Source organism: Lycorma delicatula, chromosome 13, assembly GCF_047948215.1.
Source record: "Lycorma delicatula isolate Av1 chromosome 13, ASM4794821v1, whole genome shotgun sequence".
Taxonomy (NCBI): Eukaryota; Metazoa; Arthropoda; class Insecta; order Hemiptera; family Fulgoridae; genus Lycorma; species Lycorma delicatula.
In genome coordinates, this window is record NC_134467.1 from 40,490,092 (window position 1) to 40,552,510 (window position 62,419).

A 62,419-nucleotide genomic window follows, 5' to 3' on the forward strand; every position below is an offset into this window, starting at 1 on the left:
TTAAACTAAGACTTTGAATTAATGCCACAGAGGTAACACCCAATTTGCTGGCTAATCTGGAATGAAATGGATATCAGGTGGGATGTATGTCACATTGTAAACGGAAGCCATATTGAACCAAAGTGAATGTTGGGTGACAAACTTGTATTATTCTATGAAATGAGACCTCAACTGAATTTTAAGTTATCTCAAAAAATATTTATATGCTTTTAAAGTTGTGAAATCCTTTTTGAATCTCCTGGTTTTTCACTGATCTTTGTATTTGAAGCATAAATTATTTTTTATAAAGTTATATCAGTTCTTCATTGTTAAATTCAATAAATTAAATAAATGGTAATAAATTAAATTAAAATTGTGCTGTTTTCTTGAGTTAGAAAACGATAGAAAAAAATCTTGTGCTGTATTGAATAATATTATAAATGTCACATGTGACTTTAAATAAAGTCACGTTTTTTTTCTTTTGAATTACTTCTTTTTAAGTGATTAAATTTAAATATTTTATTTTTTAAGTTAATTATCTAACCAAGTACTTTTATAGTGTACCATTCTTTATAGTTAATTTTTTAAAATTAACTATTTTTTAATATAAATTTATTTATTATATTAACTGTAATTATATATTGAAGAAATTATATAATTTAGTATAATAAATTTACAATTGCGTTTGATTAATACTGGTAATTAATGGATTGATGTTACATAAGAGGAAAGATAATAATAAATTACATTTTATTTAATTATTCAAAAAATTCAATTGTCATATTTAAAATCAAAGTTGCTTTTTAATATAATAATAAGTTGACAGCAAATAATGAAGAGTGCAGTTGTAGTAATTTCACCCATATATTGTCTAGATAATAAATTATTACAATCAATCTTTAAATTAAATCAAATTTTTTTCTGTTTATTTGTTTTTTCTTATAGCAGTGTATATTATTTATAAGAGGTTTAAGTATTAAAATCTCTTGAAAATTATATTTTGCTTTCCCACTTCATCGTAGCTTTAACAACTCATTAAGTAAATACTTCAGCAATTATATCTATTACATATTAGAATACAGGTTGTTTTAAAAAGGATACAACAAGAATTATTTGAACCTTTAAGATAAATTTCATAAGAAAGCTACCTATTGTAATTGGTACCATGATTTGACTTCCGGAAAATTTCTACATATCTTTGCGTTTCACATCCCCCAGACCTGAAAACCACCGTCACTTCAAAAGTTTATATTTACATATATATATATATATATATATATATATATATATATATTTCACTTTCTTGTGAACACGATAACTGGCGCAATTTTGCACCAATCACTTTTGAATTGATATATAAACTATAATGACCCAAAATGTCGGTCAAGTTCGTTAATGGGCAAAAGTTGAACCATGGAGATGGAAATGGGGGGGCTCAATAACGAATTCAATAAAATATTGAATTCGTTTAAAATTCCTACTATTCTTTGGATAAAATTTATTATTCTTATCTAAGTAAAGTTTTTTAATGTCACCAATCATTGGCCTAGGGGGGTGGAAAAAATAAGGTTTCGAAGATAAAAAAAAACATACCTTCCTTAATGGCCACAGTATCGAATCTGTTTAAAGTGGTCATTAGTCCTCTAAACATTACCTAAAACTTTTGTTTGAAACAGTTTTTGATATGACCAACCCTTATGACAAGGGATGACCAAAATGTTGCTGGAATTGTAAGAAGAAAAACTTTTTTCTTGTTTAGCCTCCGGGAATCATCGTCTGGTATTAATTGACAGGATAAATGAGAATGATATGTATGAGTGTAAGTGAAGTGTAGTCTTGTACAGTCTCAGGTTGACCATCCTGAGATGTGTGGTTAATTGAAACCCAACCACCTAAGAACACCGGTATCCATGATCTAGTATTCAAATTCATACAAAAGTAACTGCCTTTACTAGGATTTGAACCTTAGGATTCTCGACTTCGAAATAAACTGATTTGGGAAGATGCGTTCAGTACTAGATCAGCCTGGTAGGTAATCACAACTAAACTGGCAAATTGTTTTCGTTCAGTGTCCCTAACTTCATCATATACTAAAGAATTTCAGATTTATAAGAAACAGATGAAAATAGTACCGTTGAAAGTTGTTGATTCAGTTGACGAATTAAATAGTTCCATTGAACAAGTTGTATACATTAAAAAATTCACGTGACACCTCCCCTGAACCTGATAACATTCATCTCAGTATGCTCACAAACCTTCCCAATTTTTAAACATACTGTTGGGTATTTTTAATGATTTGTTCTTCCCACCCATCTACACAGAAACCATTGTTTTACCATTACTTAAAACTAATAGAGACAAACATATTGGCCTTCGTGGTGTGAGTGGAAATGTCTCAGTCTTTCATCCGGAGGTACCCCTAATCAGGTAACCCCGACATGCTCTTCAGATTACCACCCTAATCTCCTTGACAAGCATTTTGTGCAAAGTGGTAGAAAGAATTGTGAATCGCAGGCCTACTTGGTATTTAGAGAGATTTGCCCTGATATATCCTGAACAATGCGGTTTCCACCAAGGACGATCTTCCATTGACTATCTGGTATCACTGGAACGCTTTTCTACCGACGAGCAACTCGTCGGTATTTTCTTTGACATCAGGAACCCTTTCAATATGGCCCGGTGACGTGGTATTCTAAACACTCAAAGAATGGAGTCATGTGCAAAATGCTCGCCTTTATTAGGGATTTCTTAAATGACCGAACTCTCGGTGTTTGTGTTGGAGGTGGGGTGTTGAGTAGCGTCACCTTGGAAAATGGAATGCCTCAAGGAAGTGTATTAAGTACCATCTTTTTATTATAGCCATCAACAGAATTATTAAATGTGTGAAGCTACCTGTTTTACGTTCTCTATTGATGATTTTTCTATATATATCATGACCTGTTCAACAGACATAGCTGAGAGACTACTACAGAATACTATATCTCGCCTTGAGCTTTTTCTATGGTAACCAGCTTCACGTTCTCACCTGAGAAAACAAGATGTGATGCAACCACTCATTTTATACTTGTTCTTCTACCTTCTTAAATTCTTTTTAAAAATTATCTCATATAGCTTGAACTGTATGTATGTACCTATGTATCTCGCATAACTCAAAAACGATTAGCTGTAGGATGTTGAAATTTTGGATTTAGGACTGTTGTAGCATCTAGTTGTGCACCTGCCCATTTGATTACAATTGACTGACCAAAAGTGTTCAAAAATCACAGAAATCACAGGCACTCCACTCTCGCATCTGGTGGTGACCCATGAGGTAAGTAAACTATAGTGTTCGATTGTCTGTGAGGTGTTTGTTAAGTGATTGGATGTGACGGGCGCTTTGATGTGATGTGTGGAGTGTGTGATGAGAGGTATGTTTTCTGAGTGATGATTGGATGTCATGGAGTGTGTGATGAGATTTAGGCTGATGTTTGGTATCATGCGGGTGTGAGATCCGTGTCTGTTGACTGTGGTGTCTGAATGTGTGTGAGGGTGTATTCCCTCCTTCCTGAAGTAATGCACACCAGATGTACCAGGAAGGATGGTTAGCCAGGGGTGGAGGTTTAGACAGCAGTGTGCAGGAACATATATGCATTTAATAACATCTTGCAGAACCTGTTACCAAGCCTTACACTGCTCAGGCACCCATAATTGGGGTTCTCCACCTCTTAAAAAAAAAACTATACCATTAATGTCACATATATAGATTAATCTTTGGTTAGCTGCTTGATCAAACCTAACTATGTTGTAAGCTTTCAGTTTCAATGTATCAGTGTTCCTTAAAAAAATGAGTATCTTGTAAGCATGTGCATAAAGGATTCAGGTCTCTCATTAGCAGCTGTGATTTTTTTAAAGAATTTATGTTCAACTTCCAGAGGTATTAATCAAAGTACAGGGCAAAACGTATATATGCATACATCTTTTGGAAATTTTTGAATTTTTTTTTTGCCCTAGAGGGTCATAAAACATTGAAATTTACAAAACCCTTGACCTAGAAATTTTAAATCAATTTTTATACTTTCTCCTTTATAGTTATTATAACAGCTATATACCGTCGGGAAAGTAAAGATAGAAAAAATGTATGATATAAAAATTCAGAATTTTGATGTTCGATGTATATAATATAAAATTAAAGAATATATATTGTTTCAGATGAATGCGAAAGTCATTAGTTTTTCCTTTTATTGATTAATATTAAGAAATTCATAATTTAAATTAAAATGTTAAAGGTGAAAAAGGTTAAAAAGTGTATAAATTAAAAAAAAACAATTAATTGTTTATTGTAACGCTGACATAAATAAAAGATTTTGTTTTATTCTAAACTGTTTTTAATCTATTTCATTTAAATTTGTTTAGTTGGTTTTATTATTATCTCATTCCACATGGCACTAACAGTCTAGTAATAATTATTACTTTACACACATGATATAATACCACACAAACAAACATTTCCATGTATGTATGTGCGTCTCTTTATTTTGTTTGAGTGGACCCGATGTTATTCTTATTGCTTATTTATATATATGTATATCTTAAAGATACACATATGTAGATACGTACACATGTTATACTCAAGTATATATGTTTATCTGGTAATATCAGAGCAAAGTTCTTGATGAAGTGGTGAGGACTTTGTGATAAAACCATTTTATAATTTAAAAAAAAAAAAACAATAACCTAAAATATCACTTGTTATATTGATAAAATGTTCATTAGATTTTTAGGATCACTAATTAGAACCGATAAGAGTTTTAATTGTAAATACTGAAGAGATAACACTTTAGAATATATAAATACAGATTCATATACTTTAATTAATCATTCATCTATATTATTTCAACGCTAACAATTCTTCTTACTTTTTTGTGAATAATTTCATTTATATAAATTTAATGTTTATATTTAATTTTTTAACATCTTTTTTTACATTAAAAAGAATGTATTTTTCAATATATTTCAATTTTATATTTCTCATATGTATTTTTAATTTATCTAACGCGGCTTATGTAAATTATCCAGATTTATCATTACATAAAGATCCACATTTTGTTTCTGGTAAAGGAGGTATCGTTCATCTGTTTGAATGGAAATTTGATGATATTGCTAAAGAATGTGAAGATTTCTTGTCAAAATATGGGTACGGTGGGGTTCAGGTAAGTTTTTTAATCTTACACATTTTCTAAAAAAAATTTCTTTTATTTAACCCAAACGTTATTTAACCTAAAAGTTTCTTTTTTTTTTAAACATAATTTGTACTTTATTTTAATTTTTTACTTCCTTGGTATCACCTGTGAACTATTTTCTTGATCTTACTTTCATATAATTTTATTTTATTATCGATTCCAAGAAAATGATTATGTAGGTTTAATGTAGTAATAAATATTTTTCCTCTCTCAAATTTTTAACTCAATCGGTGCAAAAGTTATCATAATACAAAAGTTTTTAAGTTTATCCTTTGTATATTTCTGATGTTTCACATTTTATAAAATGTTTTATTCTAAAACAAGATCTCTTTTTATAAAATTATTGCCTTTATATCTGCCGATTCATTTTCCATTTAATGTTATAAATACTGATGTTTATGGTAGTAGAATGGTAGCACCTCAGCCTTTCATTTCAAAAGTCCCATATTTGAATTATGATCAGGCAAGGCATTTTTTATTTATATAAAAATTCCATTTTATATCAATTTTACAAGTTTTAAACTTATTTGATAAGTTAAATATCAACAAAAAAATAAAATAAAAAGCTACTGTTGTTAATATAATGTAACGGATCTAAAATTTATTTTGATAATACATTGAAATTATTTTATTTATATTTGACCGTCATTATTTTGTTTACTCTATTTTATAGTATACTTGATTGATTACACTTCTACAAATCGGGTTATCCTTATAACGATAATGTGTAATGCTTTAATCGTTTTTATATTTATAAAATTATTTGATTGTACTATTTAATTCTGTTTATCTTTCTTCTTATAATGTAATGTATTTTTTTCAGAAACTTTATATTTATTTATTATCTTTTTAATGAAAAATTACGTTTCATTCAACATTATATATTTGAAAATAGTAACTGGAGCATTCCTATATGTTTTTAGGCTTTCTTATAAATTATTCAATCCATAATTTTGGAATGTATCCACAATAAACATTCAAAATTATTTTAATTCAAAATTTATGATGAGGTACCAAATGGATTTTTAAACTGGATGACTTAATAATAAACTATTAATTTAGAAACTTTATATATTAGAAAAGAGATTAAAAAGATCATATTTACACACAAAATATATTTTTCTATAAGATTATTTTTCAGTATATATATAAATTAATTTTTTATTATGGTCATTGCCCTAACTGCTGATAGAAAGATTTTTGCCTTCTTTGAAATGATTCCCTGATTACAACCCACTGTTCTTCAGCTTCAGTTTGGTAATGATGTATCAAAATTTCATCAACTGCTATAAAATTGCTAAAAACATCTTTCTCAGTTACATTGAAATGGCCTTAAACAGTGTTAAGAAACGTTTAATTGTTCATTCTTTTGATCAGTTGTAAGGAATGCAACACCCACCTTCCAAAAAGTTTTTTGTATATGTAAATATTTTAGTGAAATATGAAACACCGATTCATTTGTGATACTTATTGTCTTAGCAATCCCATGAACTTTCACTCTTCTATAATTCATTACCATAACATCGATTTTTCAATATTCTCTCCAGTTTTAATTTCAACAGGGTATCTGAATTTTTATTGCCGTTGATCATATTACTTCTCTGTAAATAATCAAACTAATTGGAAATTGCTCTAATTGATGTAGTTGAGCCACCATAATAATTATTTGGCTTTGTTTAGTTTCCTGTGTGGTTTTTTTTTCAAAAGGTTTTGAAAGAACTTTTGTGTGGTGATCAAAAGTTTTGATCTCCATACAAAATTTTTCTTCACTCATTTTTTATAAATCCCAATACTTGAACAACTTAAACGACTGCCAAAAACAGAATTATAAATATATCTTACTGTAGCTTGAAATATGGGTTTCTCTGCTCCAAGCAGAAATGTGAGGAAACTAAGAATGATCTCAATAATGTATTATTAGCGCAATCATTTGACTTTGTACAGCCTTATCAAGCTCCCCAAATATATGATTTCATATTTTCCTTCCTGTCGTATTTTGTTAACTTTTTTTTTTTATTTGCTCTTAGTTAATTTCTTTTTTAGAATTAAATTTTATTTATTTTTATTTTTTTTTATATTTAGTTTTATTTTTTCTTCCTTCTTTCATATTTGTCTTGTAATTCCTCAATTTGTCTTCTACAAGTTGAAAAGCAATTAGGTGAAACTTTGTTTTCCTTACCACTGAGATTGGTTCTGCTGTTTAAAGCATTGCACAACCACAGTGGATGCCTTGCCTCAAACCTTTTGAGACCCCATGAGATCCGACAAAGTCATGCCCACAAGGGTCGTTTATCTGGCAGGCCCTACCTGCTGGGACTCTACCTACCTGGGTTCTTCATAACTGTACTACAGTTGTGTCGAATAGACACACGAAGAACCCAAAAAAAAAGAAGTGATAGTGGAAGACCCGATGAGGGTCAACCATCATCACTCCTCCTCTTGGCCATCATCCAACAGGGTCACAGACGGATTACTGACAATAAGAAACCTTCATTAGGACATCACGTTATTGATAAACACGTGGTCGTAATAGTGATTGATTACATCAGTAGAATGATCAGGAGTAGAAAAATAAGGCAATAAATTACTCGGATTATATTATTAATTTTTTTATTGTCTTTGATATTTAGTCTGTTATTTTCCATGTCTTGATAATCCATATAATTTATTACATTTAATATTATATTTCAATTATATATTAAGTTTTTATAATTTATTTACATAATTATTTATATCTATTAAATAAAATATTTACAATATATACACATTATGTTTAATTAATTATCTGTATTTATTTCAAATGGAACAAAAATGTGATGAAATATGTCATCCTTTTTGGTTGATGTAATATTTGGTAATGGAAAAACTTGTCGGTATAATATTCTTTTTGTTTCTATATTGTGGTAATCTGGCTTCATTTCATGTATTATAGGTAGTTGTGTACTTATTCTAATGAAGTATTTAAATTTCATTGATCCAGTTTCAACTTCTATGTATGGTTGTCCTAATATCATACCTGGATACGATTTTCTGTTTTGTATAACGGTTCCAGCCGTATTAAAAGCTGACCCCGCTATATTATCTACTAACATTTCAGTATTTTGTTTAATAATTTGGTATTTTTTGCATAAAAAATTAATTTGTTCTTGTGTACCCGGTATTAATAAATCCCATTTATTTATTTCTGTTGGTTTGTAACAGTAATTGTGGTCTAAGGCTGGAAAGTGTATTGTTTTTCTATCTTCTTTGAAGACCAAGTCCCTACCTGCTGGGAGTTGGTGTTCACTTTGCCATGCCTCTAACCAGGGCCCACCCAGGGGTCCTGTCCGGTACTACGATCTTTTAGTACCCAAGCACGAGGGATCCTCAGTCACTCATCGAGAGAGGCCCACCTAAGAGTGAGCCAGAATCTCATGAGCAAGGCTACTCTCAGAAATTCCTACCCAAATCCTTATACCCTGTCCCTGACATCCTACTCTTTTGTACCAATTATTCTGATCGCCAAAGTCACAACCAGATTCTGTTCGTGTCTGCCCGTCAACATGAATGGTGTCATCATCTCTTCTGGGGTGAGTCTTTGTAGCCTGAGGTTCTCCGGGTCTCATCCCAGCTATGATAGTAGTACAAAGTGTTCGGCAGTATGGTTCTCATCACAATATCTACATAATGGCATAATGAGGCAGGATTAAATCTTTGTTTCCCTCTTTCAGTATCAGACTGTGTTTCATCATTTCAACTTTTATTGCTATAACCTGATTTCTTTTATAAGTTACATGTAAGCCTTCTCTTTCTCTCTCTCTCTCTCTCTCTCTATATATATATATATATATATATATTTCAGTACAATTTTCCTTAAATGTTAAATGTTTTGTTCCATTTTACATTCAATTTTGTTGAATATATATATATATATATATATTCAATACAAAAGTATAACACAACTTTCTACCAACAGTACAGAATTCAATAATGACGATGAGGAAAACCCTTGAAAATGCTATTAAATGAGAAAAAAATAAGCATAAGGTAAGAGGCATTATTGAATTCTGTACTATTTTTTTATTTTTATTTTTTAAATATTCAATGTATATAGGAAAGCCACATCCTTAAGTTTATAGGAAACCCACATCTAACAAAACCACTATACATACAGCTTAAAATCAGCCTGTGTCACATAAGATTAGTACTTATACAAAGATGACAAATAGAGTAATTAATTATATGAAACATAACGTAACTAAAAATAAATTAAACAAAGAATTAAATATTATAAAACAGATTGCTATAATGGTTATGTTATTAGATTGGTAGATAAGTTCAAACCTGCATACCAGATGAATAACCATGTAATAAAACATTTATTGAGTAGTATATGTAATAATACTTCTGATATATAGTTTTCGTGATATTTATAAAATTGAATGTAATGATTGTGGCCATATTTATACTGGTAAGACCACTAGATCTTTTAAAAGTAAATTCATGGAACATTTTAGAAGTTATAAAAAAAGTAAACTAGATTTTTCAAATGTATCAGATCATTTGATTAAAAATAAATGCACAATATCAGATATTTAGACAAACTTAAAAATATTAGAAATTAAAAAATTAAATATGAATAGGAATAATAAGTGTTCTGACATTTTAGAAAGGTTTTATATATATAAATGTAAGAATAAAATTAATATGATCAACCTTCAGACAGGTATGAAGATGATGGTATTATCAACACTATGGTATATATCAACACTATCTGTTTTGATAATAATGTTGAGTAAATGATCTTCCAATCCTGGTTAGTAGATTCAGTGAAACGGCTAGCAAATAATTTTACTTTAAAAGTTTTAATTTTTATCTGTATTTAAATTTATTTGTTTATACTAACATCGTATTGTTCACCTGTAAAAGTTTTTACGTTTTAATTTTTTTAAATTATTTAAATTAATTTTAATATCAATTTGAATTAATTAATCTTTATAATTTTTAAATAATTTAATAATTTACATCTTGTTTTGATTATAAGTTTAAATTTTTGTTTAAACATTCAAATGATAAAGTAAAATTTAAATTTAAGTTAAATTTTTTTAATAAAATTTAATTAATTAAAAAAAAAAAAAAATTATAAATGAATAAGTGATATGATATTGTATATTGTTAGTTTATGATGTTTTTTGAAATACATATATAAATGTCATGCAGCTGATGATGCGAATTAGGCTCGCGAAAGCAACCCACCAGGTTGGTCTAGTGGCGAACGCGTCTTCCCAAATCAGCTGATTTGTTAGTCGCAGAGTTTCAGCGTTCAAGTCCTAGTAAAGTCAGTTATTTTTACATGGATTTGAATACTAGATCATGGATTCTGGTGTTCTTTGGTGGTTGGATTTCAATTAACCACACATCTCAGGAATGGTCAAACTGAGACTGTACAAGACTATACACTTCATTTACACTCCTACATATCATCCTCATTCATTCTCTGAAGCATTATCTGAATGGTAATTACCGGAGGCTAAACAGAAAAAAGAAAAGGTTTGCGAAAGCTTGTAGTGAAATAAGAGGTAAGTCATCTTTCTTTTTCCTGTTTAGCCTCTGGTAATTATCGTTCAGATAATACTTGAGAGGATGATATGTATGAACGTAAATGAAATGTAGTCTTGTACAGTTCAACCATTCCAGAGATGTGTGGTTAATTGAAACCCAACCCCCAAAGAAAAACCGGTATCCATGATCTAGTATTCAAATCCATATAAAAATAACTGACTTTACTAGCACTTGAACGCTGGAACTCTTGACTTCCAAATCAGCTGATTTGGGAAGATGCGTTCACCACTAGACCAATCCAGTGGGTTACGTAAGTCATCCTATTTCAATTATTTTGTACTTGGTAATTTGTATTGGTAAATAGGAGTGTAGAATTGATTTTAAAATATATATATATATATATATATATATATATATATATATATATATATTAGCAGACCCGGCATTGCTTCACTATTGCTAAATTTGAGAATATATTTATGTATATATAGATTAAATGAAAGTCTGAAAAAATATTAACAAAGTGAATATTACACAACTTCTCAAAATTTAACTTTTCCCTTTCCCACTTTCCTTTTCCCCTTTTTATTTTCCACTTCCCTTCCCCCATTCCCCCTATTTCTTTTCCTGTTTTCCTTTCCCATTTTCATTTTTACCATATTCCCTTTCCTGTTGCCTTATTTCCCCATTTCATTTCCCCTTTACCTTTACTTCCCCCATTTCTCTTTCTCATATTTCCCTTTCTCTCATCTTCTTTCCTCATTTCCCCCTTTTCTCCTTTCCCCTTTCCATTTCCACTTTTTCAATTTTCCCCTTCTTCCCTTTTTATTTTATTTTCTTTTACCTTTTTGATTTTTCCCTCTTTCCCTTTCTTCCTTTTTCCGCCGCACGTAAATCGGTCCAGTATTTTTTTAGTCTACAGCAAACACATATGGAAACATTGAAATGGAATCGTAAAATATTTAGTACAGCGTGTGTTGCTTTTATGTCCAATAGATAGTGCTATTTAAAAAAAAAACAAATGCTTTTACCTGTTACAGGTGTGACATCTTAGGTATGTAAATAGTACTCACCGGGTTGGTCTAGTGGTCAACGCGTCTTCCCAAATCAGATGATTTGGAAGTCGAGACTTCCAGTGTTCAAGTCCTAGTAAAGGCAGTTTTTTTACACAGATTTGAATACTAGATCATGGATACTGGCGTTTTTTGGTGGTTGGGTTTCAATTAACCACACATCTCAGTAATGGTCGAACTGAGAATGTACAAGACTACACTTCATTTACACTCATACATATCATCCTCATTCATCCTCTGAAGTATTATCTAAACGGTAGTTACCAGAGGCTAAACAGGAAAAAGAAAGAAAAAGGTATGTAAATAGTAGGTATATAAAAACACACACGTATTCGAATGCAAGGTTGTGTCAAAATTTCAAAGTAATCGGTGAAGAACTTTCAGAGATTTATCATTTTGAACTAACGAACATTTACATTTTTATTTATATAGATATAATTTTTTCCAGTGATTTTAGTTGTTGAAATTCATTATTTTTTGTTTTATAACAGTATATTATTTGTTTTTAAGTATTATTATTATGTATTTTATTTTAATGTATATATTTATTATTCATTTATAAATGGATTATTTTGTTTATTTTTTCTTAGGTATCTCCAGTTAATGAAAACATAATTGTATATGGTAGACCTTGGTATGAAAGATACCAACCATTGACATATAGAATTATTACCAGGTCAGGAAATGAAGACCAATTCAGTGATATGGTTAAAAGGTGTAACAATGTTGGAATCAGGTAAATTATTATTTTTATTATTATTATGAACTCATATAGTGATTTTTTGATCCTTGAACAATATGTAAATAAGATTCATAAATGGTTAATTGACAACATGTAATGCCTCTGAATTTTGATAAAATATCTGTTGTGACCTACACTAGAAAGATGCTACTTATAAAGTATTATTATAAAATTGCTACTATAAAATGCTATTAATTGCTATTATAAAATTATAAAAATGTCATGCTGAAATAATTTGTGATTTAAGTTTTACCTTCAACACTAAGCTTTTGTTTACACAGTATGTAGGCAGCATAACATCTAAAGTGCGAAGTAATCTTTGGCTTCTTTTATGGGTAAAAGATTACTTTCAGTGAGCAAACTCAGTCTGTCATCTTTAGATGAGCAAATCATACTTTTTAAAGGTAAAGATTGGGTGAAAATTTATATACAAAATAAGCCTAAAAAAATGGGGTTAAAACTCTTTCACAATATGTGATGTTAAGATCATTTTATATAATTTTGGATTTTATACTAGCTTTTATTCTAGCCGAGAGTAAAAAGGATTTAGAAGAAACAATGAACGGCATAGATGAAGTCCTACGCAAGAACTATCGCATGAAAATAAACAAGAAGAAAACAAAAGTAATGAAATGTAGTAGAAATAACAAAGATGGATCACTGAATGTGAAAATAGGAGGAGAAAAGATTATGGAGGTAGAAGAATTTTGTTATTTGGGAAGTAAAAGATGGACGAAGCAGGAGCGATATAAAATGCCGAATAGCACAAGCTAAACGAGCCTTCAGTAAGAAGTTTAATTTGTTTACATCAAAAATTAATTTAAATGTCAGGAAAAGATTTTTGAAAGTGTATGTTTGGAGTGTCGCTTTATATGGAAGTGAAACTTGGACGATCGGAGTATCTGAGAAGAAAAGATTAGAAGCTTTTGAAATGTGGTGCTATAGGAGAATGTTAAAAATCAGATGGGTGGATAAAGTGACAAATGAAGAGGTATTGCGGCAAATAGATGAAGAAAGAAGCATTTGGAAAAATGTAGTTAAAAGAAGAGACAGACTTATAGGCCACCTACTAAGGCATCCTGGAATAGTCGCTTTAATATTGGAAGGACAGGTAGAAGGGAAAAATTGTGTAGGCAGGCCACGTTTGGAATATATAAAACAAATTGTTAGAGATGTAGGATGTAGAGGGTATACTGAGATGAAACGACTAGCACTAGATAGGGAATCTTGGAGAGCTGCATCAAACCAGTCAAATGACTGAAGACAAAAAAAAAATACTAGCTGACTCCTCTTTTCCTGATGTAAGTGGTAATATTGTTTTGCAATTGGCTCAAGTTTTTCCCAGAAATTTGAACAAGAAACTATACTTTGAAAACTTGTTTACTAGGATTAAAATAGTGATTGCCTTGTTTAAAATTGGGATTGAATCTCTTGATACTATTCACTCAAACAAACTTCATCGTTGCACGTTTACGAATGACAAAGAGACAGTTGAAGAAATAACTGCTTTACATTTCCAGAACAATTACTTTGCTGCAGTAAAGTGGTTCGATAACAAACCGGTCCACTTACTGAGGTCTTTTAGACAATATCTGTTATACAAGTAAAACAGTATGATTCAAAAGAAAGATATAAAATAGATGTTGACTGTCCAAACATTGTATTAGCTTATAATACGTTTATGCAAGGTTTAGATTTATTTGGCTCTTTCATTTCTTTGTATAGAATAGAGATTCATTCCAAAAAATGGTACTTGGATATTTATTTCCATTTAATGGATCAGATTGTTTTGCTACTTTGTGGTTAGCAACAAACATCGGAACCTTTAATCTTTCAAGGTTCATTTTGTTGAATCTTTGTGTTGCTAGAGGAAAAGCGCTATAAGAAAAAGGGGAAGTCCCAGAGGTAGCATTGAAATTGAAATGCAATAAAAAGCTGAAGACCTGTGGTGTTAGTGCCCATAAATGAAATTTTTCTGGATGAAATTGATCACTGTGTTATATTTTCATCTAAGCGACAGAGATATAAATGTATGGTAGCTCGGAAGAATCGAATGTTCAAAAGTGTAATGTACATTTGCGTTTTACCTTGGACTAAAAACCTTACCTTGGAATATAAAAAAATTGTATATTGTTTCATGCAATGTAATTAATTAATAAAGCTTATGAATTAACATTTTTAATTAAATTTCCATTATTCAGATAGTTTTGGATTCACATAAAATGCTGCTTTACAAATAAAATATCTGAAAATTTTTTTTAAGGCACCTAACAGATTTAAAAGTGAACGAGCAGATTTAAGTGTCCATTTCTGAAATATTCTATTCTAACATTCACAACTTGTAATATTCAATTATATTTCTTTTTATTTAACCATCAAATGAAAAATAGTTTCCAGCTTTTAATTGAATCGCTAACATAATAAGAATGTACACCAGTATAACACCAGATAAGAAAGAGATACAATGGTGCAGTGCTTTTTCAATCCTTGTAACGCCTGGCCAGGTTAAAAATTATGATCTACAATTATGATGAGCAATAAAGTAATTTGTTATAGGGATTTTTTCAGGAGATCAAGTTATAGTATAAATACTTCTACTAGAATCTTTAAAATTATCATTTTAATTCATACCTTTATTCTATTTTATAACTATTGGAAAAGTCTTCATTTTTGTACATAAAGTAATCTATTCTATGTTGAACATGTAAAAAAAAAAAAAAGGTTATGTACTTTTAAATATTTTATTCATTTTTTATTCATTTTATTGTAGGATCTATGTTGATGTTGTTATTAACCATATGGCTGCAAATAGTGCCTCACCGGTCGGTACTGGGGGTTCAAGAGCTGATCCGAGTACAAAAACATATCCAGATATTCCTTTTTTCAAAGAAGACTTCCATGACACATGCCAGATTCATGATTATCAAAATGCTGAAGAGGTAAATTAAAATTTTTATTTTTTAAAATTAATTTTAAGTATTATTTAAATATAACCTCTTTATTAGTTGACTGAATTTTTTTATATGATTTTCTAAGGGATTAAATTTTATTTTGATCAATGTAGATTAAGGATAGCCGATTCAGTATGTATTATGTTTCCATTGATCTTTACCGGTACTTAACATTTTTTTTATAATCTTGAAATTGAATTTTATTTAGACAAAGGTTTTATAATACTTGGATGCTTTAATTATTATTTTTACTTTCTCATCTAGATAGCGATACAGCTCTAGAAGGGAAATTATTTTAATCAATCCAATTTGGACGCAAATATGTATTTTTCATCTCATCTTGACGTTTTGATACTTAAGGAACCCAAAAAACCAGATGGAAATTTTCCAGATGTTAATATTCGTATGTACGTATGTGTGTGTGTGTCCGGTGTTGGCCTCTAAATCACTTTATAACTCCAGAACTATCGGACTAGTTTTGATCAAACTTAGGCACATAACTTCTACATATAGGGCATTGATGCCATTAAATATTGTACTTAAAAGGGCAAGGGAGTTAGGCAAGGTCACCGTCATGTGACCTTGCTCTATTTCACCTAATTAAGATCATATTCTCCTCAGGCACATTTGTTAACGATTAAAAATTAACATTTGACAAACAAAAGATTTTTGCAAAATTCACTCCCTACCTTATGACGTTATGACGTCACAGGTGAGCAGTAGAATAAAATAAATGAATTATATTTTAAGTGTAAAAAAGTAACTCAATCTAGCTGGGTCTTAAGCTTGATCACCTGGTCGACTCAGTACCTGGTGTGTTAAGCCTCACAGCTACACCAGTCTGCCAACCGTACAAGCAAACTTTCTTCTATATAAGTTGTGAAATTATATTAGCTTAGTTAGTACCGTCTATCACCACTAGTAATACCACATTTGCACAAATTAAATACAGTATGTATGTGCAAGTACACAGTATGTACGTGCAGTACAGTGCACAAATTTATTACAGTATGTATGTGTTTATTTAATTCAATAACTAACTACAGCTGTAGCCGCTGTAGTTAGTCATTGAATTAAATAAACGAAAAATATTAATTTAAATAAAATTATAAATATTTTAAATTAAGTTGTGTGTGTAAACTGTGCATCAGTAACAACCCACAGTTATAGGACTTACTTGTTACGTGGCTAAAGCCACATTTCAGGAAAGTCCTATAACTGTTGTCAGCTTTTTTTTTTAATTGTGGTTTTTGTTAATATTTTAAATTCAGATTATATAAAAAAATAAAATTTGTTTACTAATAAAAATTTGAAGATAAATTTACACTTTGACTGTTGAACAGTTATCATAAATAAATAGTTGTTGGTGCAAAGGTAATACTGTAAAAGTTTAAAAAAAGCAATAAAAGAAAATTTTTATAAAAAATTAATAATAATAAATAAATAGATGGTCAGTACTCACAAAATGATAACAAAAGAATATTTCAAACAATAGTATTTGTAAAATTAAAATGTTGACTAAAGTAATGTATAGTAATTCTATAAAAGTCATTCCCAAATTGAAAATAGAATCATCTAAACCACTTCATTTCCACATTTAAATCGGCTAGTTAACTTTTTGCAGTAAAGTTTTTTGCTGTTAAAGCCAAGGTAAACCTTATGGAGATTCTACCATCTTAGATATAAGGCCAGTAACAGAATTAAATTGTGTAACTGTTGGGTTACTCTTTTCTGGGTAAAATAGTTAATGTTGTTTACTGTATCTGCACATTTCATAATGCGGCTATCAAAAAAATTAACTCTTCTTTATTACTATTATAATTTTTTTTTTTTTAGAAGTTTGAAAGCACATTATTAGTTAACACAACATTTTTTTATTATTTTTAATCTCAATTGAACACAATTTTATTCATATATCTACACTGTTATACATGTGAATAAGAATTCACATATTCCATGGAGAATAAGACTTTTTTCCATCATTACTCATTGAACAAATTCTGGGAAATGGAGAAAACTTAGATTTTTCTTCAAGGGTTATGTTAATGTACTCCTACAGAATTTTCCTCTTATGATAAATTATTACGTATTCAAAATTCTGAAAATTTATGTAATTAACCATGAAAATGTCCTCTATAAAATGTACTACTCATTTTTTATATTTCATATTTATAAATTTTTAGTTTTATTCTATAGAGTGTTTCATGTAGAATATAACACTTCAATTGCATATTGATGTCATTCTGCTGGTCAAAGGAACTACAATTTCTTCACACATTACTATTAGTTTTCATAGAGCTTTATGCAAAGAGACAAGTAAGGAAAATTTTATGTAGAGACAGTTTAAAAACTACATGGAAGTTTCAATCAACAAAATATAACTGATCGATCAATGGTTCAAAGAATGGTTGTTAAATCCAAGGAAACAGGTTCATATTAGTCAATCTCTTAAAAGCTTTGAGTTAGTGTGACTCCTGAGAAATCAAATTGGTATCATTCATAAAAATTGACCCTACCAAAAAGCATCTCATACTGAATTCCTACAACGAACTCAATCCAAAATTATTTTAAGCACTGAGAATTTTTCAATTAGATTTTGGAAAAACTATGAAGTGGATAGTGATTTAAAAATAAAAATCAGCAGCGAGATGTATTTTTAACTAAACAGATTCATCAATAAATAAAACTATAAACATTTGGGAAACAAAGAATCATGATGAATTCGTTATATTCAGAATAAATTTGGTGGAGATTTTGGACTAACAGAATGATTTGGCCGTACTTTTAAGATGATTAAGCCAGACATACAAAATTCAGTGGTAAAGATTACTGCAACAAGATAGTGAAATTTTTGAGTCCCCAATCAGAGTAATGGATCTACAAGATAAATAAGTTAGTATTTTATAATATATTTAACTTTAAGATCTATAAAGCTATACTAAATACAAAGGGAAAGTAAATAGCTTTAGCTTCTAAAGTTATAGTTCTAGATGGGAAAATAAAAATGTATGCATGAAATTAATTAATTGATAAATTATTTACTTATAAATGTAATCTGTGTAAATATATTCTTATAAGAATTAGTTTTAAAATAATAATTCTGCCTACCTCTGTAACAGAACAGTAGCATCTTTGTTTTTCATCCAGAAAATGTCAGGTTAAAATTGTGTCCACTCTTGGGAGTTATGATAAAAAATATTTCAAGTCATATTATTCCTACGAAGAATGTTTTGAGTTTGTGATGAATTACCCATGTTATAAAAAATATGCATTTCAATATTTATTCTGTTGTATGATTTTTTTTCATTTGTCTTGTTTGGCTGTTTCCTTTCTCCATTGTAACTTGTCAGTTTGTCAATAGTACACTTCCATCTTCACATTTCTGAAGATTTTTCTTCTCGAATACTCACATCTCAAGGCACATCTTATACCATTTTCTTTTCAACTTCACGAGTCAAATATTTCTGTGGTCATCCTCTTGTTCTAATTCCAGTTTCCTCTTGTTCCCATACTTTCTAAATATTTAATTCTTATCAGTTTGATGTAGGTACTCAAAGCTAGTCTCTGAGATGGAGTGGTCTTAGCCTTTCATCCGGAGTTCCTGGGTTTGAATTCCAGTTAAGCATGGCATTTTTCGTACACTATAAATTTCCATTTTCATATTCCCACACATAAGCTTCTGTGATGAATTAATTCATCAATAAAAAAAACAAAACATCTTACTTTATTCTTTATCCTAACCGAACCTAAATATTTTACCTCAGCTTTTATGTTTATTATTTATTATTATTTTTTAAATTTATTTATGTTATCTAGGTTCGTAACTGTGAATTAGCAGGATTACATGATTTAAACCATTTTAAATCAAACGTGCGATGTAAAATCATTGAATTCATAAATAAATTAATTGATCACGGTATTGCTGGTATCAGGTAAGACAAATCTCTATTCTTTAGGTACTAATTGAAACACATTTTAAATAATTCTTATTTCATTGAAAGTTGATTTTAAATTTAAAAACTTTTTTGGTTAAAATCTTTATAAATATTCTCTAAAATTAATTTTTTTTACATTAAAACATTTATTCTTTATTTATTTATTTTAATTTTATTTCATTAAGGTAATATTCATTTTTATTAAAAACCTTCATGCAGATATTAAACTTCTATATTAATAGCATTTATCTCATTTAATTAAATTCATTAACTTTTCCCATGATGTTGCTTATAAAATTTTGTTTTTAAACATTATCTTGAATTGTGTAGTGTTTCCACATAATTATAAGCATATCTTGGGTCACATCACAGAATTAAAATATTTTTTAATTTTTTTAAACTCTTTCATTTATAGTACTAGATCTGTTTCAGCTGTAATGAATATAAAATTCCTTTTATAAAAATTTGATTTTATATGAAATTGAGGAAAAAAGAATATTACTAGTAAAATTCAGAATAGTATTTGGTCTTCACTCAAAAATAAACTGAATTTGAGAAAAATTGTTTGAATATGATCCCATCTATTTCTTAATTTATATAAATTGTGATTTAAATGAAATTATTTAATGTGTATATGTTAAATATATTAGCCACTATGAGCTAAGCCAATCTCCATGGCTTAGTTGTAATTTCTGCCTTTAATCTGGAAGGTTCTTTGTTTGAATCCTGTTCAAGCTTGATATTTTTCAGACACTTAAAAATTTCAAACATCAAAAATTGTAATAGGGTAGACATGTTGTTTCTGGTGTAAATAAATATTGTAATTAAATTGAGAAATATTTTAATAGAAATTTTAAAATATTAAAACAGTTAAATGGAGAATTTTATTGGCAATAAATTATTTTCTCATTGATTTAATTGTTTAAAAATTATGTAGAATAATAAATGAAATAAAAAATCTGGCCAATTGACTACAATTGCACTAAAAATATACACACCATTAACTGGAAAAATCTTATCAATTGATTGTTTATAAAGTTTTTGAAGTAAAAAATATTTGTATCATTTGATTTTTACGAAAAAACGTAAATTCATTATGCTATGGTTATTGAAAAATGAAAAGTGCATTATATTTAACAGATTTTGGATCAGTTAGATTTACAATTTTACTTTTTTGAAAAATATTATAATAGGTAATAAAATAAAAATAAATAATTATGATATTGAAATCAAAGCAAATTCATTAATAAAACAAAGTAATTTTAATATTTAAACTAGAAGGAAGTTTTTTGTTTGGCGTTTATGGAAACAAAATGAACCATATTTGACAGTAGCAGAATTTCTGCTAGAATTTTCAAAAGAGGTAATGAGAAAAAGGTAGGATCCTGTGTTATCACAGTGCAACTGAACAAGTATTGTTCCTTACTCTTTTTTGTGGACTATTTAAAAAAAACTTAAATTGTGTTTTAAAGGCTGTTGTTTTCTGATAAAAGAAGAGTTAACAAAAATAAATTGTAGATACACTATTCTACAAACAGAATTAGATGTTTTCCAATGGAGGAAAAAATGCTGGTAGCAATATATTATTGAGTAGGAAGATAAGTATATTATTTTGAGAACAATAGGTTATGTTAACCTACAAATATATATATATATATATATATATATATATATATATATATTTTTTTTTTCTTTTTTAACTGTCCTTTGAATCTTATGTACAGCTCAAATAAATTTTTTTAAATTTCTTACTGTCATCATATTTATTCTTGGGGTACACCATTCTAATTTCAATTCTCTAAAGAGATTGTTTTATATCATTATATTTTTCTATATATTTCTCACTTTCATTTGTTGTCATCAATTAATGGAAGTAAGAAATACTTCCATTATAAAATCTAACATTTTTTTTACTTCCCTTATATTTATTTATGATTCTTTTTTGAAGTTTCCTTAATTTTTATTCTATATTTATATAAATTGTATTTTTAATTACAATTTTTTTTTTTCAGGGTTGATGCAGCAAAACATATGTGGCCTGAAGATTTAAAATATATATACTCCCAACTTAAGGATTTAAATACAGACTATTTTCCTGCCGGTACAAGACCATTTGTTTACCAAGAGGTTATCGATTTAGGTACATATTATTATTTAAATAACATATACGAGTATTTTGTATTTTTTAATAACAGTTTTAGGAGCAGGAGTCACTTTATATCACTTAAACAAAGGGTTTAAACAGTAAACTGAACCTTTATAATCATTTAAGTGGATGGTGGTTCTGTTAAATCACTTCTTAAGGAATGTTTTAGACAGGAAATATTTATAAGGAAACGTACAAACACAATTGCTTACAAATAATTAAAATCCAAAATCTAAAAAAATATATGTGTACTTAAAATTGATTTTTTTATAAACAACAATTAAAACTCAATTGTTGTTGTTTCATGATCACACATATATTGAATGCAGCAAAATAAAAATTATATTCATTCTTTAAACCCTGGAGTTAATTTTTTGGACACCCATTATTTTTTTTTTGTCCAATCATTTGACTGGTTTGATGCAGCTCTCCAAGTTCCCTATCTAGTACTAGTTGTTTCATTTCGGTATTCCCACTACATCCTACATCCCTAACAACTTGTTTTACATATTCCAAATGTTGCCTGCCTGCACAATGTTTTCCTTCTACCTGACCCTCTAATATTTAAGCGATTATTCCAGAATGCCTTAATATGTGGCTTATATATCTGTCTCTTCTTTTAACTATATTTTTCCAAATGCTTCTTTCTTCATCGATTTGTCGCTTTCATCTATCACTTTATCCACCTCTCTGATTTTTAACATTCTCCTATAGCACCACATTTCAAAAGCTTCTAATCTTTTCTTCTCAGGTACTTCGTCCAAGTTTCACTTCCATATAAAGCGACGCTCCAAACATATACTTTCAAAAATCTTTTCCTGACATTTAAATTAATTTTTAATGTAAACAAATTATAATTCTGACTGAAAGCTCGTTTCGCCTGTGCTACTCGGCATCTTTAGTAATTCTACTTCCCAAATAAAAAAATTCTTCTACCTCCATAATCTTTTCTCTTCCTATTTTCACATTCAGTGGTCTATGTTTGTTATTTCTACTACATTTCATTACTTTCATTTTGTTCTTGTTTATTTTCATGCTGTAGTTCACCCAGTATATGTTGTGTATTATCCCAATTTGGAAAGGGTATTTAATTTATCACTTAACACTGTTTGTCCTAGTCTTTTTTTCTGTAGTTTGTAAAGCACCTGAGGTTGCAGGAATCTGATCAGATGTTTTCTTCATTATAAATGAATTTTTATTAATATGAAAAGTTTATTTAATGAAAAAAATTGAAGTAAACTGTATGTTGACTATAAATTATTTTATACCTTTGTATTACTTATAACAGTGCATTTAGTACAGGGTAGAATATAACAGAAAATCAGGTCACTCTTTAGGCTTGTTAATATTTTTAATATTTTCTGTAACAAAGTTTTGGGAGTAATGAACACTGTTGCATCATACTTTACACAATCTATAGAAAACGACTTTTTTTGTAGCTTGAAAACTAGCTATGGTTGAATAATGCATCAAATAGTACTAGTGTTTCTGTAAGTTGCCATTAGAAAACGCTACTTGTTGGATCACATTGTGCATTATTACAAAAGTTTTTCTTTTAAAAAAATCTTATTATATTGTATATATTTATTTATTTGTTATAATATTTTATAAATTAATGCTTTAAAGCTATTTTTAGTGGCATATTACATGAGATGAATAAAATAATTTATATAGTTTTAATGAAAAAATAAATTTATTTTCATCATAAAATATATTCACATTAAAAGAAAACAATACACTCATTTGAGCATTTTATTGCAAATAAATCAGAATGGTGAATCAAATCGATATGCACAGTTTTTCTACTTGTTAGTGATGGTGAGAAAATGTAAACTTTCTCATTATCATTAGTTAGTATTTTGTATTAAAATACTAGTTTTCAAATTTTTAGGTTAGAATATTTAGTACAAAATGAAAATGAAATTAAATGGTTTCAGAATTAAATAATTTTTATTTTATAGGTGGTGAAGCAGTCCATTCATCAGAGTATACCAGTTTTGGGAGAGTAACGGATTTTAAATATGGTTCAAATCTTGGAAGATTATTTCGTGGAAAGGCTAAATTAAATTCTTTGAAGACATGGGGTATGTTTACGAATGATACAGAATTTTTATTTTTTATTATATAATATTTTTTGGGGTTACAATAGAGTGAAGTGTAAATCTATTTTAAATTTTCATTAATAGTGTGATATTATGCTAATCGCTGAGTATCTTCTTTATGCCACCATATCTCCTTTAAAGTGCTACCATCTTGTGGCAATTCACTGCTCCAGCACTATTAACTTTTTTTGGAAACAGTTCACGTTGATGTTTTTGTGATTTTGTGTAGTTTCATTAACAAATTTTCTTTAATATTTTCTCACCAGATTTAAAGATTCACTGTAAATCATTGCATTTTCAAAGAGTATTTCAATTTTGGAAACAAGAAAAACTATTGTCAGATATGCGAGTAAAAAAAATTATTATCACTTTTAAACTCTGTATGACGTGTGAGTCATTTTTTGTTGTAATAAATCTTTTTCAATCTAATGTGAAGATTGTACTTTTGTTTCCACATCATAAACACATATTCCATCAACTGTTATAATTCTTTTTATAAAAATGTTAACCTTATTACTGTGATCTAAAAGTTCTTGTAAAATGACAATACATTATTTCTTTCATCCTGAGACAGGAAGCTAATTGGACAATAGCTATTTTCAACTATTTTTTTTAATCCCATCAATATGATCCAATTTTCTGGTATTTCTTGAACTAAAACAATACTCAGAATTCATAATCTCATGAAGTTATGCCATTAATAAAACCTTACATATGTTTAGCCCAAAATTTTTATATGTTCTTGTTTACTCAGATTCAGTGAGTGCCTTACAGGCAATTAGCGGCATATAATTCAGACACTCTGTTATTTGTGAGAATCAGTGCGTTATTTCACAAATGACTAGCACTAATCCTACAGTGAGCTTCTGCTGGATCCTCAGCCATATTGGAATTTCAGGCACTGAGCTCACAGATAATGAGACAAAAGAGGCTTGTTTTCACCTTCCTCTTACCAGTTGTGTTGCTTCTAATAATCTTGTCTGTTTTCTGAAGAGGGTAGTTCATAATGATTGGCAAAGAGAATGCTATGCTACCAAGAACAATAAACTTTGTTCAGTCAAGAACATTGTTTCACCGTGCAGAAATAACCGTTGAGAGAATGTTATTATCTGCCGTATACGAATACGACACATTAGGGTCATTCATGGATATCTGATGACACAAACAGATGGACCAGTTTGTGCTTGCTGTGACTGCCAATTAACAATGCACCACATCCTTGTGGATTGTATTTGTTTTACGCCATTACATCGCAGGTTTAAACTAGGGGTTAGTATGGAAACTATTCTAGGGGTAATGAAATTTTATCTTCTGTTTTATGATTTCTTAGGGCCGTCTGTTTGTATTCACATATATTGATTAACTTTAGATTGTTCCAAATATTCATGCCGTTTGCTGTAAACCAGATGGTGATTTTACTATTTTGAGATATATAATGTGATACATGTTTGTTTTTATTTCGATTTGAACGTGCGTTACAGGCTTTTTACTTTGATAATGAATTTTTGCTTTGCTGAGTTTTTAATTTTTAATTGTCCAGTTTTTTAACATTTTAACATTTATTTTATACAACAAATATATCATGTCCAGGTGATGATAACACTAAAGTGTTTTTTAACCTGAAAAAATGGAGTTATGCAACAAGAGTGTAATTGAATGATGTTGAAAGACATTTTAAATATGATCCATATTCAAGTCATCATTTTTTACTAATAATGATGACCATAAACTTATTTCATAAGTTTTAAGTTTTCACTAGTTTCTGTTAGCATTTTCTTAAGTTTCAAAGAAAACTTAATATTAATTCATTGCTCGTTTAGAATATCGGCATCTTTAATATTACAAAATACATTCTACACTCATGTGGACAAATAATGAATAATTATAGTTGGATGAAACAGTTAATATCAAATTAATTACAAAAGTTGCCACTATGTAGCTCCACTTGTCTAGCAATACTTTTATTTATGTTAGATTATAAAATTTTAATTTTTATAATTCAAAACATTAAAAATGTTTTTAATAAATCTTGATTATACACACGTGGAGTTTAGAATAGTGATGTGCCTGACATAATAATATAGGTTGGAAAAGTAATTGAAATAAAGTAGAGATTTTAAGCTGCTTCACAGGACCAGTTGTCCTGATAGTTTTCATTTTTCTTTTGCCAATATAACCAAATTTGTAATTGCTGGTAAAAAAAAGATGGAATGATTATTTATGGAATAAAAATTTATTTTAAACAGGCAATTAACATTAATGTAGCAGGTAGTGTGCTTCCTTCAGATGCATTCTTCAGTATATGTAGTAGTGCAGTTGGTACATGATTGATGTTTGTAAAATTTCGGTAAGGGATGTGCTCTTCATTTACATTCACATGTATCATCCTTTGAAGTAATACTTTATGATGGTTTCGTAGGCTAAACAGAAAAAAAAGTGTAAGGACTGTACTATATGTTGTGATTTGTATTAAAAAATATCTATAAAGTAATAAATTTTATAAAGCAGAAGCTGATTACATAGTTTACTGCTTCAGATTTTATATTTGCATGATATTTTGTAGTAGTTTTGATTCGCATTTGCTCTTTTGTCAGAGCAGCACCATTCTTTTTGTGCCATCACTATTTCAGAACTATTCTTGTTAGGTCTTGAACCACGCATAAAACTGAGAAAAATACCTTATGGATGAGAAATATCTTTCAAGTTTAATACATTTTAAGTATCTCAGGAGAAAAAGTAAGGATAATTTTAAACAGAGCTGAAACAGCTAACCTACCCAGGTTGGTCTAGTGGTGAACGCGTCTTCCCAAATCAGATGATTTGGAAGTCGAGACTTCCAGCTTAGAGACTTAAGTCCTAGTAAAGGCAGTTTTTTTATACAGATTTGAATACTAGATCGTGGATACTGGTGTTCTTTGTTGGGTGGGTTTCAATTAATCACATCTCAGGAGTGGTAGAACTACAAGACTATACTTCATTTACGCTCATACACATCATCCTCTGAAGTAATACATGAGGAGGCTAGACAGGAAAAAGAAAAAGAAAAGAGCTGAAACAGTTCAATTAGTAATATTGTTTCATTGTAAATTCACTGCATAGAAGTTATTACATTACCTCTTTCCTTTGTAATTATTTGTGACAAATTCATTTTTTCCACAGGTCCTGGAGATGATTGGGGTCTTTTGAATGACAGTGATGCTTTAGTATTCGTTGATAATCACGATAACCAACGTGGTCATGGAGCTGGTGGTGCTGACATTTTAACATATAAAGTTGCAAAAGAGTACAAGGTAGATAAGTTTTTGTTTTACTGTAAATAATGTTTTGGTTTCCATGTTTAACAACGTTGAAAACATCAATACATCCATGCTAGTTTTTTATGTTTATGATATTTAAGAGAGTTAAGTTTGAATAATTTTCTGAATTCATATATATGTGTATTTAAATAACATTTTTATAACTTCACCAATATAAAGTTAAAATAATTCAGTATGTTTGTGAAATGTATTTATTGTTAATTAAAAAAAAAAAATAATAATAATCAATATCATTAAAAGAAATTATTTATGTGTTTTATACTCGTTCATTTATCAGTTTAACATGTTTGTATTTTTCTTTGAAATTATTCTTGTTTTCCAAGAATTTTGAATTATTGTTACTGAAAATGGTAAAAAAAAAAACTATTATTAAAAATTAAATATATTAAGTGAATACGTTGTCACCTGTAAAATAAAAAATTAAAATAGGGCATTCATCAAATTAAATGGTCATGATTTAATTTGATGAATGCCCTCATCAGTATACCCTCTACATCCTACATCCGTAACAATTTGTTTTACATATTCCAAACGTGGCCTGCCTACACAATTTTTTCCTTCTACCTGTCCGTCCAATATTAAAGCGACTATTCCAGGATGCCTTAGTATGTGGCCTATAAATCGGTCTTTTCTTTTAACTATATTTTTCCAAATGCTTCTTTCTTCATCTATTTGCTGCAATACCTCTTCATTTGTCACTTTATCCACCCTTCAGATTTTTAACATTCTCCTATAGCACCGCATTTCAAAAGCTTCTAATCATTTCTTCTCAGATACTCCGATCGTCCAAGTTTCACTTCCATATAAAGCGACACTCCAAACATATACTTTAAACATTTTTTCCTGGCATTTAAATTAATTTTTGATGTAAACAAATTATATTTCTGACTGAAGGCTTGTTTTGGCTGTGCTATTCAGCATTTTATGTCGCTCCTGCTTCGTCCATCTTTAGTAAATTTACTTCCCAAATAATAAAATTCTTCTATCTCCATAATCTTTTCTCCTCCTATTTTCACATTCAGTGGTCCATCTTTGTTATTTCTACTACATTTCATTACTTTCGTTTTTTTCCTGTTTATTTTCATGCGGTAGTTCTTTCGTAGGACTTCATCCATGCCGTTCATTGTTGCTTCTAAATCGATTTTACTCTCAGCTAAAATTACTATATCATCAACAAATCGTATCATCTTTATCTTTTCACTTTGTACTGTTACTCCGAATCTAAATTGTTCTTTAACAATATTAACTGCTAGTTCGATGTAAAGATTAAAAAGTAACGGGGATAGGGAACATCCTTGTAGAACTCCATTTTTTATTACGGCTTCTTTCTTAATGCAATTGTATGAATTAAATTTCCACTTGCCAACAACTTAAAAAGTGTAAATCCTGGTACTTTCGGAACTGTTACTCCATCTTCAGGGATTTTAATTTTTAAATTAAAACAATTATTGATTTGTATTTAAATTTACATCCCTGAAAATCCCAGAATATGGAGTAACAGCTCCGACAGTACTAGGATTTACACTTTTAAATTGCTGGTAAGTTGAAATTTAAGTTATAGTACTGAGTTTGGTACAATATATGTCATAGGAAAATTATTTTTATCTCTTAGATACAGTGATATCTGATCCTTATCAAGAAGTTATTCTGAACTTTATAAACATTATAATTATCTGATTAACAGTTTTCTTCAATACAACAATACATTGAAAATGGGTCTTTAGGTATTTTTACAAATAAATCTTGTAATTTTTAAGTATTTCATTCTCAAGTTACCTCTCCTCCTGAATTTTTCTTATTGGGATTTATTTTTTGACAGAGTTATTTAATAATAAAAGCAATTTTTTTTTACTTTTGAGGCCACATTGGACTACTTTAATCACCCATATTTCAGTTCCTCTTGAATTTTTGTATTAGTCTGGTCTTTCAATTTTCCCAGAACTACTTCATTCTGTCGGATCATTGCTTCCTGACTTCATCTGTGATCTCCACTTTGTTATGCCTTTCTAAAAAGCAATTTATTAAAATGAAAAAAAACACAAAATAATCTTTAAAAATTTTGACAGAATAGATGTAGTCACAGACAACAGTTGAAAGGTATTATAACAAATAAAGTAGCTTTTTATAATATTCACGTTACCATCTTTTGATGCACAGAATTTATTACCTATTTATTCAGAGTACTTTGATTAACAGTTTCATCACCATGAAGGCTTTTAGATGACAATAAATTTCATTATTCACTCCCTTTTATTGCTATTAATAATTTAATTCCTACACGTTGTTTTATATGCATTGATGTACCAAGGTTATTCCACTATTTAACAATAGTGTTGATAGAAAATGAAAAGGCATGGGTCGGTGAGTTTTGGAATGTTAATAGTAAAAGAATGAAAGCTACCAGATGGCAGTACTTGTTTTATATGAGATTTTGTTTTCCGTTATGTTACAATGTACATTACATTTCAGCCGTCCCTCATATATTGGTGTTATTTTATAACTGTTTAAAAAAATTATATAAATATATTCATTTTATGTTACGTGTATGGATTATACATTATGCATTTTTTTTTTAAATTTTAGATGGCGGTTGCTTTTATGCTTTCATGGCCCCTCGGTACACCAAGAATTATGTCCAGTTTTTATTTCAATGATCCAAGTCAGGGTCCACCTCATAATGACGATGATAGCATTAAAAGTGTGTCATTTAATCATGATTTATCTTGTAATAATGGTTGGGTTTGTGAACATAGATGGCGTCAAATTTATAATATGATTGCATTTCGTAATATTGTTGAAGGTAAGGATATTTCAATGTATTTTTATGTATTAATAATATTTTATTATTAATCATATAGATACTGAAATGGTTTAATGTTGTTGTTTTAATGACATGAAATTTTTATTTATGTAACCTAATTTTTATTAGCTTGTAGAAAGTCTAGTTTATATTTATTGTCAAATTAATTATAAACACTATTTCATGTTTTGTGAAAATAACCTAATGTTTCGTAATAGGAAGTTGAATAATAATTAATTATTTATTATTCTCAAAAGAATAGAGGACTAAAATAAGATTTCTTGTGATCGGTCAGATTATTACGAAGAAAGGTAGATTCAGAAGTAAATGTAAATGAGCAGGTCTTGGAGTAAAACTGTAAAATTTACAAATTAAACTGCTTGTGATGAGAAAATGTTTTATAGTAGTCAAACAGGAACTCACCGGGTTGGTCTAGTGGTGAATACATCTTCCTAAATCAGCTGATTTAGAAGTCAAGAGTTCTATCATTCAAGTTCTAGTAAAAGCAGTTACTTTTATATGGATTTGAATTCTAGATAATGGATGACTGTGTTCTTTGTTGGTTGGGTTGCAATTAACCACAAATCTCAGGAATTGTCAAACTGAGACTGTACAAGATTATACTTCATTTACATTCATACATATTATCCTCTGACGTATTTTCTGAAAGGTAATTACCAGAAGCTAAACAGGAAAAAGAAAAGGAAGTTTAATCTTTAATGGAATTTGAAATTTTCTGTTGGGTTCAGTATATGGTATTCATTTTCTTTATTAAATATATAAAAATCCATAAGTAAAATAATATTGATGATAGACTAAGGTACCCCGTCGTCACTTCACTCACAATATAGATGTAGCTTCACTCACAACGCTTTTTTAATATAAACAATTTTAGATAAAAAATTTATTACAATCCCAAATCTAGCATCCCCATCGCTGCTTCGCCCGTGCTCTATGGTTACTTGCGCTTCCTGTCATGACCAGAAGGTCATGACTCGCTTCGCTCTTCCTTCCCGTTTCCCTTTCCTTCTCCCTTTTCTCTTTCCCTTACTTTCTTTTCCCCTTCCTCTTCGCCCATTTTCCCTTTTCCCTTCATCCTTTCTCTTTTCCCTTTCCATTTCCTTTTCCCCATTTTTCTTTTTCCCATTTTCCTCTTTCTTCCCTTTTATACCCTCTTCTCTTTTTCGATTTTTCCCTATTTCCCTTTTTGGATTTTTTTTTCCCCCGGTTTTCGATTCCAGTTGGTTTTCGATGAATTTCGGTATAGGTTTGTTTTGCCCCTAAGTAGAAACATGGTAAAATTCTTTGATATTCCTAATTTAAAAACAAAGCCTTTTCCGAACACATTTTGTTATGAACTTTTTTCATTATTTTAAACTGAAAAATACAGCTGTAAAATTTAACAGCATTTTTCTGGAGCACAGCATTTTTTACGAAATTTTGTAAAATCCTTTGTTAATACACGCCTACTTAATGATACGAAGGTACCCTGAAAATTTCAAGTCTCTACCTGTAATAGTCTTGGTTGTATGTTGATTATAAGTCAAAGAATCAGTCAGGACATAAGTATCGATATGTTATAATGTATCGATATATAGAATTTCAACTATATCACTTATTGAAGTTAACCTGCAAAATTCTGTTACAATTGCTCTTGTGGTTATAGATACAAAATTATTATATAATTTGTTCAATGAAAGAGGAAAATTCTTATCTTAAAACATTTAAATTCACCTTTAAAAATATTATAAACTTTTAAGCTTTAAAACATCGATTGTACAGTGAAATTTTATCAGGTAATAACTTTTAACATCCTTTTAGTTTTTATCTTCGGTTATTTTGTTTGCAACTTACTATCTTCTGATTAGTCTCTTATTATTCTATTTTTTTTTTTATAAATAATAAAAATTAAAAAAAAATTTTTATAAAATGATGCCCTTTTAATGACATATTTGTTAATATAAACTATTCTTCACACTGTTAAAAGTAAAATGAGAAATAATGATATTTGCAGATTTAATTATTATATATTTTGAATTTTTCTAAAATAAATTCTTTGAAATATAAGTAAAATCAGTTTTTAAAAAAATATACTTATTTGTTATAAAGTAGTCATTTTAAATTGTTTTTTTTTCCGCAGTAGAATTAAAATTAATTACCATTTTCAATTTTTTTTAACAGGAACAAATGTTACAAATTGGTGGGATAATGGCCAAAATCAGATCGCATTTTGTAGAGGAAAAAAAGGGTTTATCGCATTTAATGGTGATAATTGTGCATTGAATGTAAAATTACAAGTAAGTAATCTGTAATTTTTTATATTTTCTTATTTCTTAATTTCTTTTTTAATTTGTTACGGTTCAAAACCACCATTTTATTATTGGGTTCTAATTAATTATATAATATTTTATGACATACTAGCAGACCCGGCAATGCTTCGCTATTGCTAGATTTGAATATATATATATATATATATATATAGAGAGAGAGAGAGAGAGAGAGAGAGAGAGAGAGAGTTTAAATGAACACAATTGAAAATTGATAAAACAATTAAAAAACTGAACATTATGGAACTTCACAAATTTTACCTTTCACGTATTCTCCTTCCCCTTTTCCCTTTCCAACTTCTCCCTTTTACCCTTCTCCCAGTTTCCTTTTTACCCTTTCCCCTTTTCTCTTTTACCTTTTCCCCGTTTTCCATTTTCCCCTTTTTCCCTTTTGCCCGCACGTAAATCGGTCCATTAGTTTTTTGGTCTTTAGCGAACACACATGCAAACATATATATATAGAATAAAAAATTCCGTTTGTATAAATATCTCGTTTGTTTGTTTGTTTCATAAATATCTTGACACCGGTCCCACCTAGCGGGGTATAGTTTTTGCAAAAATATTTCTTTTCACGTAACTAATATTCATATTCTGAATATGAACTAAATTTGTCCATAAATATCGCAACCCCAGCGCCATCTAGCGGGTTCATTTTTTGCAGAGATAATTCTTTCCATGTAAGTAATATGTATTCTGAATATGAGGCAAATCAGACCATAAATACAATTTTTCGAAATATCTCGACACCAGCACCACCTAGCGGGTCCAAACAAATTCAGAAACCTTCACAAGCATGTGCACAACTCAATATTCAAGTTTCATCGCTATCGGATGAACGGTTTAGGAAGGCATAAGAGACATACAGACAGACAAACGTTCATTTTTATATTTATATAGATAACAAATTTTAAATGCATTCATTCATGAATATGCAGTTACTAGTTTCAAATCAATAAAGTTGATTAAATTTCTACAGATTTTCATAATACTGCATCGAATCAATGAACAGTTTTTAAAAAAATTACGAGGTGCGACAATAAAGTAATGAGACTGATGTGAAAAAAAATGTTGCTTACCGTTTTTGTCATGTTTAGTGTTGTCTCCTTCAAAGTAGTTCCCCTCTGATTCCACACACTTATTCCAGCGCTTCTGCCACTGACGGTAACATTTCTGGAACTTATCTTCTGTAATATCTTCCAAGACCCTCGTCACAGCTTTTTTGACATCTTGTGTTGTTTGAAAATGGTGTCCCTTGACCGCCATTTTGACTCATGGAAATAGAAAAAAGTCGCACGGAGCAATATCTGGTGGATAAGGTGGCTGTGGTAGTACTGAAATTTGTTTTGAGGTTAAAATTTGCTGTACTGACAGAGCAGTATGGGATGGCGCATTATCGTGATGCAGAATCCAATTATCAGCAATGTTGGCACAGACACGAAGAACTCGTTTACAAAGTCTTTCTAAAATTTCTTTGTAGAAATATCAGTTAACTGTTTGTCCAGGAGGCACCCACTCTTTATGAACAATTCCCTTGGAATCGAAGAAGCACACAAGCGTGCATTTTACTTTTGACTTTGACATGCGAGCTTTTTTTGGTCTGGGTGATCCCTTTGAGCACCATTGTGAACTTTGGCGTTTTGTCTCTGGATCGTATTGAAAAAACCAACCTTCATCACCAGTGATAACACGGCTCAACAAATCTGGATCGATTTTCGCTTGCTCTAACAGATCGGCTGCCACATTTTTCCGTGTTTCTCGCTGTTGTTAGATTTTTGGGGACCATTTTTGCACAAATCTTTCTCATACCAAGATGTTCAGTTAATATTAGACGAACCGTTTCTCGATCGATGTCGAGTTCTTCTGCAATCATTTCCACGGATAATCTTTTATCAGATCGTACGATTTCACGCACCCTGGTCAAGTTGACATCTGTCTGTGAGGTCGTCCACTGCGGTCTTCATCTTCAACATTCGTTCTGCCTTCACTAAAAATTTATGCCACCGAAAAACTTGAGCTCTTGACATAACCTCCTCTCCAACAGCCTTCTGAAGCTTACCGTTAGTTGTCGTCGCGTTTTCACCTGATTTAACGCAAAAAGAAATGGAATACCGTCGCGCAATATTTTGCGGTTTCATTGCTGTGACGAGAGACACAAACATGTGTTCAGTTATTACAGCACAACTCACGACTGAGCAATTGCATCAATGTGCCGCTTGGACTAGAAGTAGCTTATAGACCAAGGTCAAAGATGGTGTGCCTACGCAAGCTGCAGGGTTGCCACTTCTTGCAATGAAAAATCAGTCTCATTACTTTATTGTCGCACCTCGTATATGGTAACAATATATATTTTAACATCCTGATCAGCTGATAACAGTTAATAAATATATTTTTGTATTTATTTTGTCTTTTTTATTTGTTGTTATAATATTACTGTTTTTTTTAGACATGCTTGCCTGCTGGATATTATTGTGATATTATATCTGGGAGAAAAAATTATGGCTCTTGTTCAGGCAAATTAGTGATAGTAGGAAGTGATGGATACAGTTATATATATATCAGTAATAATGACGAAAATGGTGCTGTAGCAATAACTGAGGATGTAAGTAGAAATTAATCTAATTGTCATTTTATTATTACTTTATTTTTATTGTAGTTTAAATGTTTTACTAAGAAATTACAAGATTTTTAATTACAAGCAGATACATGGTGTATAGACTTACATAGATCGTTTGTTTTTTTTAATTTCTTACTTTAGACTTTTTTTAATGCTAAATTTCATTCTGATTTTAAAAGTATATTATTACCTTTAGTATTTTTAATGTATGTTTGATCATTTTTTGTAAATAGGTAACTGATGTAATTTTTATTTGTAAGTACCAGTCTGTGTACTTTATGTATAATTAAAGTTACATTTATAAATAATTACAAAAATGCATCTCATTTTCATGTTATGTTGTGTTCAACATAACATTTTGCTTTCTTTTGTATTCCAATTTGTGGGCATTATTTTTATTTTGATTTTTATTCGATTCTATTTGAATGACAAAAACCTACGTTAATAAAACTTGAAGAATAAAATTATTTTAGACAGAACAATTTAAATGATTAGATCTTAGCAATTTATGATATTTTCTTTGCGTGAAATATTTAATAGTGGGCCAGTTACTTTTGATAAAATTAAATTTTTTAATACGCTCTTTCAGGATGCGCATTATTAAAAAAAACTTAACCAACTAATAAATAAACCTTTCACTTTTTTGGTAATTTTTTTTCTTATTTACACTTTGGATATATTTTAGGAAATAATTTCCATTGATAAAAATTAAAAGTAAATGTATAAAACTTACACTGAAACATTTTTGAAATTTCAAATAGAGTTGAAATAAAACTTTCTTCTCTCATTGGTTTTCTTTTCCTGAGAAAAAACGCTTCCACATTATCACTGCTAAGACACGATATATTTCTTGTAATAACCAAAGATATATCATATTAAATGAATAAATAAACATATATCACATCTTGATAAAGAAATGTTAATCAACAATCATTAAAAATCAAATCCACGCTGTAAGAAGATGGTTGTCAGAAGTATGTATAGTTAAAAAATTCCACACTTGAACCATCCAAAATAAAGCCTTCATATGATTTGAAAAATGAGAATTAGCACTGAATAACAACAGATAGTTAAAATTTTTTGTTTGGTTAAGTTTTTTGATTTGTTAGAGAATAAAATCACAGCGTAATCATCGATGGATTTCATCGCTTTCATTTAAAGAACTCTTGTCTAATATTTTTTCCATTCTACAAATCATTAGTGAAGTTATGTTGAAAACAATTTTAGATTAGAATCCTGTATCACTGTATCATTTGTAAATGATTGTAGCGTGTTTAGGTGTTCAATTGTTTTTATTTTATTTGCTTTTAATTTTTATTTACTTACTTACTTTTTCATTTTTTAATCATTTACTTTTATTAATTTGTTACAGTCACGTCTGTGGAATCCTAACAAAAATGCTTTACGGAATAGAGATGACGATGACGATTAATCTCTAAATGTGATATAAAAATAGCCTGAATTTACAAAACTGGGATTACTATACTTAAATTAATATTTAAGTGTTTGATGAATCAATTAAAATTATCAAATCTAGTTTTAAGTTATTTTTTTTTTTTTATATTTTTAATTTTATACGCTTCTATTTTAAGTAAAACAAAAATATAATTTTAGTACAAATAAAACTTTTATACACTATTAAATATGATTGTTTGTGAAGTTGTGATATGTATATGTGTGTATGATTTCTTTTTGTATGTTTATAATCTGTATTTATAAGGTATAATATTTTTGTAATATAGAATTTTAAACTATAGTTAAAAATTTGTATAATTTTTGTATCAATTTAATAAATGTTTATATTTTGTATTTCTATTGTTAAGATTTTTTTAAATTACCTATAATTGTATGTATAAAAAAAGTAGAAAGCTGGGAAAGAGTTTTATAACTTCTCTGGCCAAATTAGGAAAGTCATGCAGCTCTCGAACATACTTTGCCCTCAAGAAAGTTTTTTTAGAATTTTATTCTCTACAGAAAATTATTTAGGAATTGTTTTTTTCCTTAACCAAACAATTGTGGAGTCTCTCATTGATCTCCTCTATTAAAACAGCTGGTGCCTCTAGTGTCTCCATCTGTTCTTCCTCTGGGTCTGTCTGTGTCCCAGCTTCCTGGGTTCGCACAACATCAAACCCTCCACTTTGTTGATAACATTATCAACTTGCTTATCCAGAATCCAAGGGGCTTCCTTAATCTACCGCTTGGTGTTGGAGTTGTCCCGGATGAGGGCAACGCATTCACCTGATTTCTCAGGTTCATAAGGTCCGGATGTGAAACTTGGACCTCCTCCGTGAAGAATCGCTGCTCCCAGCGCTTCTCAGTCGTTTCTTGGGGATGTTTGGCCCCAGGAATCGAATAAAGGATTGAAAAAGTAAGAAAAAAGCCTCCAGGAGGAAAACGAAAGAGTAGAAAAAAATGGTGGGGGTAAGGATCCAATAGAGAGAGGAAACGTTTTAGGGAGAGAGGTAAGAAAAAAAAATTTTGTGCGGGGAGGGGTAAGAAAAAACTCCCCACGAAACTTGGGGGGGTCCGGCCTAGACCCAGAAGAGTTTGGGGCTAGGTGGCCCCTAACCCAAAATATAAGGAAACAAAGGTTTCCCTATATAAATCTTATCGAAAAAACTGAAGTTTTTGATGCATGGTTCGTTCACTGAACGAGTCGCTCGTTGAAATAATTAAAAAATATTACAAAATATCCTAAGTTCTTAAAAACTGTTCAAAATTTGCCGCCCCGGTAAGCAACGAAAATAAAATTAGACTACTATAGAAATGTTTTTAAAAAATACCAAATTTTTGCCACACTTCATCCGCTACAGCGCACTGCTCTCTCCTTACACTACTCTTCAATAATTTTACTTGGACCTCCTCCCGTGGAAGAATCGCTACTGCCAGCGCTTCTCAGTCATTAAATCATTGAATTTAACAATTTATGTATTAAATTAACGACCTAACTCTATATTTAGTATAATACACATTTAACACTAAATACACTAACTTTATACCACTATTATAGACACCTTAATAAACAACACTTAATCGCACTGTGTATCAGCCCGAGTCTCGACTCCAACAACCTAAGGGGTTGCTAGTTGCCAAGGGGTTGCTAGCAACCCAAGAGGTTGCTAGTTGCCTCTAACTAGTCAACACAACCATGCCAGCTCTCGAAATTGTCATACTTGACAGGTCAGTGTGACGAGCTGGGACTCAGTCTTTTACAGGCCTCTTACTTTTGGAGTCCTCAAAACGGGTCGTTTTTTGACACCATTCTAACACCCCAGGAGTCCCCGTTCAATCATCAAAAATGGAACAACTCGGCATCCCACCTTTCCTGAACGGGGCTGTCTGCCCTTCCCTACTCTAATTCCCGGTGAGGAGGGTCAGTCCTTGACCTCCTCCCACATCTTCTTCTTCATAACCTTTGTCACCATAACACTGACCATCTCCCAATTACGCCGACTACGAAACATCACCGCAATAATATTGTCTGGATTAACTGCACCAATTACTCCATAACTTCCCTTCTCTCAACTTCCCACCTCGAACAATCAAAAATCGTATGCTCACCCGTATCAGTATTTCCACAATAATTGCATACGTCTGATCTCCTACGCTTCTTATCACATAGATATTTATTAAAACTTCCATGACGTGACAGAAACTGGGTAAGCTCAAATGACACTCCCCATGTCTTCTGCCTAGCCATAGCCTTAAATACGGAATTAACCGTCTCGTCCACTGCTCCTTGCCAGCAGCCGACCATCTCATCTGCCAAGCCTCTAACAATTTATTATGTGCCTCTCATTTAGTCATTTCACTAGCTTTATTTGCCGCCTCTTCAGCTAACAACTCCAACGCCGGAAGTGACGCTATGTCCAGCACCGCCTCATTAGACATAGTCCTGTACACACAGGAAACCGCTATTGCTAGCGCCCTCTGTGAAGCTCTCCCACACATTCCACGAGCAGATCCTTTGACAATACAGGCAGTGTTCTTCCAAACCTTCCCATTACAATCTTAAAAGCACTGCCCCAAATATCTTCATTTAACTGGCCGCATAACTCACGCCTTCACCAGTTTACTTTCAAAGATAGCCCAACTATAATCATTGCTTTTCTTCTTTAAATTGGCTTTCTCCAAGCCAATCAACTCAGGACCGCTCCTCACATTGGTCCTTTGTACCCAACGACAAGCTGCCACGCACTTCGACCTTGCATGCGCCACCTCAGTCCACCAATAGACAACTTTCCGAACCACGCTTCTTCTAGCCAATGACTCTCCATAAAGACATGTCAAGCAAGTGCCCTGCCGACAACTCCTCCATATGACTCAGCCTCTCCTAAAGTTTTACTTTCACCCTTTTGAGCCCCGCCACACTCAGAATCAATCTGGGGATACTTTCACTTCTCCACTGTCTACCACCTATCTCAAAGAAAACGGCCTCATGGTCACTGCACGTTTCTTCCCTCAATACCTCCCAGATCCACGCCACTTGTACTAATGCCCTAGAGGCAAGTCACATATTTATGTGACTCATTTATTTAAACGAAACACAGTTTTCTCATACAAGGGATCGGGCCACCCCATCATTCAAGCAGATAAGTCCCAACCCCGCCATCTCCGCTTCCAACAATCTACCTCGCTGGTCAATAGTCCAGCCACCCCACAACACATTTTCGGCATTAAAATCACCAGTAACCAAAATCCCCTTATTAACCCTCCTTTTAACTCACTTAAAGAATACTCAAAAACCTCCAATCAAGAATTCGGCGATATATATGCACTGAACACAATCATTTCCGTCAATTCTATCCATACAAAACCTGGGCCTGACCCACAGTTCACCACCGTTGTAGTATTTTGTTTAAAAATCGCTTCATCCGTATATCATCCTACTCTCTCCACCTTACATAGGTTCGGCTCCGAAATCAGCAACATCTCCACTCCCTTTCAGGATGCAATCTCGACGGTCAAATCATGTGCCGCCATACTTCTATTAACATTTACCTGCAAGAATCTAAACATCACGAGGCAAACACTCACCAGTTCCCGTTCGGTGTCCAAACCCTCTGCACTTCAGACACCTCGGCTTCTCGTAGCAATCTACCGCCTTATGGCCCTCATCTCCACTATTAAAACACCTCGTTGATCGATCCGGTTCACTACATGCCCCACTTCAACAATTTAACACTTAAAACAGCGCAATTCCTCCATCCTCATAGACACTTTATAGGACACCCGTCCCACTTTTATTCTGCTTCTATCGACCAAACTCCCTGGCCAACACCGCCGGCATCAAAACAGTGGCATGCTTAGTATTTCCAAACACTTTATGTACAGCCACAACTTCACTCCAAATCCTCCTCCTGAGTAACCTCCCTAATAGCACATGCCAAATCTTCCTCTGTAACTTACTCCTCTATGTTCTTAATATGGAGATACACCAACTTCCTATTCCGAGTACTAACACACACATCAACTAATTTTTCCTTTATGTACTGCCGTACTCCTTATATATTCTGCCAAGGAGGTTTAACTTTAATTTGAACTGACTCGCCATTTCCTTTCCTTATTGAAACGATGTCACTAATCTCCTCCTTCTTAACATCCTGCTTCACTTTCTTCACTAAATCAGGAAAAACAAAGTACCCTCCTTACTTAATACAATAGTACTAGCACCCTCCATCCCAGGCACTCCCTTATCTTTTCATCAACCTTCTTGCCCTCCAGACGAATAACTTCTCTCTCCATTCTTCGAGACAAGTACTCCATTAATTTTTTATAGACCAAACCCATAATGGTAGATCTTGCACCATATGCCACAACTACTTTGAGTTCCTCCAGCTTTTTATCGCTCTATACAAATCTTCCACCGCTATTTTCTCATCCAGTGACGAGTCAACCATAATAACATACGCCTGCCCCCAGATATCCTCCTCAACCTCACCCAAAATCAACTCTGTAATGGACTTGTCAACAACAATCTGCCCAGCACGTAACTTAATCTGGCTCACCAGCCTCCTAGTCGCAGGTACTCGATCTAAAATCCGCTTGGTAAAAACAGTCTGTACCTCCTTATCAATGTCACAATACGACGATATCTTCCACCTTCAAATCAAAAATTGAACCCTCCCCTTCTTTACACTTAACAAAATAGTCGACGACCACTTCTTCAACACTAAATCAGGTATACACTCTTCCAATACACTCTCCAAAAAAAAATTCGCCAGGTCAAATCCGTCAGTTTCTAGATGCAACACGCTACTTCTGACCTTTCCGACCATTGATCTAAAATACCCTAGCCAAATAAAAATTGAAACGCCTAGAAAGGGGAAGATTTGGTCCGGCAAAAATTGGTGTTTTTTGGATTTGGGGTCAAATGATAGCGGAGGCTCGGATCGGTGGAGATCTGGGGTGGTTTAGGTCTGGAACGAACAGCAAGTCAGAAAAATTAGAAAAAGTGATACCCCTTATAATTGTCTCAGTGAGAGCTTAAAATATATTTCGTGTTCGAGACAGCGATACGACTACTCGCCGCATGACTTTACAGCTCGAGTATCCTGCATGCTTCAGTGGCTTGCAATTCAACATCCGCTCACAAGCTTCCATCGACCAGCAACAGACCACCGTCAGCCACATTGTTGTTTTCCAGGTGAGTTCTTAACTATTTTAAGGCGTCCAATCTGGAAACAGGTAGTTTACTGACTTTTCTATCTGTTTTTTTTTTTTTTTTTCTTCAGGCATGTGACCGGTTTGATGCAGCTCTCCAAGATTCCTTATCTAATGCTAGTGTTTTCATTTCGGTACCCCCTACATCCTACATCCCTAACAAGTTGTTTTACATATTCCAAACATTGCCTGCCTACACAATTTTTTTTCATTCTACCTGTCCCTCCAATATTAAAGCGACTATTCGAGGATGCCTTAATATGTGGCCTATGTCTCTTCTTTTAGCTATATTTTTCCAAATCCTTCTATTTCATCTATTTGCCGCAACGCCTCTCTATTTGTCACTTTATCCACCCATCTGATTTTTAACATTCTCCTATAGCACCTCATTTCAAAAGCTTCTAATCTTTTCTTCTCAAGTACTCCAATCGTGCAAGTTTCACTTTCATATAAAGCTACACTCCAAACGTACACTTACTGTTTTCATTATTTTGAATTTTTTAACCATTATATTTTTAAATTTCAAAACCATGAACATTCTATATAAGAGCGTCTACAAGGTTATTATGCTATATACAGCGCCCATATGGGCGGTAGGCTAAAATTTAAAAGCTATCTGGAGGTATTATTAAGGGCTCAACGCCTTATATTAACGGTAACAGGTGGTTACCGTACGATTTCACAGGAGGCAATCTTGGTGATCGCTGGCGAAGCTGGTGAAACCGATAGATCTGATTGCGTTCGAGAGGTAGCAGCGTTATGTTGCCCAGAAGTCAGGAGAGTTGACTTCAGAAATAATTCAGGAGATAGAACATGTTAACGCCAATGGCAGGCCAGATGGGGTGAAACAGAGGGTGGGCGCTACACTCATGATCTTATTCCAAATGTTGTAGGCTTGCGGGACGCCTAAATAAATAAATATGTGACGTCGAATAAATATGTGATGCTGTTTCTTTCTGGCATGGCGCTTTTCAGGACAGACTTCAGAAGTTTGGCCTGGCGGACTGGGGCATGTGTCCGCAGTGTGGACAGTTTAAAGACATGGTGTACTATGTCTTTTATCAGTGTTCAAAGTACGAATTGATGCGCATGAAGATCATTTGTCGGCTGGATATTATCATGTTGTCACTTTATCTCGGTGTCAACTGGATGAGTCAGGCCGAATGGATGATAGTAGAAAACTTTTTCATTTACTAGGCAAAAGAGAGAATTGCCAAAGGGATTTACGGGTCTGCCTGGCTTTTCCTGTTTTTCTTATGTTTGGTTTGTTGGTTGTTAGTAATTGTTATTTTTGTGTTATCTTACTGTTTTGATTTATTTTATGTTCTTGTTTCATTAGTGTTATGTTATGTTATGTATTTTATCTTTTGCCTGTTGTATGTCGAACTCAATTAAGCTATTCCGGGTAGGTAGTTTCAGTTTCTTCACTGGTTAATTTTTCACTCTTGTTCAAGACTTAAGATGTGTTTTGTTCATTAGAGTTCTTAGTAGTAGACTGATGTGAATGTTGCTTGTGACATTCACATTGTAGCATTCTGGCTGAGGTTATGACTGGATGATGTCATAACCGAGGTATTGAAGATGACCTCTAGTAATGCTCATAAGGGCTAGGTACAGAAGAGTGGCGTGGCGACTGTAACTATCACATGGAGGGTGTTATCCCTACGAGATCAGGATGGTCCTAACATTAGAAAACTTCTGAAAGATGGTAATTTTGAGAAACTGAAGGAAGTTGCAGGAAAAGAATCCTGAGGGGCCTGTAAAGACTTAAACGTGAACTTCAAATCAATTATTTAGAACATGCTGCAGAAGTATAGAAATTTAGGTTGTTCCATGAGCTTGAAGGATAAGTTCCTGAATTCACATGTGGACTATTTTCTTGAAAATCTGGGTGCTATTGGTGAAGAGATGGGTGAGAGATTTCATCAGGACATAAAAGAAATAAAGTTTCACTTTGTTATTAAGTTTCACCATAGAGGCAAGAATATTTGATTTTGTTCAAAAACGGATAACTGTTGACATAGCAAAATAATGTTGAATGTTCTTGTACAACAGAATAAAACTTGTTATAAAGTGCAATATATCAAAATCTTTATCTCTTAATCAAACTTACAAGCATTATTCCTAAAAAAATAAAAAAATATCTGTTTATTGTTGGAAAGTATAAATAAATTATTTAAAATTTGAAAAGGAAAGAGTACTTATTAGTGGTATAGTTTAGAGTTTATATTTATGAATTTTGAATTGTGAATCAATTAATTTTAGATAGATATGTAATTGGAAATATATAAATTTTTTTGTAGGGCATTGTTCTCAAGTTCTAACAAAAATAACAACAATAATGGTATTTTGTATAAAAAATTATTTTTTTTAATGAAATTATTTTACTTTTACATTTAACTCTGACCAAAAAAAAAATATGCTTTTATTTAATAATATAAAGAATGATCACATAAGGAAAAAATAGAATTACAAATAATTATTATGATTAGAAAAATACAAATGAACAAATAAAATATTTATTAAAAAGAAGAAAATTATTTCTTTTTATCTTCTATCGAAACAAATTTAAAAAAATTGAGTGTTGGTTACCCAGTTATTCATATTTATATAAAGTTCCCAAAATATTTAGTTATTAAATTTTGTATCAGGTGCTCAACATATTTATTGTAAATGAAATTGTGTATGGATTTGAATTTATAATTTCAGGTACCCATTAACATAGTTGATACATGTTTTATGTCTATGTAGGATTCTTTACTTAATACAATATCGCGTAATCAATGCAATCAACTCTCTCGAAAATGACAAGTTAGAACAAGTTTGGCAAGAGCTAGACTTTCGTGTTGATGTGTGCCATGTCACCAGAGGAGCACATATTGAACATTTATAGATTTTAACAAAAACTGTTCGAGTTCCTGCATCACCTCACAACTTTCATTTAGGAAAGTGAAATATTTTTTTTGTACCGAATTTTTGTAACTCCTAAGAACATTATGAAAAACTCTGAAAGGGTAGGGTCACATCATTTCAAAGGACATTGAAAGACATAAATTTGTTTTATATCAAACAAAGATGTTAAAAATTCAAGCAATGATCTTATTTTAATTAAAATTCATTGTATATATGTATATGGTTAGGTGGGTATATATGTATATTAGTTTGTTCTATACCTGCTCCTTAACTCAGGACCAATTTCAACCAAAATTGGGTTAGTTACTGCAAAAATACTGTGGGTGTTAGACAGTCCTACCGCGACCGCAGCAGGAGTTGTGAGAAGCGAGAACCTTAAAACATTATAATCAGTTAAAATTCTGAAACATTTGGAAATATTCTAGAACTATTATAAAACAAAATTGATCATTGTCTGAACAGATTCATAAATTTCAAAACGAATCTGAAGACCAACAGGAACGTCATCTTCCACTAAAACTTTGCAACAGTACCAGGCTCACTGTGAAAAGACTATTAACTAACATCATAGAAGCGAAAATTCTTTTAGCTTCTAAAAAGAAAGACCAAAACATGTTCATTCTTCAGATATCATTGATTCAAACTGATTTACCCTTCAATTTCAGGTGATTACAATTTCCTGTTAGACTTGCTTTTGTCATTACAATTAACAAAACCTAAAGACATTCAATTAAGTGGTGTGTATTTATCTAGAATTCCTGTGTTTTTCTCATGGACAGCTTTATACATGTTGCAGCCTTGAACATGTGTTGTAATTTGAGTTTATTTGATTAAGTTTACTTGAATACATGTTGTACATATTTGTATAGTTGTATTGGTTATTTGTATATTGTATATGTTTTGTATAAAACTCACGGCTGTCTGTGGCATCTTTCTGGATGCCCACAGCAGGATTAATTAATTAAATTAATACTTATTTGTATAGTTGGATTGTTTATTGTATTGTATATTGTTTAAAACATTGATTCCCAAAGTGGTCCAGGTGGACCCCCAGGGGTCCACGGGAGACTCGACGGGGGTCTACGCTGGCGTGACAAAAAAATGTGGGTTCACAATTCGTAAGCGGGGGGTCCACGAAAATTCATCTGGTTGCGATAGTGAAGAACTAAAATGTTGGCTTGACTTTGCGTATCAATCTAGGCAAATAATGTTTTGAGAAGCAAAATTGTAACTATTTTGTGATTGTCATTGTAGAAGTTACATTACATTATTAATGTTTAATTTTAATTATATTACGACAATATTATTACATTACATTGCAATATGACAACAATAATAATTAATAGTGTAACACTACACTACATATTTGAATAAATGCAACACAAAAAAATATACTATTTTTCTTTTGCTTTTTACTACTCTGAATGGGAAGTTTTCTAAATAAAATAAGTGAGAATTGATTGCTTTCTTGTGCTGTGAGTAGATGTCAAAAATGTAAAGTTGGATGGAAACATTTTTTTTGATCGGCCAACTTTACTTTTTTGACATCCACTCACAGCACAGTCAATCAAAAATTAACCGATCAATTCTCACTTTTTTTCAGAAGCTGTTAGTTCGTGGAACTCAGCCATAATGCAAATTTTCATAGTTAGATCTAATCTTCACATTTTCCGTCGACTGGAAATATGGTAGAAATGTATCTGCAGGGGGTCCACCGGAACCAGCAAAATTTTGAAAGTGGTCTATGAGAAAAATAAGTTTGGGAACCTCTGGTTTAAAAGTTTAAAATTCATGTTCTTTCTTCAAACTCCTTGTGTTTTCATTCAAATCATAATATTGTGAAATAATAAGCAGGCTAGATTTGAAAGGTTAAATTTAACAAAAAGGAATGTAAAGGAGTTGTAGGTTTATAATGGATAGTTTGTGAAAATTTTTATTTAAAAGAAACAGATGGGTGTATGAAAAAGTTAAGATCTTATCGATCATTAACAAATTTTTAAAATGTTTAAAATTGTTGTATTAATGACAATTTTTACAAAATAGAAGTAAAAAGATAAAATTTAATGTGTAAATATAAACAGATGAAGAGTTATTAAAAAGTGTCACTGATGATGGGCTTAGGCTCGCCCAAAAATGTTTTAAACATAAAAAAGTAAATGTAAGAGTGTTCTCTAATTCGGTACTTTGTAGAAGCTGAAAAAATATTACATTATATTTACTTATTTAACGTACAGAGGGAAAAGAAGAAAAAAAGGACTATAAAAAATTTAATCTAAATAAATGAATATATTATTTTATATATATATATAATTAAAATATTATCTAATATTTAACAAATATTTTAAACAGACAAAATTTGTATAAAAATACAAGTACAAATTTATATTCTAACTTGTATTTTTATACAAATTTTGTCTGTTTTACCGAGAAATTACTTTCTCCTTTGATCTATCAAGAAAAGCTATCAGTAAAACTGTTCTGTTTATAACATATCTTAGTGGAACTTCCTTGTTTGTTGCTCACACTGCCCAAATATAGATGAAAAAATTAAAAATGAGAATAGAAAATCCATTTTCGATGATGTTCTACATCTTAAACTTTTTTTATTTCATTATTTGTTTTTCTATTAACAAATCATTTTTTCAGATTTTTGTTCGCAAAAAGACTTTGAACAATGATTTTTTTTTGTGGGGATGTGTGAAATAAAGTGTTTCTGTTCCACCATTACCTGCTGATTTGAATTATATTAAAACCAGAATCACAGCTGTAGTAATTTTTGTAATAGATGATTGCAATGCATTGTAGAAGAATTCAGGTATCATATTGATGTTATCCATTCGTACACTTGCCAAATTGTATGGAAGGCATGTTAACATACAATGCCCTCCATACAATTTGGCAGTGAAATTTTTAACATTTTTGAATAGTTCAAATTGTATACAGTTTGTTCATTAGCCTAATATATTTGATTACTGTACAGTGTATCTTTTAACAAATATAATAAATTAAACATATAAATTATTTTTACCAATACATTTTGTAATCTATTGTTCAAAATCTCTCCTGTTTTATTAAAAAACTCTTTTCTAAGGGACTGCGTTTATAAAAATCCCTATTATTTAGATGTTCCTGTTGAATAGTATCCTCTTAATTGAATTTTCAGCTATTAGAAAATATTAATTAGATAATGTGAGATTACTTATCAATATATCTATTCAGTACTTGTCATGACACACAGTAACAGTATTAATGACGTTTAATATGCGTTACATTGAAAGCATTAAATCAGTATTCAAGGTGATGTAAAATACTAAACACAGTAACCCCTAAATTGTGCAGATTTAACTACATTGATTGTACTAATAAGGACAGGCAGTCGGCTTACAACAGAATTTATTGATCCCATTTTATAGGATGATAAAGGAGCAAGTTCTTACTTCAAATCCAAAATGACAATTTCCAACTTGGATCCGTTTTGAAGTAAACTCCTTTTAAAGAGTTTTGACTGGTTTAAGGAGGTTATTTATATATATGTACACTCCTGGAAACTGTATGGTGAACTTCCAATCTCGTTATCAAGAAGTCTTGAGTTTGAGTTTTTCTGTTGTCATTTGTTTTTTTAACATTTACTTTTTTTCATTTGCACTAACACGGATGATTTTTTTTTATTATATAGTATTTATTATAACAGTAATAATATTTATTAGAATATGCAAATAAAAATAACTATGTGAATTTTATGTTTGCTGGTGACCATTTTATATATAACTGTTACTCACCTTAAAGTTTTTACCTTACGCTGTTGACAACGTAATGTCGACAACAAAAAGAGTTTGAACAATGACCTTTTTCTTGTGGGTATATGTGAAATAAAGTGTTTCTGTTCCACCATTACCTGCTGGTTTGAATGAGATTAAAACCAGGCAGGATCACAGCTGTAATAACTTCTGTAAGAGATGATTGCATGCATTGTGGAAGAATTCAGGTATCATATTAATGTTATCCATTCGTACACTTGCCAAATTGTATGGAGGGCATGTTAACATACAATGCTCTCCATACAATTTGGCAGTGAAATTTTAATGATTTTGTCATTGTATACAATTTGTTCATTAGCCTAATATATTTGAATACTGTACTGTGTATCTATTAACAAATATAATAAATTACACATATAAATTATTTTTACCAATACATTTTGTAATCCATTGTTCAAAATCTCTCCTGTTTAGACTATTTTATTAAAAAACTCTTTTCTAAGGGACTGCGTTTATAAAAATCCCTATTATTTAGATGTTCCTGTTGGATAGTATCCTCTTAATTGAATTTTCAGCTATTAGAAAATATTAATTAGATAATGTGAGATTACTTATCAATATATCTATTCAGTACTTGTCATGACACACAGTAACAGTATTAATGACGTTTAATATGCGTTACATTGAAAGCATTAAATCAGTATTCAAAGGTGATGTAAAATACTAAACACAGTAATCCCTAAATTGTGCAGATTTAACTACATTGATTGTACTAATAAGGGCAGGCAGTCGGCTTACAACAGAATTTATTGATGCCATTTTATAGGATGATAAGGAGCAAGTTCTTACTTCAAATCCAAAATGACAATTTCGAACTTGGATCCGTTTTGAAGTAAACTCCTTTTAAAGAGTTTTAAGAAGGTTATTTATATATATGTACACTCTCGGCAACTGTATGGTGAGCTTCCAATCTTGTTATCAAGAAGTTTTGAGTTTTTCTGTTGTCATTTGTTTTTTAACATTTACTCTTTTTTTTTTCGTTTGCACTAACACAGAGGATTTTTTTTATTTTATAGTATTTATTATAATAGTAATAACATTTATTAGAATATGGAAATAAAAATAACTATGTGAATTTTATGTTTGCTGGTGATCATTTTAAATATAACTGTTACTCACCTTAAATTTTTTACCTTACACTGTTGACAACGCATAATATTTTGTTGTACTTTATAAAGAAAACTTTTATTTGTGTAGGTTAACGTTGTTGAAAAAAAGCAATAAAAAACATTTTACTTGAACAGAAATCATATTCATTCCTTTTTCATTGTGTATCTGTTAACTGCAAGGTTGTTATCAAACTAATCATCTTCTACCTTACCTCTCCAGTTTATCATTGTAATTTCACTACAACTCATATTTTATTTACTTTTTAATAATCTGTTTGGATTTGCTGATAATGTGCAATTACTATTATTATTTTTTTTTTTTATTGTAGCCAACTGCGGTCCATACTTAACACTTTTAAGAGTCTCTCCACTTTTTCTTTTCTGCCACTCACTGACCTTTTTCTTGAATTCTTATCTTACTATTACTTTTTTTTATTTTAGGAGCCCCCCTTTCCAAGATTTCTTGATTATTTAGACCCCCCTCCATTTCTCAAAAAAAAACTTTCTTATCCTAACCTATCTTAATCTAACCTTCATCGTATCGTTACTTTTACCTTAATAACAGGAAGTCTGGTTCTGTTACCTTAACGAGACAGTCAACAGTGAACTGCTAATTTGGAATTGATTTTAATAATTTTAATCAAAATGTGTAACAATATTGTTTATTAATACACTATCAGAAACATAAGTACACAAATTGTAACTTCAGCTTAGATTTTAAACTTTTGAGAAATGGACTGTCTAATGGAATACATTCAATTAACTACCTTGTAAATCCAGAATTTCTATTCTTACTTTAACTTTCTTAATATTATCACAACATATATTTTTAGTTTTTCTTTCTCAGTAAAAGGGAAGAATTTTGTTGGAAATTTTATTATCACTCATACTTAAAATATGACTTATGAAAGCCAGATTCTTTTTATGCATTATTTCAGTTATTTTCCGTAAAATTCTGGTATACGATTTTGTGAGGAAAAGTATATATAGGACATTGATGCCATTAAATTTTCAACTTAAAAGGTCAAGGTGGTGAGGCTGTAGAGCAAGGTCAACCTCATTATCTCAAGATTTTTTGTAATTAAGGTCTTATTTTTCTTAGGCACAGTTTTTAGCAATTAAAAAATTATGATGTCTGCAAAAAAGATTATTAATTTACTAAATATCAGTCAACACAATTCATGTAAATACATCTATATTTACAAAAGGCCTACGTTAATATGAAAAAGTAAATTTATTTGTAAAAAGTAACAATATTCATCTATATTAAAACAGTCAGCAGAATTGCTTTCGTGTAACTCAACACAATACTTCAATGTAAAAAAAAAAAATTATGAACCGTCTGTATATAATTTTAAATTAGTTGAATATTAATTCAACTAATCAAAAATATTTCTGGACTAATTTTATTTAAAATAAAATGAAATAATTTTTTTTATTAGTGACATTATTTACATGTAGATGACTTTTTAATATTAAATAGAATATAATAATAAAAAAGCTGAAAAATCAGCGTTTTTGTTTAAACATGATGTTAAGATTTCTCATTTTCTAATGCAGGTTTTTTTTATTATTATTTGATAACTTCACATATAAGGTGTGAATATAACTTTAATTTTGAACACCGTCTTTTCGATTGAGTTTATCTTTTTCCCACACGATGACAGCGCTGTCTATTATTTATATAAATATTTTAAGCCACATTAGACACGTTAAAATTTGACAGCTGAAAAATTATGATTAATTTTATTAGGTTATTTTTTTTTTTTATGAAAATGGCAGTATTTGGATTAAATTTTGCTTTAAAAGTGGAATAAAGTGAGTGAAGTGATGAAGATATTAAGAGATGGCTTTTGGCAAGGATGTTACTTCAACACCTTGGATTTATGAGTGTTACAAATATTTCTGAGAAGGCTGTAAAAACGATAGAAGGGTTTGATATGCTTAACACAGAAACGTTTGATACCACCGGGTTGGTCTAGTAGTGAAAGCGTCTTCCCAAATCAGCTGATTTGGAAAGTCAGTTATTTTTACACGGATTTGAATATTATATCGTGGATACCAGTGTTCTTTGGTAGTTGGGTTTCAATTAAACACACATCTCAGGAATGGTCGAACTGAGACTGGACAAGACTACACTTCATTTACACTCATACATATCATCCTCTGAAGTATTATCTAAACGGTAATTACCGGTGGTTAAACAGGAAGAAGAAGAAGAAGTAATGTTTGATGAAAGCATTGGCAAACTAAAGGACAATATGATCAATAATTGTCGAATCAAATTAGAAAAGTGGCTGGAGAGGTCGTATGAAACAGTTTGGGTATGAAACAAATAGCAGAAAAATTTATTCTAAAACTGTTGAATTTTCAAGAAAAGCAACATCGCAAAACATTACAGAACTATTGTTAGCTGACATCCGATGATGATTCTGAATTATTCCAAATGTTGTAATAGGTGACAAAACTTGGTGCACAGTTATCATATCGAAACAAAAGTCCAGTTATCTAAATGTAGCTTCCTGAAGAATCAAAACCAAACAAGCAAGCTGAGTTCGATCGAATGTGTTAAGATTCTTTTTATTTTTTCATCATAATTTGAATTCATAACACAAGGTTGTACGGTCACCGAACAGTATTACTTAGCAGTTCCACATTACGTTGTTTGTGTGAAGCAGTCGAAAGAAAACGGACTACACATTTGGGCAAACAATTATTGGATTTTGCACAATGATATAACGCTGCAGCTATTACTTTACTATTAATTCGTGATTATTTAGCCAAAAATAACACCATATTTATGCTACAGTCTCTGTATTATCCAAATTTGGCATCCTGAGACATTTTCTTGCTTCTACTGATTAGGAGATCATTAAACGGACAGTGATTTACGGCGGTAGATTAAATAAAACATTAATAGTAAACTTAATTCTATACCAAAAAATGCTTTCCACAAATGATTTCAGGATTGGAAGAAACATAAATGTGTCAGATTTCTGGGGACTACTTTGAAAGAGTACTTTGAAAGAGTATCAGTGTACAAGAATAAATAAATTATGTTTTATAAAAGTAGAGATTCTTTTTATGTTTTATCTTTCCTCATATTTACTATTATATTATCTCTAGGTATTAACATGAACTTTAACTCATTATATGTTTTATTTATCATTAATTGTGTATTTTGTGATATCGTTCTGTTGATGATTTTAACAAAAATATATGCTTCCTCTTTTTTTCCGTGTAACAGGTAATATACCCTTTCCTTATGTGATGTGCATATGTATGATGTGATATGTATTAATGAGCTTTAATCAGAATGAAATATTTATTTATTTAAAGATAATTGTTAAAAAAATGTTTTTTTGGCTCATGTTTGCTTTATTATTTAGCATTATATATGAAACAATACATAATTGTTTCATAGCTCCAGCGGTAGTGTCTCTGGCTTTCATCTGGCAATCACTGTATTCAAATCCTGATCAGGCTTGCCATTTTCCATACGCTGCAATATTCATTTCTCATTACGGAAAAAAAAGGGAGACTAGAGAATAGGAATAATTGAACATCAGATTATAATTGTTGGGAGTGAATACATAAATAATATTCTCAAACAGCTTATTTCATTTTCAGAGATATTTGTCAGAAAAAACCTTCCTTCCATTTGTTGTTAAATACATTTCCAGAAATCATGGAAATAATTTTGAATATTTTGTAATTCTACAAAAAAATTCAGGTTTTGGAATTTTTTGCTGAAATTTTGAGTATAAGTTTACTATAGAAACTATATATATATATATATATATTTATGTAGTTTTTTAAATGCATTATTATTCCTTTTTTTGTAAATATTTTTATTATGTATTTCTGCTTTAGCAATGGTATATTAACGACCTAAGTTCGAAGTAATTCATATAGATGAAGTTAATTACAGTTTTAAAACCCATCCATCTGCTGTACTGAAGCCAATTACTTAATTGCAATTATAATTGATATTATTATCATTAATTTATATAAATAATAAATTTAATAGATATGTATAAATGAAAGCTCAGAAATATATATTGTTCAATGTATTATTTGTAAAACAATAATATATTGTTGATGCAAAATATAATATTGTTTTGTTTTTTTTTAATTTTACCTTCATCAATTACAGTAAAAATAGAAAGGTGGCGTTTAAGTTAAGTATATATATGTTTTAAATTAAAAACTAGGATAGATGATAAAGAAAAATTGTGATGATATTGAAAAAGCTAGAGATCTAAACAAAGTTTAATATAATTAATTACACTAGTAACTGTCCATAATTGTATAATTGTGAAGACCTGGGAAGATTCTATAAAATCTTTTCTTACACGTGAGAAGACATCTATAATGTCCTTAGATGAGTAGGTAGTTATATGTTTTCGTGTTTCATCAATTATTATGAAGCCATACAAAATTTACTCTCATTTACATCGATATAACCCCACCAAACCTTGCTCAGAAATATCTACTTTTCATAGATTATCAGCAAACATGGTACCCATCTTGTGGCAGCTTATTCATTTGAAGATGGCTTTTAATCATAATGCCTCTGAAGAAAATCAAAGTGGGTTTTTTCACAATATCCCCATCTCCTTAATATATTATGAAAAAAATTAATTTAATCAATACTCCATAGTAGAAATATTTGAAGAAATTCAGTTCAGTAACAAGATATAAGGTCAAAAGTAGTGCGTTACATATACATATATATGTGCACGCACATACTTGTTTTTTTTTGGTATAGATGAACTCTAAAACATAAACAGCTGAAATGACCTAAAACTTGATTTTTCATATGCTCGCTATACTTTCTTCTTTAATTTAGCTATTATAGTTATTTTCCGGAAAGTAATATATATCTATATGAATAATATGTTTTTGCAGCCAAAAGATCCTTTTTTAATCAGTGGCAGCACAAGCATTAATACACCTACACTTCAGTCAGGTCCAATACATTATTTTCTGTTAAGATTCTGAGTATCATAGGAAGACTGTTACGGTTTCAGCCCCTCTTGTCGTCGGGTGCTGAAACCTAGCAGCGCGGCTAGGGTGCCACAGCAAACTATGGTTGCCAGGCCATCACGCCACTCTACGTCACAAGCTGCTCTCTCGAGCACTTTACGTAGCATCTTATAACCAGTCTGCACTCATAACTGACCCAAGGTGGTTGCGTCCAGATGGACTCTCAATTCTTGTTCGAATGAACATTACTTTTATTTAGTTTATGTTTGCTATCTTTAACGTTAAGTTACAAGTGTTACGTTACAAAATTGTTCTAAACCACCAAGATGGCGTAACAATCCTTCAATTATCAACAAGGTGTTGTCTTCATTCATCACCTATGCAACATCTACCGCGTCCGGTCGATGTCGCAACAAAGACTTTTAATGAAAAAAATATATATAAATTTTGTTAATTATATTTTTAATTGTTAAACATTAAATACAGAAATTTTGTGAAGTTCCATAATGTTCAATTTTTTAATGTTTTATCAAACTTTCAATTGTGTTCATTTAATCTATATATATATATATATATATACTCACATCTAGCAATAGCGAAGCATTGCCGGTCTGCTAATAAGGTATAAATTTCTATTTGAAAAAGCAGGATGCAAATGTATTGCAATAAAATGACTGTAATATGAACATATCTGCAAAAATTAATTAAAACTAGAAAGGGCTTTAGGAAGTAACTGTGTCAAAAACACCCTAACAGATGAAATGACAAAATATCACTATTATCTGCCTTCATGGTGAATCGCATATAAATACTACATTCTTCAACAATTTTTAAATGATACTGAGGAAGGAATCATTTCCACCCACCTCATCTAAATTTAATTAATAATTTCTAAAACCCTGGCTTGCATATGGCAGTTAATGTTATACTTGTTATATTGTAAGGGAAATAAAGAAATTTTGACATACTATTTTAGCTTACAGCCAAATAATATTCAACATTCAACATTAATCTGTAATGTTGAAATGCTTGTAAAATCAACCATATTGTGAGGGTGCTCCAAAAAGTATTGAGATTGATTTTCACAAAGAATTTAAAGAATGCAAAGTAGCAATCCTGTATCGATACGTGTGTCAGATGCATTGTCAATTTCAAGTTGACATTGAGATTGTTGTAGTCATTGAGTACCAGTAATTGTTTGCATAAAATGTACTGGACAATCGCTTACCCAACAAAAAAATATCTATTAATGTTACAAGATTCAGTTTTGTGTTCAAAATTTTTAAAGAAGCATTCAATGGGGAGAGAGTGTTATGTGTAACATGACATAACTGTGAATCATTATGCTATAAAATTGTAACACTAAGAAGATGTCATTTATTGCTTATTTAAGTTATTTGTGAAAATCTTTGTATGGGATTTTAAGAGGAACTTAAGAGAAAGAGGGACATATGGTTATTATCTTTAAAAGTAATGAGAAATCATCAAAATTCACTGGATTAAGTGTAATGCTCAGCATACTGTAGTTTTAGTCGCATGAGGAGTTTACTAGATATGCCAAGAGCGGGTCAACCAAGTGCGTTGATTAACAACGTTATGGTGAACGTTCATCAATCAAGAAAATCACAGTATTGATGTGCAGCAGTCTGGGGTACTGCTATAGTTCCCCAGACTGCATTATAAAAATTAATTAAATATAATTATAATGACTTATGTTATACTGTTAACCTACAGTTTCTTTATCTATATATATAAAAATGAATATTTTTCTGTCTGTATATCTCTTATGCCTTCCTAAACCGTTCACCCGATAGCGATGAAACTTTGGGGAATGGTTGGATGCATACCAGGGAAGGTTTCTGAGTTTGGACCCACTAGATGGCGCTAGCGTCGAGATATTTCGAAAAAATTGTATTTATGATCCGATTTTCCTCATATTCAGAATACATGTTACATGGAAAGAATTATCTCTGCAAAAAATGAACCCGCTAGATGGCGCTGGTTTGAGATATTTACGCGTTTCACTTTTTTTTTGGGTACGGTATTTCGCTCAGGGATCGGATGGGTCAGATAGGCGTAAAACGCCTAGAAACTGAAGGATTTTACCTGGCGAAGATTTTTATTTGGAGGGGGGAAATTTTTGGGGTTTTTTGGATGTGAGGCCAGGATCGATGGATATCCAAGAGGGTTTAGGTCTGGGAAGAAGAGGAAGTCAGGAAATTAGAAAAAGTGATCCCCCTTATAATAGAATCAATTTCGCGATCTCGCCAAGTTGAATCTGTGCAATGTAAGCCCCCTACGCAATTAATTGCCGAATTTTAACCATCTAACGATATTAAATTGTAATACATTATGAGATCCCGCTTATAACGCGCACAATACTTACTATTTACAGATTGCTTATGGCCCCTCCGAAGACGTCTGCAGTTAACACAAGTCGGGCCTGCCGACTTCTTAATATACTCCTCTCGCTTTTTGTCTCTCATCAACATAGTGGAAGCATACTACCACCAGATGATTACACAGTTCAGGTATGTGTCCAAACTGGCGGCATTTATAACAACGTTGAACATCTACAAATTCTTTGACCTTACACGAAGAGAAGTCAGTAAACTACCTGCTTCCAGATTGGAGGCCTTAAAATAGTTCAGAACTCACCTGGAAGACAACAATGTGGCTGACGGTGGTCTCCTGCTGATCGATGGAGGCTCGTGAGCGGAGGTTGAATTCCAAGCCACTGAAGCATGTAGGATACTCGAGCTATAAATTCATGCGGCGAGTACTCGTATCGCTGTATTGAACAGGAAATATATTCTAAGTCCTCACAGAGACAATTATAAGGGGTATCTCTTTTTCTAATTTTTCTGGCTTTCTGTTCGTCCCAGACCAAAACCACCCCGGATCTCCACCGATCCGGGCCTCCGCTATCATTTGACCCCAAATCCAAAAAACCCTAAAAATTAACCCCCCCACCAAAAAAACTTTTGCCAGACCAAATCTTCCCCTTTCTAGGCGTTTCACTTTTTATTTGGCTAGGGTATTTTAGATCAATGGTCGGAAAGGTCAGAAGTGGCGTGTTACACCTAGAAACTGACGGATTTGCCCTGGCCAATATTTTTTTGGGGAAAGGGACATTTTTGGGGTTTTTTGGATTTGGGGTCAAGATATAGCCGTGTCCCGGATCGGTGGAGATCCGGGGTGGTTTTGGTCTGGGACGATCAGGAAGTCAGAAAAACGAGAAAAAGTGAATCCCCTTATAATTGTCTCTGTGAGGACTTAGAATATATTTCGTCTTGTTGGAAACAACGATATGCCGACTGGCCGCCTCACCGCCAAACGGTCTTTGAAGAGCATCATCGTGATCTTCTCCGAGCTAAACGACGTCTTATGTTATGAACCCTTAGCTCGTGTATCCTGCACAAAAGCACACCAAAACACGACTCTCTTTTCTTAAATAAATCAACATCATCATTAGATAAATCAACACATTAAAAACTGGCCTGGTAACAGTGGTTTTTTTTTACGAGCGCTGATTTGTCGAGAACCTCAGCTAATAGCGACCACCACTTTCCAGTTAAATTCTCATCACGAAATCGTCTATCTACTACAAAATGCACACCAAAAAACGACTCTGTGTTTTTTCAATAATCGATTTCAATAAACTGACGCAAAACCTGAGTCACTTATTCAAATACATTAAAGAAGATTGATCCAGTATACGAGTAAATTATTCATTAAAAAAGATTGTCAAATTTTAAAAATAGGGCGTATCTCGAAAACGGTGCGTCGTAGCCCAATCCTAACGTGATTTTGAAAGGCTTAACTGCAATTGTGCTTTCCAACTTTTAGAATTGATTGATTGCTAGTTTCATTCACCCAATACCAACCGTTCTCGAGTTACGCCCTTTACACAACATTTTTTTGAAATTGATGGTGAAATAAAATGAAAATGTACTCGGTGGTTAACAGTTTTAATCACTTTTAAATTAAATGTTAAAATTCGTTGTTTAATTACTTTGCCGGTTAACGGCGAGTAAGCCACTACATTTTCATATATTAATAAACAATACGCGATTGTATTTGGTTTAAAATTATCTTCAACTTCAATAGTAATTGTCAAATCAATAGCGCCCATTTTTATTGATTCAACCTATCGTGAACAATCAATCACGTACAAGGGATATTTGTTTTTATAATCTGATAACATGGTGAATCGGTCAATTTATAATACAATTGCTTAAACTCGACAAACAATTTGTACATCAACATCTGATCACCCTCTGAATCCTCGAATGGATAACAGTTTGAATTTATAAATAGTTTAATAATTTTTATCAAAACGCATAGCGATAGAATCATTGTAATAAGGATAAAATCAAAACCTAAACCGACAACGATTGTTAACGTCTATATGCCTACAAGCGCCCATGATGATGATGAGGTAGAGTGTGTATACGAAGAGATTGATGAAGCAATTAAACACGTAAAAGGAGATGAAAATTTAATAATAGTTGGAGATTGGAATGCAAGCATTGGAAAAGGCAAGGAAGGAAATATAGTGGGTGAATACGGTCGGGCAAAAGGAATGAAAGAGGGGACCGACTTATAGAATTTTGCACGAAGTATAATTTAGTAATTGCCAACACCCAATTTAAAAATCATAATAGAAGAATATACACTTGGAAAAAGCCAGGCGATACTGGAAGGTATCAGATAGATTATATCATGGTTAAGCAAAGATTTAGAAATCAACTCGTTGACTGCAAAACTTACCCTGGAGCAGACATTGATAGCGACCATAATTTGGTGATAATGAAATGTAGATTGGGGTTTAAAAACCTGAAGAAAAGGTGTCAGATGAATCGGTGGAATTTAGAGAAGCTTGAGGAAGAGGAGGTAAAGAAGATTTTTGAGGAGGACATCGCAAGAGGTCTGAGTAAAAAAGATAAGGTAGAAAATGTAGAAGAAGAATGGGAGAATGTTAAAAAGGAAATTCTTAAATCAGCAGAAGCAAACTTAGGCGGAATAAAGAGAACCGGTAGAAAACCTTGGGTTTCAGACGATATATTGCAGCTGATGGATGAACGTAGAAAATATAAGAATGCTAGTGATGAAGAAAGTAAAAGGAACTATCGGAAATTAAGAAATGCTATAAACAGGAAGTGCAAACTGGTGAAAGAAGAGTGCATTAAAGAAAAGTGTTCAGAAGTGGAAAGAGAAATGAACATTGGTAAAATAGACGGAGCATACAGGAAAGTTAAGGAAAATTTTGGGGTACATAAATTAAAATCTAATAATGTGTTAAACAAAGATGGTACACCAATATATAATACGAAAGGTAAAGTCGATAGATGGGTGGAATATATTGAAGAGTTATACGGAGGAAATGAATTAGAAAATGGTTTTATAGAGGAAGAAGAGGAAGTTGAGGAGGATGAAATGGGAGAAACAATACTGAGATCTGAATTTAAGAGAGCATTAAAAGATTTAAATGGCAGAAAGGCTCCTGGAATAGACGGAATACCTGTAGAATTACTGCGCAGTGCAGGTGAGGAAGCGATTGATAGATTATACAAACTGGTGTGTAATATTTATGAAAAAGGGGAATTTCCGCCAGACTTCAAAAAAAGTGTTATAGTTATGATACCAAAGAAAGCAGGGGCAGATAAATGTGAAGAATATAGAACAATTAGTTTAACTAGTCATGCATCAAAAATCTTAACTAGAATTTTATACAGAAGAATTGAGAGGAGAGTGGAAGAAGTGTTAGGAGAAGACCAATTTGGTTTCAGGAAAAGTATAGGGACAAGGGAAGCAATTTTAGGCCTCAGATTAATAGTAGAAGGAAGATTAAAGAAAAACAAACCAACATATTTGGCGTTTATAGACCTAGAAAAGGCTTTTGATAACGTAGACTGGAATAAAATGTTCAGCATTTTAAAAAAATTAGGGTTCAAATACAGAGATAGAAGAACAATTGCTAACATGTACAGGAACCAAACAGCAACAATAACAATTGAAGAACATAAGAAAGAAGCCCTAATAAGAAAGGGAGTCCGACAAGGATGTTCCCTATCTCCGTTACTTTTTAATCTTTACATGGAACTAGCAGTTAATGATGTTAAAGAACAATTTAGATTCGGAGTAACAGTACAAGGTGAAAAGATAAAGATGCTACGATTTGCTGATGATATAGTAATTCTAGCCGAGAGTAAAAAGGATTTAGAAGAAACAATGAACGGCATAGATGAAGTCGTACGCAAGAACTATCGCATGAAAATAAACAAGAACAAAACAAAAGTAATGAAATGTAGTAGAAATAACAAAGATGGACCACTGAATGTGAAAATAGGAGGAGAAAAGATTATGGAGGTAGAAGAATTTTGTTATTTGGGAAGTAAAATTACTAAAGATGGACGAAGCAGGAGCGATATAAAATGCCGAATAGCACAAGCTAAACGAGCCTTCAGTAAGAAATATAATTTGTTTACATCAAAAATGAATTTAAATGTCAGGAAAAGATTTTTGAAAGTGTATGTTTGGAGTGTCGCTTTATATGGAAGTGAAACTTGGACAATCGGAGTATCTGAGAAGAAAAGATTAGAAGCTTTTGAAATGTGGTGCTATAGGAGAATGTTAAAAATCAGATGGGTGGATAAAGTGACAAATGAAGAGGTATTGCGGCAAATAGATGAAGAAAGAAGCATTTGGAAAAATATAGGCTCGTTTAGCTTGTGCTATTCGGCATTTTATATCGCTCCTGCTTCGTCCATCTTTAGTAATTCTACTTCCCAAATAACAAAATTCTTCTACCTCCCTAATCTTTTCTCCTCCTATTTTCACATTCAGTGGTCCATCTTTGTTATTTCTTCTACATTTCATTACTTTTGTTTTGTTCTTGTTTATTTTCATGCGATAGTTCTTGCGTAGGACTTCATCTATGCCGTTCATTGTGTCTTCTAAATCCCTTTTACTCTCGGCTAGAATTACTATATCATCAGCAAATCGTAGCATCTTTATCTTTTCACCTTGTACTGTTACTCCGTATCTAAATTGTTCTTTAACATCATTAACTGCTAGTTACATGTAAAGATTAAAAAGTAACGGAGATAAAATATATTTTTATAATAGAATAATAATACCCATGTCTAACGTTATTTTATCTTTGAAATAAAAGTAATTACTGCCCATACTATCAGAACAATGTAAACTTTTACATACATGCAACCATTATTAATACAGAAATGAATGAAATAGCTATGGCAAATCTTAAGATTTAAACTTATCAAAAACGTTGACAACTGCCGATTGTTTCTTTTGCATGGCTTACACACGTAGTCCTACGCAAGAACTATCGCATGAAAATAAACAAGAACAAAACAAAAGTAATGAAATGTAGTAGAAATAACAAAGATTGACAACTGAATGTGAAAATAGGAGGAGAAAAGATTATGGAGATAGAAGAATTTTGTTATTTGGAAAGTAGAATTACTAAAGATGGACGAAGCAGGAGCGATATAAAATGACGAATAGCACAAGCTAAAAGAGCCTTCAGTAAGAAATATAATTTTTTTACATCAAAAATTAATTTAAATGTCAGGAAAAGATTTTTGAAAGTGTATGTTTGGAGTATTGCTTTATATGGAAGTGAAACTTGGACGATCGGAGTATCTGAGAAGAAAAGATTAGAAGCTTTTGAAATGCGGTGCTATAGGAGAATGTTAAAAATCAGATGGGTGGATAAAGTGACAAATAAAGAGGTATTGCGGCAAATAGATGAAGACAGAAGCATTTGGAATAATGTAGTTAAAAGAAGAGACAGACTTATAGGCCACATACTAAGGCATCATGGAATAGTCGCTTTAATATTGGAAGGACAGGTAGAAGGGAAAAATTGTGTAGGCAGGCCACGTTTGGAATATGTAAAACAAATTGTTAGGGATGTAGGATGTAGAGAGTATACTGAAATGAAACGACTAGTACTAGATAGGGAATCTTGGAGAGCTGCATCAAACCAGTCAAATGACTGAAGACAAAAAAAAAAACTCCAAAGACGAAAATAATGATTAATTTTACCCCGTATAATATAATATATATATACATATATGTGTGTGTGTGTGTGTATGCGTAGTCATGAATTCAATTATTTATTTATTTTAAACAATATACATACATTTAAAT

At 31.2% G+C, this 62,419-nt stretch overlaps 1 protein-coding gene across 1 annotated transcript; it reads left to right on the forward strand.

Annotated features, from left to right (window-relative positions):
• Positions 1-4,841: 4,841 nt before the first annotated feature.
• On the forward strand, positions 4,842-36,555 carry LOC142333632 (alpha-amylase 1-like). The gene is made up of 11 exons (XM_075380978.1): positions 4,842-5,168; positions 12,403-12,548; positions 15,325-15,493; positions 19,322-19,437; positions 21,453-21,580; positions 23,548-23,670; positions 26,848-26,978; positions 29,589-29,805; positions 31,987-32,102; positions 34,576-34,731; positions 36,119-36,555. The coding sequence occupies exons 1-11, from the start codon at positions 4,908-4,910 to the stop codon at positions 36,176-36,178; spliced, it is 1,623 nt and encodes a 540-aa protein (XP_075237093.1). The 5' UTR covers positions 4,842-4,907; the 3' UTR covers positions 36,179-36,555.
• The last annotated feature ends 25,864 nt before the right edge of the window (positions 36,556-62,419 follow it).

What these genes read in the sequence shown, in the direction of transcription:
- LOC142333632 (XM_075380978.1), top strand. Translation starts at nt 4,908, where the DNA reads ATGTTTATATTTAATTTTTTAACATCTTTTTTTACATTAAAAAGAATG. An exon ending in ATTATCAAAATGCTGAAGAG is followed by an intron (nt 15,494 to 19,321) that starts GTAAATTAAAAT and finishes TATGTTATCTAG; the next exon opens with GTTCGTAACTGTGAATTAGC. An exon ending in CACGGTATTGCTGGTATCAG is followed by an intron (nt 19,438 to 21,452) that starts GTAAGACAAATC and finishes TTTTTTTTTCAG; the next exon opens with GGTTGATGCAGCAAAACATA.